Source organism: Lathyrus oleraceus, chromosome 2 (genome assembly GCF_024323335.1).
Source record: "Lathyrus oleraceus cultivar Zhongwan6 chromosome 2, CAAS_Psat_ZW6_1.0, whole genome shotgun sequence".
NCBI lineage: Eukaryota > Viridiplantae > Streptophyta > Magnoliopsida > Fabales > Fabaceae > Lathyrus > Lathyrus oleraceus.
In genome coordinates, this window is record NC_066580.1 from 83,941,051 (window position 1) to 84,010,153 (window position 69,103).

At 37.7% G+C, this 69,103-nt stretch overlaps 9 non-coding genes across 9 annotated transcripts; all 9 read left to right on the top strand.

Moving 5' to 3' along the window:
• The first annotated feature begins 33,470 nt into the window (after positions 1–33,470).
• LOC127124609 (small nucleolar RNA R71) lies at positions 33,471–33,577 on the top strand. Its single transcript, XR_007804080.1, has one exon. It is a non-coding gene; the product is annotated as a small nucleolar RNA R71 (small nucleolar RNA).
• Positions 33,578–34,904: 1,327 nt separating this feature from the next.
• LOC127124610 (small nucleolar RNA R71) lies at positions 34,905–35,011 on the top strand. The gene has a single exon (XR_007804081.1). It is a non-coding gene; the product is annotated as a small nucleolar RNA R71 (small nucleolar RNA).
• A 1,327-nt stretch (positions 35,012–36,338) lies between these two features.
• Positions 36,339–36,445, top strand: LOC127124611 (small nucleolar RNA R71). Its single transcript, XR_007804082.1, has one exon. It is a non-coding gene; the product is annotated as a small nucleolar RNA R71 (small nucleolar RNA).
• A 1,327-nt stretch (positions 36,446–37,772) lies between these two features.
• LOC127124612 (small nucleolar RNA R71) lies at positions 37,773–37,879 on the top strand. Its single transcript, XR_007804084.1, has one exon. It is a non-coding gene; the product is annotated as a small nucleolar RNA R71 (small nucleolar RNA).
• Positions 37,880–39,206: 1,327 nt separating this feature from the next.
• On the top strand, positions 39,207–39,313 carry LOC127124613 (small nucleolar RNA R71). The gene has a single exon (XR_007804085.1). It is a non-coding gene; the product is annotated as a small nucleolar RNA R71 (small nucleolar RNA).
• A 1,327-nt stretch (positions 39,314–40,640) lies between these two features.
• On the top strand, positions 40,641–40,747 carry LOC127124614 (small nucleolar RNA R71). The gene has a single exon (XR_007804086.1). It is a non-coding gene; the product is annotated as a small nucleolar RNA R71 (small nucleolar RNA).
• Positions 40,748–42,074: 1,327 nt separating this feature from the next.
• Positions 42,075–42,181, top strand: LOC127124616 (small nucleolar RNA R71). Its single transcript, XR_007804088.1, has one exon. It is a non-coding gene; the product is annotated as a small nucleolar RNA R71 (small nucleolar RNA).
• A 1,327-nt stretch (positions 42,182–43,508) lies between these two features.
• Positions 43,509–43,615, top strand: LOC127124656 (small nucleolar RNA R71). The gene has a single exon (XR_007804120.1). It is a non-coding gene; the product is annotated as a small nucleolar RNA R71 (small nucleolar RNA).
• Positions 43,616–44,942: 1,327 nt separating this feature from the next.
• Positions 44,943–45,049, top strand: LOC127124657 (small nucleolar RNA R71). The gene has a single exon (XR_007804121.1). It is a non-coding gene; the product is annotated as a small nucleolar RNA R71 (small nucleolar RNA).
• Positions 45,050–69,103: the final 24,054 nt, after the last annotated feature.

Sequence of the window (69,103 nt, forward strand, 5' to 3'; positions counted from 1 at the left end):
AGTTCCAGAAGAACAATCCTCCAATGTTCAAGGGAGCATACGATCCAGATGGTGCTCAGAAGTGGTTGAAGGAGATAGAGAGAATCTTCCGAGTAACTGAGTGTGCTGATAACCAGAAGGTCAGGTTCGGTACACATATGCTGTCAGAAGAAGCTGACGATTGGTGGGTTGCTACCCGCACTGAGTTGGAATCTGCTGGTAATACTGAGATCACTTGGGCTGTGTTCAGGGAAAGATTCCTGAGGAAGTATTTTCCAGAGGATGTCAGGGGGAAGAAAGAAATAGAATTCTTGGAATTGAAGCAGGGTAACAGGTCGGTTACCGAGTATGCTGCGAAATTCACAGAGCTGTCAAAGTACTATACTCCCTATAGTGAGGCTGCTGGAGAATTTTCGAAGTGTGTGAAGTTTGAGAACGGGTTGCGTCCCGAGATCAAGCAGGCGATTGGATATCAGCGAATCAGGGTGTTTTCTGATTTGGTTGACTGTTGTAGAATTTTTGAACAGGATTCCAAAGCCAGAGCAGAGAGCTATCAGCAGAGGGTTGATAGGAAGGGTAAGAATCAGATGGATCGTGGAAAACCGTATGCAGCTGGCAAAGGTTTTCAGAAGCAGAGTGGGATGAAGAGGCCTAGTGGGGGAGACTCTAGTGCTCCTGTTAAGTGTTATAGATGTGGTCGGGCTGGACATCGTGTTCATGAGTGTACCAGTGCTGAGATGAAGTGTTTCAAGTGTGGGAAAGGTGGTCACTTGGCTGCAGAGTGCCGATTGAAGACTGTAACTTGTTTCAACTGTGGAGAGTTGGGTCATATCAGTCCCCAGTGCCCTAAGCCAAAGAAGGAGAATCAGTCAGGAGGCAAGGTCTTTGCCTTATCGGGTTCTGAGACTTCTGCAGATGATCGTTTGATCAGAGGTACGTGTTATATAAATGGCTTTCCTCTTGTAGCTATCATTGACACCGGTGCTACTCATTCCTTTATATCTTTGGATTGTGCTGTGAAACTTAAGTTAGAGATATCTGAGATGTATGGTAGTATGGTGATTGATACTCCTGCAAAGGGTTCAGTGACTACTACTTCAGTTTGTTTGAGTTGTCCTTTGAGTATTTTTGGTAGAGACTTTGGGATAGACCTTGTGTGTCTTCCGTTAGTGCAGATTGATGTTATTCTGGGTATGAACTGGTTGGTGTTTAACCGAGTCTATATCAATTGTTTTGATAAGACTGTGGTCTTTCCTGATATGGAGGAAGAAAAGAGTCTGTTTCTATCAGCCAGGCAGGTGAATGAGGAAGTGGCAGATGGGGCAGAGTTGTTTATGCTGTTGGCAACTTTAGAGGCTAAAGATAAACTGGTGATTGGCGATCTAGCTGTGGTGTGTGATTTTCCTGATGTGTTTCCAGAAGAAGTGAATGAATTACCGCCAGAGCGTGAAGTTGAGTTCTCGATTGATTTGGTACCTGGTACTAGACCGATATCGATGGCTCCGTATCGTATGTCTGCTGTTGAGTTAGCTGAATTGAAGAGTCAACTGGAAGATCTGTTGGATAAGAAGTTTATTCGTCCGAGTGTGTCACCGTGGGGTGCACCAGTGTTATTGGTTAAGAAGAAGGAAGGTACTATGAGGTTGTGTGTGGACTACAGGCAACTGAATAAAGTGACGATCAAGAATCGGTATCCTTTGCCGAGGATTGATGATTTGATGGATCAGTTGGTTGGTGCGAGTGTGTTCAGTAAAATAGATTTGAGATCGGGATATCATCAGATACGTGTGAAAACTGAGGATATTCAGAAGACTGCTTTCAGAACAAGGTATGGACATTATGAGTATTCCGTGATGCCTTTTGGTGTGACTAATGCGCCTGGAGTATTTATGGAGTATATGAATAGGATTTTTCATCCGTACCTAGATCAGTTTGTTGTGGTGTTTATTGATGACATTTTGGTGTATTCGAAATCTGAAGAAGAGCATGCTGAGCATTTGAGAGTGGTGTTGGAAGTTCTACGAGACAAGAAGTTATTTGCTAAATTGTCAAAGTGTGAATTTTGGTTAGAAGAGGTTAGTTTTCTTGGTCATGTGATTTCAAGAGGTGGTGTTGCTGTTGATCCTTCTAAGGTAGAAGCGGTATCTAAGTGGGAAGCTCCTAAGTCTGTTGCTGAAATTCGAAGCTTTCTTGGTTTGGCAGGTTATTACAGGAAGTTTATTGAAGGATTTTCCAAGTTGGCGTTACCGTTGACGATGTTGACTAGAAAGGGGCAAGCGTTTGTTTGGGATTCAAAATGTGAAGAAGGTTTCCAAGAGTTAAAGAGAAGGTTAACTACTGCTCCTATTCTGATATTACCGAGTTCGTCGGAATTATTTGAAGTTTACTGTGATGCTTCATTGTTGGGTTTAGGTGGTGTGTTGATGCAAAATAAGCAGGTTATAGCTTATGCTTCGAGACAGCTGAGGGTTCATGAGAGGAACTATCCGACGCATGATTTAGAGTTGGCAGCTGTGGTATTTGTTCTGAAGTTGTGGAGGCATTATTTGTACGGGTCAAGATTTGAGGTTTTCAGTGATCATAAGAGTTTAAAGTATTTGTTCGATCAGAAAGAGCTGAATATGAGACAGAGGAGATGGTTAGAATTTCTGAAGGATTATGATTTTGGTTTGAATTACCATCCGGGTAAAGCAAATGTAGTGGCTGATGCATTGAGTCGGAAATCATTACATATGTCTATGTTAATGGTTAAGGAATTGGATTTAATTGAGCAGTTTAGAGACTTGAGTTTGGTGTGTGAGAGTACTCACAACAGTGTTAAATTGGGAATGTTGAAGTTAACGAGTGGTATTCTGGAGGAGATCAGAGAGGGTCAGAAATCCGATATGCATTTGGTTGATAAGTTGACTTTAGTGAATCAAGGTCGAAGTGGTGAATTCAGAGTTGATGAGAATGGTGTTTTGAAATTTGGTAGTCGGGTGTGTATTCCGAATGTTATTGAGCTTAAGAAGAGTATTCTTGAGGAGGGACATCGTAGTGGCTTAAGTATTCATCCTGGAGCTACGAAGATGTATCATGATTTGAAGAAGTTATTTTGGTGGCCGGGAATGAAAAGAGAAATTGCGAGTTTTGTTTATTCTTGTTTGACTTGTCAGAAGTCAAAGATTGAGCATCAGAAGCCGTCTGGACTAATGCAACCGTTGGCTATTCCAGAGTGGAAGTGGGATAGTATCAGTATGGATTTCGTTTCTGGTTTACCGAGAACAGTTAAGAATTTTGAGGCTATTTGGGTGATTGTTGACAGATTGACGAAATCGGCTCATTTCATTCCGATCAGAATGGATTATCCGTTACAGAGATTGGCTGAGTTGTATATTGAGAAGATTGTAAGTTTACATGGTATTCCGTCGAGTATTGTTTCGGACAGAGATCCTAGATTTACATCGAAGTTTTGGGAAGGTTTGCAGAAGGCTTTGGGAACTAAGCTGAGATTGAGTTCTGCATATCATCCGCAGACTGATGGTCAGACTGAGAGGACGATTCAGTCATTGGAGGATCTTTTGAGAGCTTGTGTTTTGGAAAAGGGAGGTTCTTGGGATTGTTATTTACCTTTGGTTGAGTTTACCTACAACAATAGCTTTCATTAGAGCATTGGTATGGCACCGTTTGAAGCTTTGTATGGTAGGAGATGTCGGACACCTTTATGTTGGTATGAGTCCGGTGAGAGTACTGTAGTTGGACCGGAGATTGTTCAGCAGACTACGGAAAAGATTAAAATGATTCAGGAGTAGATGAGAATTGCTCAGAGTCGTCAGAAGAGTTATCATGACAAGAGGAGGAAGTCACTTGAGTTCCAAGAGGGAGATCATGTGTTTCTTCGTGTTACTCCGATAACTGGTGTTGGTCGAGCTCTGAAGTCGAAGAAGTTGACACCTCGATTTATTGGTCCTTATCAGATTTTGGAGAGGATAGGAGGGGTAGCCTATCGTATCGCTTTACCGCCGTCGCTTGCGAATTTGCATGATGTTTTTCATGTGTCTCAGTTGAGGAGATACATTCATGATCCGTCGCATGTAGTCCAAGTAGATGATGTACAGGTGAGAGATAACCTGACTGTTGAAACATCACCTATGAGGATCGAGGATCGAGAGTTGAAGCAGTTGCGGGGTAAAGAGATTGCCTTAGTGAAGGTAGCTTGGGGAGGACCAGCAGGTGGCGATGTGACTTGGGAACTGGAGAGTAAGATGAAGGAGTCTTATCCAGAGTTGTTCGATTGAGGTATGTTTTCGAGGACGAAAACTCTTTTAGTGGGGGAGAGTTGTAACACCCCGATAATAATAAAATAATTATTTAAATTAAGTTAATAATGTAATTATTAATTTGATTAAATAATTAGAAATTTTATTATTATTATTATTTTTGGATTATTATTTTGGAATAAATATATAAGTTGGAATTCAGTAAAAAGGTCCCATTTGGTAAAAAGGTTTATTGTTTTCACGTGAAAAGGAAAAGAGAAGCGGCTGAAAGAGAGAAAGGGCAAAAGGCAGAGCAAGAGAAGAGGAAAAGCTTGAAGCTGCAGAATTTGCCGGATTAACTCAGGTAAGGGGGGTTTATCGTTGATTAACGGGTATTGTATGATAATATGTCATGGGTAGTGATAGACCTTTAAATTACCTCTGTATTGGATGATTATGATGAATTGTGAATCTTTTTGGATGAACGAAATTGGAATAGAGTGGAGAGGAATTCGTAGGAATTTGATGTAAACGTGTTAGGTTTTGTGTAATCGAATAAGATATGAATGGTGTTGAGAATATGGACGGTTAATTGGTGTAAATTGGACTGTAGAAGGTTGGATCGGATAGGTTTCGTAATAGGGAAAAACCATTGTAGATCTGAAATCTGGGTTCTGTAGCAGAGGGTTCTGCTAGCGCGCGATTCGCGGCGCGAAGCCCTGTTCGCGGCGCGAACTGGAAAATCCAGAGAGGGGTTCTGTAACGCACAGGTCGCGGCGCGAACCCTGCTGCGCGGCGCGAACTGTGCTGTGCAGAAGTGGATATTGGTGAATTTCTGTGCTGTTGTTGTGCAGTTTTTGGTTGTTTAGGCTGAGTGATGTAACTTAGCTGAGGGATGATGTGATAGGGATCAATTCCCGTTGTTTTGAGTAGTGTAGGTATTAGTAGAGAGTGCTAATACTGTGTTTGATTATGTGGCATGAGATGATATGCTTTTGTGATAAAATGTGTTAATACATGTGTTGATGGTGTGTGATGATATGAATGATGCTGTGAATGTATCAGTTATGTATGCAATTGTGAATAGACTGTTCTATGGCTTAGAGTGTGAGCATATGTCTATTCTTGAGTTGTTGGTGATGTTGCATTGCTAGGTGATTAGCATGCGTTGTCTAGCCTCTGGGGCTGTAGCTAATTCCCATAGTGAGGAATTAGTGAGTTGTGAATTGTTGTTGATGTTTGCATACTAGATGAGTAGTGTGCATAGTCTAGCCTTTGGGGCTGTAGCTAATTCCCATAGTGAGGAATTAGTGAGTGAGTCATTAGATCTCAATGAGTGGGACTAGTGGGCTCAGTAGCCGTATCTGGAGGGATCGGTGAGCTTGGACTATATGTTCAAGAAGAGTCGGTACCGCATTTCATGGAGTCTCATTGCATAATGAATGCATGGCATAGCCTGTGGGGCTGTAGCTAATTCCCATTGTGAGGAATTAGTGAGTAAATCGCTGTGTTGTGTTGTTGGTGTTGAATATGGATTGAGATTATACATATGATATATATATATTTGTTGAGTATAATGTTGCGTTGATACTGCCGTTATGGAGTGTGTAGTCTGGTTAGGGTGATTTGATGCGTTAGTTACTTAACATTACATAATGTTGTATAATGCTTATTATATTGATTGAGGAACTCACCCTTACAACTATGTTTTCAGGTAACGAGCAGTGACTGAGTAGAAGCTAGTCCTTGGAGTCTAGTGTCGTCCTTAGTGGTCATGCTCTGGTAGATGTAACATCGGGAGGGGATGTTTGACTATGTTTTAATCATTTTGATGTTGATTGTTGAATAATTCCCATGTAATGTGGTACATGTTATTACATGATTGAATTGATTTTCTATCCGCTGCGAATTATGCAAAAGTGCCTTATATTGGTTAAATAAATGAGCATGACAGGATATTTTGATGAATATTGTGTGACACCCTTCGGGGCATAATTACTCTGATTGTCATATGTTAATATTTTAATTAATTATTTGGGGTATTTAGAAGGGTGTTACATTAGTCTCCTACCATATCATAGGAAACAACTGCCAATCAATGGACTTATGCTTGCCTCCTCCATGGACAAAGCCAAATGTTATTAAGTAATGAACAATGTTTAGGAAATGATATACAAGTAATGAAGATACATGCACAAAGGCACACTCAAGCAAATATGCACAGATGAATCAAGTAAGCAAACACACAAGTCAATTAGCACACACTATATACAATCAATTAGGCTCAAGCAAGGTTAGGCTTTACAGCCAACTGGAATGGGGTATTTTGTGCTCTTAACCCTAACATTGAGAGTTAGGGTGAAGCAGATGAAAAGGAGATGAGGGGTGTGCCTCATAGCTCTTATCCCTGGTCAGGGAGAGCTTTGATAAATGGAAAGTGTGGGAGTTCAGAAAGTTGGAACTCTTCTCCACAAATAATTGACTCTATAAGATCTTAGGTTATTATTCACCATGCATCAACACATGGTGTGAGCAAGGTGAATGACACACTGAGTAGTAGGAGATGGATTACACATCTCTTTTATCTGCCAATTGCCTCATAAGAGGACTTTTCCTGCTTGGCACAACATTAAACAAACACAAGCATTGCCTCTTAAGGAGGACTTCAGACAGGTGCCTACCAATAACAGTAGGTCTTCCAGACTACATGAAGATTAGAGATTATATCAAACCAAAACCAAAATGTCAAGCAATGTGTCTAGATTCATATGAAAATTTTCAGGTTCATTGGATTAGAATCAAGCATTTCATGATAGGATAAGCAAGGCAAGGTCACACATGCATATGTATCCAATCATCCTAGAACGAATTACTTTTCCAGCCAAGCACAACTTGAAATTTCATGCTCATAAAATACTAGACAGAATAAGGAGCATTTTGCAAAAAATTGGAGTGAAATTGGATGAGTTTTCAATTTATTATGATTTTTTTAAGTTGAAGAAAATATTGAAACTCAAAAATGGACCAAGGCGTGAAAATGGGAGGGAAAGTGAAAAAATGCAAGGCAGTTTGAAAAGTTCCTTCGCTCAGTATCGAACCGAGCACACATTCAAATTTGGCGTGCCAACCTAAAACGACCACGTTTTGGTCTTAAACCCTAAACCTGCGCGTTTCCAGAATTCGTAGCTAATCCTATGAACATTTCGTAGCAAAATCTTAGCAAAGTCATAGCGAATCTGGAAACGCTATGAACTTCATAGGTTGAAGATGAAGATCATGATGATCTTCATGTGAATTTCCAGAAAATCCAAAAAGTGTCCAGAATCCAACCAAAATTATACCATTCGAATCATCATCACATGCACATGCAAGATCCATAAACAATTCATGCAAAAACATCAAAACAAGTTCGGATCGAAGAGAATCATTTCAACATGTCAAATATTCAATCATCCATAACTAACTCAAAACAGCACCAAATCACACGACTCAAAGCTCAGATTCATCAGGACAACAAGATCTACAATAATATCCTAATGGATTTCAAAATTAAGAGATGCGAATTATGACCTCTTGAAGTGCAGAGCCTTTGAATCGCACGCTACAAGCTCAGCCAAGCCTCAAATCTCCTCTACAATGCTTATGGAGTTGATTGATGATGAATTTGAAGCTCAAATGTACGTGAATCCAACTCAATTTCCAATCTCCATTGATGCTTCAAGCTTCGAATCTGGTCCAAACTGGCACGGTTTCGTCCAATTCCACGTTCAAATCTCCTCTAAAATGCTTCAGGATCATGAATCAATCAATAGAAAAGGTTCTTGTGTGAAGAATTGAAAAATATTTTTGAGAGAAAAATTTGGAGAAATTTTGAGATTCAGATCTGAAAATGTAGTTAATGATGAAAACAGTTGAGATTATCCTTATATATGCCATGCTAATCATGTTGAAAACCTGTTTAAGCAAAAGCTAATTGAAATTAATCAAGTTTTAAGGTGTATGCACAAATTGGATTTTCACCCCCATGCATGAGGTAGCCACGTGAACAGTACACGAATCTGATCCAAATCCTCTTAAACAAGGCCCATGCACACTTTTGAATTGGTTTTGTATGCATACAATCATCCAAAATGGTTTTATGAAATTTCTCTTCAAAAACTTCATGAATGAGCACATGATAATGCAAATGGAATTCAAGCCATGTAATGAGATGTTAAGAAACTATAAGTCATGAGGAGAATATAGCAAAAAGAACCACTCATTTTGGAGCTTTGGTTGAAAAGTTATGCTCATTTGAAGTCCCATGCATATTTTGCCATGATTTGATCATATCTCTTCAACCACACATTAGAAATTCATGATCTTTGACTTTTTGGAAATGGGAGAGAAAGATCTACAACTTTCATGTTCAACAAAATTTCATTTGAAGCCTTCTTGATGATTTAATATTGAGTTGAAGTTGGTCCAAAATCTTTCCATTTTTGGAAAGTTCAAATTATAGGTCACTTGCTATTTTTGGAAAGTCTTGACCTGACTTCAAATTCTTCAATGTGAGTGTTTGAAATGTCAAATGAGACTTGTTTGAACATGAATGAAGTATTTCTAATCACTTCCCACCTCCAAATCCACAGTTGACTTTGCAGTTGACTTTCTAGGTCTTTAGATGACTTGAAAATGTTCTGATGAATATCAAGCCTCTACTAATTGGGATTTTGCTTCAACATGACATCATAGCTCATATGAACTCTTGATAATGATTGTGGGGTCCAAATCTCAAGAATGACCACCATCTATTGCTCAATGAATGCCTTTGATTGCCTTGACCTGTTATTACTTCATCTGCAAGACAAATGTTAGATGACATATTTTTGTACTTTTTGGTTAGTGATTAAAAGGAAAACAATGATATACAAATGCAAACATGCTTGGTGATCAAGAACCACTCTCAAAAAGATGACCCACCCACAGGGAAGGAAGCAAGGTGTCCAATGATCCTTGAGGCAATGCAATGATAATGATATGATGCCCTGAGGGATCTTAGGGACAAAATTGGGGTCTTACAGTTTCAATGGACACTCTCTTAATCAAACTTTTTCATAACCATTAGCCATTAGGTTTGAGTTATCATTGAGGTAGATGTAATACTCACCTATATCCTTAGTGATGGACAATGAGTCTTCCATGCTTATTATAGGGTTAACCCTTCACTAGCATGTTGAAGTTATCCTCAAATGGTGGATTTGTGGTTTTTAGGTTGAGTTTTCTCCCTTGGATAACAAAAGACCTTAAGGCTTTTGGACCAATCAATTCACCAACTTGTTTTGAGATTTTTACCCAGAACTACGAGGTTTTGATCCTAATCTTTTTCAAGATGGTACGTAGGCAATGGGTTCATCCATTCAAACACAAAATGTAAATAACTTGTATATTCTTTTCTCATCTCTTCAATCATGTTTGCACAAACCAATTTTCACAAAATACCAACCTTACAACAAATGTGAAAAGGTCTCCCTAGGAGTACCTAGGATGTTTTGGGTGCCTAACACCTTCCCATTGCATAACCAACCCCCTTACCCAGATCTCTGTTTCTCTTTTACTAGTTTTTGTTAAAACTTTTAGGTTTTTGTTCGCTTTCTAACCATTCCTTTGGATAAATAGAAGTGCGGCGGCGACTCGACTTGTATGATTTACCTTGGATTTAGTCAATATCTCTAATGGTAACGAATACCCCGCTACAGCCTGTATTATGGGTTTGGAATAGTGTATTGATCTTAGGATCAAACATCTTGATGTTTATGGAGATTCGACCCTTGTTGTTAATCAGATTAAGGGTGAATGGGAGATGAATCAACATGGCCTCATCCCATACAGAGATTATGCGAGGAGGATTTCAACTTTCTTTACTGAGGTTGACTTCCATCATATTCCTCGAGATGAGAATCGGATGGCAGATGCTCTTGCTACACTTGCTTCGATGATTGTGGTGAAATTTTGGAATGAAGTCCCTAATATTACTGTGATGCGCTTGGATAGACCAGCTCTTGTATTTGCAGTTGAAGAAGTAAAAGAGGATAAACCATGGTATTATGATATCAAGTGCTATCTCCAAATTCAGATCTACCCTCCTGGGGCATCTGTTAAAGATAAGCAGACTTTGAGGAGACTATCTGGTAGTTTCTACCTCAATGGTGATGTGCTTTATAAGAGGAATTTTGACATGGTTCTGCTCAGATGCGTGGATAGACACGAAGCAGACTTGTTGATGACTGAAGTCCATGAGGGTTCATTTGGTACTCATTCCAATGGACATGTCATGGCGAAGAAGATGTTGAGAGCAGGCTACTATTGGTTGACAATGAAGTCTGACTGCTGCAAATATGTGAAGAAATGCCACAAGTGTCAGATTTATGCGGACAAGATTCATATTCCCCCGATACTTCTGAATGTTATTTCATCACCATGGTGTTTCTCTATGTGGGAAATTGACATGATTGGCATGATAGAGCCAAATGCATCTAACGGTCACCTTTTTATTCTCATAGCAATTGATTACTTCACCAAGTGGGTTGAAGCGGCATCATATGTCAACATGACCAGGCAGGTGGTTGTGAAGTTTATCAAGAATCAACTCATATGTCGTTATGGTGTGCCAGATAAGATCATTACTGATAATGGATCTAACTTGAACAACAAGATGATGAAAGAGCTGTGTAGCGAGTTCAAGATTGCACATCATAATTTTTCTCCCTATAGACCCAAGATGAATGAGGCTGTTGAAGCTGCTAACAAGAACATCGAGAAGATTATCCAAAAGATGGTTGTTACGTACAAAGATTGGCATGAGATGCTTCCATTCGCTTTGCATGGATATCGTACACCTGTCCGCACTTCAATAGGGGCAACCCCTTTCTCTCTTGTATATGGCATGGAGACTGTGCTCCCCGTGGAGGTTGAGATCCCATCAATGAGAGTCTTCATGGAAGCCAAGTTGACTGAAGCTGAATGGGTTCAGAGTCGTTATGACCAACTGAATTTAATTGAAGAGAAGAGATTAACTGCCATGTGCCATGGTCAGTTATATCAGCAAAGGATGAAGAGAGCCTTTGATAATAAGGTCAAGCCTCGTGTGTTCCGAGAAGGTGACCTCGTGCTCAAGAAAGTTTTGTCTTTCGCGCCCGATTCTAGGGGTAGGTGGACTCCAAATTTTGAAGGTCCATATGTTGTTAAGAGAGCCTTTTCAGGCGGTGCTTTGATACTTACAACTATGGATGAGGAGGATTTCACTAATCCTGTGAATTCAAATGCAGTCAAGAAATACTTCGCCTAAAATAAAAACAGAATAGCTCGCTAAGTTGAAAACCCAAAAGGGCGACTTAGGCAAAAATGAGTGTCTCGGTGGATTGAAAACCCGAAAGGGCGATCCAGGCAAAAGTTAGAGACATGAAAAAAAATGAAAATATATATCCCGCTAGATTGAGTACCTCACCATGGGGAAATCTAGGCAAAAATTAGGGATTTGGCAAGTAACTGCATCTTGACAAAACTTTGTTCTATAGTTGTCGTCTGTCAAAGATTCTTGCTCAATCATTGTCAACTGAAGTTTCAAATACATTGGATTCAGAGTTGGTGGAGAAATGGTCATTATGTTCAATGTAGCCCTTATTTCCGATATATATATCACCAATTTCAAATTTGTAAAGATCCATGGAGTCCCGTCATTTGCGGACTACCATTCTATCAAATAAATTTGAGCCTTTATCCAATTCTTTGCACTCTTATTTATTTCTGTTTAACAAATGTTTGCATGTTTTAAATTGACGAATATCATTGTTTTAAAACAAATAAAGTTTTTAAAAACTATTTTTTAAACAAAGTGAACATTCACAAAAGACTAAAAGGATAGTTGGAATATCTTCAGTGCTCTAAGTTGAGCTAGTAATGAAGATGTTGTGCCCTTCCCCAGCAGAGCAATGGTTCCCTCTCCTCTTAGCAGAGATGTCTCTCCAGCAGATAAGAGGAAGTGTTTTGATTGTTAGAACTTCTGTTTGGAGGTTGTTCCCCACTGGATTTCATATCATTCCTCGATAAGTTTCCCCAGTAGAGTTCCTTATACGAAGGATCGTGTTCGTGTTGAGTCCCTAGTAGAGTTTCCTCTACGTTGATTGTTATGTCTGTTCAATAGTACATACCTGGTTGGTGGTTGTTCCCCCTGGAGTCTCACATCTTTCCCTGATAAGATCCCCAGTAGAGTTCTTCTGTGGTAGATCTTATTGATATCTCTGCATGTTCCCCGGCTGAGACTTTGCTTATCCCCAACAGTGGTCTTTGTCCCCAGCGGTGATTGGTGTCTCCTGGTATTTGATGCTCCCCACCAGAGTTGATTTCTCCTGTGGGTCTGGCCTTTCTCTTTTGAGATGTTATATCGGATGTCCGTTTTTGATTCTCGGACCTGTTTGTGTTAGATATGTCTGTCTGTCAGCATTAGTCATACATAAACCACGCATATACATGCATAATCACAACATTCAAATATTAATGTTGCATTCTTTGCCATATATCTTTTCTTGTTATCTCCTGCTGTTGGTGAAATATTCTCCCCTCAAGCAGATGTATGTGTCTGATCTCTTCATATAGAGTCAGCCCTTCTATACTCCCCACTGAGTTATATCCTCGCGGATGATTATTGTTTCAGTTTCCTCCCCATTCGTGTATCTGGATGGAATTACTCCCCTGAGTTATATCCTAATTGGGTTGAGTTTTGTTTGATTGTGTCCTTCTAGTTTGTTCCTCGATTGACTCATTTCTTGTTATTCCCCTGCAGTTCCCCGTGGTTTAGTTGTTCAATTGCTCAGTAACCAGTAATTGTCCATCTTTTCCCCAGTGGATATTTCTGTGGCCTTCTACCCAGTAACTGGTAGTTGTAAGTCCTATTTATTTGGTTTTCTACCCAGTAACTGGTAGATAACTGGTAGATGTAATCCCCTCCTTGTTGGTTATCTTTATCCAATATTCGGTATTGATATTCCTTCGTTTTTGAGTATACCACCCAGTAACCGGTGATATATCTCTTGGCTGATTACTTTTGTCAAGCAATTTATCCCCCGTGAGTCATCTTTCGTTTACCCTTTGTTTGGTAATGATTGTTTCTCATTTGGATTGGTCATCATTTTATACCCAGTAACCAGTATCCTGATGTCCTTTCTTTTCGGTCGATTTATCCTTTATTAACCCAGTAACCGGTTGTGGATAATCTTCCATGCGAGTATGTTATCTACATTCTGACGGTAATAGATAATATATCTCATTCTCTCTTTAGTCGAAGTCTTTTTCTTCCCCAGTTGAGTAAGATTTGTATTTCCTTATGGAATCGAATGCCCATCCTATAAATTGAGTTTGCTTTTTTAGCCCTTCTTTTCGGATGATGAGTGTCTTGGATTTGTTCCCAATTCGTGTCTGGTTGGTCACCTATTATATGCCCAGTAACCGGTATCCCTGGTGTTCCTGCCTTCTGCTTCCTATTATGACTTTTTTTGTCCCTTGTGGAGTCATATTTTCCTAAGTTGAGATATGCCTTTTGGGTAGTCCTCAGATGTCTCGGATGATTGATATCTCTCACCCTTATACCGGTCTTAGATATTCTTTCTCCTTGAGCATGTTGTTCTCTCACCCAGTAACCAGTGTTTTAATAACATGTCTCGCCTTGAGTTTATTATCTAGTAACCGGTAATATCTCGTTTGTTTCTTCCTCAACTGAATCCTTTATTGGATCTCCCCATCTGAGTCCGGATTTTTATCCGAAGTATCCTTCGCGGATAGTTTTTGCTGTATTGGCATATTCCCCAATACATGCATCTTTGCATCAGCTTGAGTCTTTCCATCGATTTATTTTCGAGGAATCCCTTCGTGTCTCCCAGCAAGTTTTCAAGTCGTGACCTGCTCACACATTTTACCCCTATTTATCCCTAGAGTCTCTGTCTCCCTAGTGAGTGTATTACTCCTATGGATTTTCAGTCTTTCTCTGATTTCTTTTTTCCTTTGTGGTCATATCCCCATAGAGTATTAACTTTTGCATGCATACATTTGCATCATGAGGTCTGTTAGGGACCAAAATTCGTCTCTTTGTTATTATTTAAGCCCATTCTACCGCGTCGAGATGAAGATTTTAACCTTCATATCTCCGGCTAGAATGACCTTAAATAGGGGCATCTGTAAGACCCTAATTTTGACCCTAAGATCCCTCATGGCATCATATCATTGCTCATTGCATTGCCTCAAGGATCATAGCATGTGTGGATCCTTAACCCTAGGGTTGGGACTTGTGTGAGTGGTTTGGGACCACCAAGCTGAAGGAGAATTGCCATCCAAGGCGCAGCAGAATTTAAAAATTTCTCCATTTAGTGATCCTTACGAATGGGCATGATCAGTGATAGAATCGTTACCTCTTATGGCGATTCAAACCTTTGGTGCAGATCTCTTGTAACGATCAAAACCTTGGATACAAATCCACGGAGCGATCACGAACGTTGAACGATGACAACGTCTCTACTCAGTCCACACAACGTCTCTACTTTCCTCCCACTGGTTCCTTTGGAAATAAAATCCTTTTCTAGGAAAACTCCAGTTTGAGCGACAAACACTTTGCCCTCAGAAGGATTGTAGAAGTAATATCCTCTTGTTTCTTTAGGATACCCCACAAATAAGCATCTGTCAGATTTGGGCTCAAGCTTAGTTGAAATTTGTCGTTTCACATAAACTTCGCAACCCCAAATCTTCATGTAAGACATATGTGGTTTCTCACCACTCCATATCTCATATGGTATCTTCTCAACCTTTTAGGATGGAACACGGTTAAGTGTGTAAGCTGCTGTCAACAGCGCATGTCCCCAAAAGGAGTTTGGAAGATCGGCGTGACTCATCATGGATCGGACCATGTCCAACAGGGTTCGATTTCTTCTCTCAGATACACCATTCCATTGGGGTGTTCCAGGAGGAGTGAGTTGGGATAGGATCCCACACTCTTTCAGATGGTCATCAAACTCTAGGCTTAAATACTCACCGCCTCGATCTGATAGAAGAGTTTTAATATTCTTACCTAGTTGGTTTTGTACTTCATTCTTGAATTCCTTGAACTTTTCAAAGGACTCTGATTTGTGTTTCATTAAATACACATAACCATATCTACTGAAATCATCAGTGAATGTGATGAAGTACTGAAAACCTCCTCTGGGTGGTATGTTCAGTGGTCCACATACATCAGTATGTATGAGGGCCAAAAGATCATTAGCTCTTTCACCTTTTCCTGTGAATGGAGACTTTGTCATCTTTCCAATTAAACAAGATCTGCATGTCTCATATGATTCATAATCAAAAGAGTCCAACAGTCCATCTTTATGGAGTTTGGAAATTCGTTTCTCATTTATGTGGCCTAATCGACAATGCCAAAGGTAAGTTGGATTCAACTCATTAGGTTTCATCCTTTTAGTATTAATGTTATAAACTGGCATTTCAAGATCAAGGACATATAATCCATTGTTCATTTGAGCAGTAGCATAGAATATATCATTCAAATAAATTGAACAACAATTGTTCTTTATTATGAATGAAAAACCGAACTTGTCCAAACAAGAATGGAAATAATATTCCTGCTAATTGCTGGTACATAATAACAGTTCTCTAACTGAATTATTAAACCACTAGGTAAAGTCAATTCATAAGTTCCTACGGCTAAGGCAGCAACCTTTGCTCCATTGCCAACTCGTAGGTCGACTTCACCTTTTGCCAAATCTCTACTCCTTTTTAGTCCATGCACATTTGTACAAATGTGAGAACCGCATCCAGTATCTAATACCCATGATGCAGAAGTAGATAAATTAATTTCAATAACAAAAACACCTGAAGTTGGAGTCTCTACTCCATTCTTCCTATCTTCCAGGTACTTTAGGCAGTTCCTCTTCCAGTGTGCGGTCTTACCGCAATGGAAGCAGGTGCCTTCTTTTTCTATGCTTCCACTAGGCTTCAAAGCAGCAATAGTGGGTTTGGGTTTGGCAACTTCCTTGCCCTTCCCGTTATCATTTTTGAGGACAATCCTCATGTTTCGGTACCAATCCAGAAAATTTGTCCCAGACAATTTTTCCTTCTCAAGGTTTGATCGCAATATGTTGTTAGAGGTGTTGGTTGTCATGGTAATCTACACAAGGATTAATGAAAATATAAGTATCATTGACATATTTAATTAGGCCTTTAATTAAATATGGTCCCACTATTTTACTCAAAACAAATGACCCTCATCATTTGATTCGGAAAATCCCATTGGAAGATTTTCTAGTGGGTCGAGATCCATATTTCACTTCGTTCTAAGTCCGTGTAGGCGGATTACACAAAACTAGGTTATTTAGGTAGGAACTCCTTCCTATTGTATCTCATACAACTCTCGAAAATTTCAATTGGATGAATAACTCCTTATTCCAATCCATCATATGGATTATTCCCAACTCTTGCTTCTAAACATATATATAATCTTATTATAATTTGTTTAGTTAAGTTTGACCCATTGTTTTAACAGTTGGATATTATAATTATCCCATCACACCTTACTAATATAGAACATGCACCTCGCGTAGGCGAAACCTACATTATTCGATACTAGTCTTGATGAGTGTTGAAACTTGGAAAGCATAAACTTAATATTTAATTTGAGGGAATTGCAATTTTTCTGATCTCACCGGCTTGTTTATCATATAAACCGTCTCTCACATGCATCAACATACATTCACATGCATCAACATAGATACATGCATAATGAAACAGTTATGGCCCCTAGTGTAACACCCTTCTAAAATACCCCAATAATTAATTAATTCAACAAAATATAAATCAGAGTAGATATGCAATTTAAGGGTGTCACACTTGACACTTCACACCATTCACCATAATAACTTGTCATGCTCGTTTATTAATCAAAATAAAACATTGCACAATTCGCAGCGGATAGAGATCTAATCAATCATGCAAACCATGTAACACATTACATGTAAAGTTGTTCAACAACCAAAATGAAAACAAAGTAAAACATCCCGTCCCGATGTTACATAGACCAGAGCATGACCCACTAAGGAACTACACTAGACTCCAAGCACTAGCTTCTACTCAATCACTGCTCGTTACCTGAAACATAGTTGTAAGGGTGAGTTCCTCAATCGATATAATAAGCATTATGAAATATCATGTAATGCTAAGTAATTTAACACATTTCATCACCCAAATCAGATCACACATTCAGCAATGGCAACATCAACTCAAAATCATAATCATACTCAACCCAACACAAAACACACGTATAATATTGGAATACATCCATTCATATTATACGCCATACATACATTATGCAATGAGACTCCATGCATGCGGTACCGACTATTCGTGAACACATAGTTCAACCTCACCGATCAAATCCAGATACGGCTACCAAGCTCACTAGTCCCACTCATTTGAGACCTAGTGACTCACTCACTAATTCCTCACCATGGGAATTAGCTACCACCCCAAGGGCTATGCTATGCACGCTAAATCACCTAGCATGCAAACATCAACAACAATCCACAATAACTCACTCATTAATTCCTCACCATGGGAATTAGCTACCACCATAAAGGCCATACTATGCACGCTAAATCACCTAGCATGCAACCATCAACAACAATCCACAATGGACATATGCTCACACTCTAAGCCATAAACAGTCCATCCACAATTGCATACATAACAGATACATTCACAGCATTATGCATACCATCATACATCATCAGCATATTTATCACAGAATCATATTCATATCATGCCAAATAATAAATCACAGTATTAGCACACTCTACTAATACCTATACTGCTCAAAACAACGGGAAATGATCCCTACTATATCATACACCAATATAGGCCAAACGTCAAATATGTACACAATATTTGAATATCAATTTCCCACTTTTCCAACAGTGTTAACCGGTTAACGCCCTGGGTTAACCGGTTAACGCAAAACAGAACACGCTTCCTGGCACATTTTAACAGTGTTAACCGGTTAACACCCTGGGTTAACCGGTTAACGCAAGACAGACAGCAATTTCTCATAATTCATAACAGTGTTAACCGGTTAACACCCTGGGTTAACCGGTTAACGCAAGACAGAAAGTTGTTCCTGCGCTAACACGAACAGAATGCAGAATCCCCGCATTTTTCACCGTCGGAGGACTTCCGGACCTCCGATTTCAATTCCGTAAAAAGCTACACGTTCAGAAATTTACGATTCACCCACATATAGATTCAATTACAGTTTTAACATAACTTATTCATCATCATTTACAGCATTCATCATCCCAATTAGGGTCAATTCAATGGCTTATTACTATCCATCACATGTTAATCCATAATACCCATTAAACGACGATAAACCCCCCTTACCTGAGTTAATCCGGCAAATCCTTTACTTCAAGCTTTTCCCTTCTTCAACCCTTGTTCTCTTGCTCTTCCTCTTTGCCCTTTTCTCACTTTCTGTCGCTTCTCTGGTTTTCACGTGAAAACCCTTTTTACCAAATGGAACTCTTTATATATATTCCAACTTTATTATTCCAATAATAATAATCCAATAATATTCCAATTATTTAATTAAATTAATAAATATACTATTAACTTAAATTAAATAATTATCATATTTTATCGGGGTGTTACACCTAGCGCAATTGTTCTCCCAAGCCAATGACAGAACCTAAGCTAACCTAACAACGATCTAAGCTTCTCCAAGCAAGATCTTCAAGGTTGTCCTCCTTTGACACTGACTTCTTTGCCTTCTTCATATCATAACATTACATGAAAGAAACTCGTTTTACATACAAGGGAGTGAGATGAGAAAAGAAGTTACATTTGGGAGATTAAGAGAGAGGCACGACACGCAAGTCGTATTTAAAACCCAAAACAAAAAAAAGGAAAACTAAGGCCATAACCGATCACCACAAGACAATAATAAACACTTTATTATTATTATTAATTCCTTTAATTAATTAAAATCAAATTAAATCTCGACGACCGATCACCACATTTTAATGAACAATTCATTTAAAATCGATGTCGCTTTTCGGTATCAACACTTGATACTTTTAAAGCACTGAGTTAGCCGAACGGGTGAATTTTTCCTTGCGTTAACCGGTTAACACTGTTTGAAAACTGTTAGAAAATTCTTTTCTGCCTTGCGTTAACCGGTTAACCAAATGCGTTAACCGGTTAACACTGTTTGAAAATATCTTGGAAAACTGTTTTCCGTCTTGCGTTAACCGGTTAACCAAATGCGTTAACCGGTTAACACTGTTGAAAAACTCAAAAAAAAAATCGTATTGCGTTAACCGGTTAACCATACGCGTTAACCGGTTAACACTGTTCCAAAAAGTGTTTAGAAAGAACAACTCTTGTGCGGTCAAACCCCAATCGCATAACTCTCTGACAACACAACCCTTGTGCCGTCACTAACCCTGATGCACCAATTTCAAACCGTCAAACACATCTCGATTGTTGATTCACTATGATTGATCAACACGTCATTGCTTCACCATACTAATGTCGGATCAAGAAGCAAATGTCCATTGATCGCTCAAAGGAAAACAATCATTGAGTGTTTGAATGAACGAAACGAGAACACTATATCATATATAATGTATTTTGCATCAGGATTACATATATCATATATATGTAAATTGATCGATCTCAATTTAATCTTTGATTCATTCTGTCTTTAATCATATTATTACAGAACAAAAACAGTTATCAGATTCATGGTTTCGTAAGTGGCTCTGATACCATTGAAGGAGAATTGCCATCCAAGGCGCAGCGGAATTTAAAAATTTCTCCATTTAGTGATCCTTACGAATGGGCATGATCAGTGATAGAATCGTTACCTCTTGTGGCGATTCAAACCTTTGGTGCAGATCTCTTGTAACGATCAAAACCTTGGATACAAATCCACGGAGCGATCACGAACGTTGAACGATAACAACGTCTCTACTCAGTCCACACGAACGGATTCTTTCAATCGCAGTGCTAGCTGTTATGAATGAAGGCTTTGAGTGAGAGAGAGAGAGGGAAACGAAATTCCAAGTCTCTACTTGAATTTCAGTCTGAGTGGAGTGACAATGCTTCTACCCAAGGGGTTCTATTTATAGAACCACTTGTGTGGGCTTCAAGCTAAAAAGCCCATTTAAGTGTATTTTGGCCCATATCTTATAATATGCCCAAAATCACTTAAGTATCTGGTACCTTACCATATTTCGTATTCCACTTAAGTGCATCGTACCTTACGATGTTCCATAGTTATTCTATCTCTCATCAATCCGTCCTTTGTGTGTGACCCTGTAGGTTTTCGCGATGTTGGCAATTATAATAAATCACGCATTTAACATAATAAACAGTGAGCGGTATCTAGCAACACATCACTGCTACCCAAGTCACGAAAATGTCATGTGATCTGACAAAACCTCCTGTGATAATAATTATGTGTATAATTACCCCTTTGCCCTTATGTCTATATTGAACACAAGGTATAGACCGTGTCATCCTTGTCCAGTTCAATATTGGGCCCATAGACATTTATCCTGTTACGCAGGATGAGCAAATTTCATCTAGGACACTCATGTTCCTCAACATGCTTCGTGGAGTACCCATCAACTGTCTTTATGGTTATCCAGTTACGGACAACGTTGGATCAACAATAAAGCACTCAACTCTACATCTAGGATCCATAGTGGTTTCAGGTCGAAGAGTGGTATACACTATTATCACCATGAGAATAACTTATGACACTTTGCATAACTTTCTATATAGTATTCTCATAGCGGGTCAATCCGATATAAATATTACTCCTAATATTCATACCTATGTTTAAGACTTGATAACTCTTTATCCATGATCCATGAGATGTGATCATCAGTCTACAAACATAATAGTCTTAATGCTTTAATGTTATCCCACTTCACACTAAAGCTCGACTACGGATACTTTAAGAATAGTGTCCTTATGTTTAATGTGTTCTCATGATTAAGTCACACTTAATACATTAAACGGACTATCTATTCCGGGGACTTTATTAATCAACCATAATAAAGAAAATGCCTTTTATTATTAATAAATAATTCGATACAAGTACCAAAAGTATTGGCCTCTAGGGCTTACACCAACACAAGCATGCTTGAATTGTATATAATTGCTTTTCTTATGTTGTTTACTAACCAAAAGCACAAAAATATGTCACTAACTCTTTTTGTTTTGAAGCTCAAGCAATCATGAGATCCCCTGCTCTTAGGAGACTCATATGCTCAATGAAGTTGGCTAAATGAAGATGAGAACAAGAATGACAATGGTCCACAAGGTTTCTAATCATCATATATTTCTCCCAAGTATCTCAATTTTCCAATTTGATCAAGATAAACCAAAGGGCTTGAGGATTGCTTCCCAAGGAAACCCTAATTCAACTGTGCATTGATTGTGCCTTACTCATGAAGCAACCTCAACCTATGCATATATGAGCCTATGTGAGTATGCTCAATCATTCATTCGTCAAGATTTGAAGTTTGGCTTTGAGAAGTTAACTAGTCAAGTCATCTGACTAAATTGAGATCCACTGAGACCTAACTTTTGATGTGTTTGTCGAATGAAGTTACCCCAAGAGAAAAAATGTTCTTAATAACCATATGAACAACTTTCATGTTCATCAAAATTTCATTTGAAACTTGGAAGGTCATCATTCATTTCAAAGCATTATAGGTCATTTTGACTGAAGCCCTAATTTTGGGTCAACTTACCAAGGACCTAACTTCCTCATTTTTTATTATTTTGGGGTGAGGCCAATTGTATTGGAAAGCTTAAGATGTCCACTTAAAATGTTATGTTGGACAAAATTTCATAATCCTAAAAGAAACACATGTGATAATACAAAACATTATAGGTCACTTTGGACCAAAACCATTGAATCTTGAAAATGTCCAACTTCAAGTGCCCATAACATTATCATAAAAAGTCCAAATGATTCAAGATTTAAGTCTAAATTGATCATCGGGAAAAGATCTACAACTTTTATGTTGGAGGTGTTTCCATTTGAGGCTTTCATCATTGAAACATAAGTGCTCGAAGTTGATCACTTTTGGGAAAAATTTCAAAGGGAACTTATACAGGTTTTGTACCTCAAATTTCAAGGCCAATTTTCATAATTTTCCAAACTCCAAATGGATTTTTGCTCAACATAGCTTTTGTTTCTTATTTCAAGACCTTTCTAACCATTACTCACATACCTATGTTTGGATTTTCTATGTGTGACTTTCGAAGAGGTGAACATTTGTGACCAATTATGCAATTCACATGGAATCTTCATGCACAAGCAAACACAAGGCTAATTGCACGTCCATTTCAACTTCAAATGATATCAGCATGCAATTCCAATCAAGTTTGGGCATCACATGCTCCTGTACAGGCCCATGCATGGAGGACCCAAAGCTTCATGCACACGAGTTTTCCCTCACTTGGCATCAGCTCCAACTATAAGTACAATGCTTCCCTCATTCAAATCTCAACCTCAAGGAAACCTGAAACTCTGTAGAAGTGAAAACCCAACCATACCAAAGGAATTCTGATTTTTATTTCTCACTTTGAAGCTTGAATTTCAACAAAATCAGTTGATCTTCAAGACTTATTCCTTAGCTTCGCATTCGTATCACATCTCAAGATCAATTTAGAAGCAAGAGATTGAGTGGATCGTGCTGATCAAAGCTGCTCTTTAAAGGTATATGACCCAACTATTTTAACCTAAATCTCATCATACAATGTGAATTGCTTGTGTTCAAATGGTTTTCTGAAGTCCTCGAGCAAGAGGCAGACCAGTGGTGGTCTTGATTTCATGTTTTGAGAAGTCTCAGTTTGCATACCTGGATTTTCAAGCTCAGATTTCTCATTCCATAGAAACTTTGAGCACAATCAAAGGTTACAGGGGTGATGTACATCACCCCAGCTTTATTTTGGTACCTGGCTCGTGCGTTTTGGTTGAGGTTCAAAAACCTGCAACTGATGGCCGGAGTTGGTTGGTCCATCGGAGAAGATAGTGGTTTCCACCACCATCCCCACATGGAAGCACCTGAGCCCTTGGATCCTCCTCAGATGATCTAATCATGGCCTTTGTTTCATTTGACCTTTTTTAATTCAGTTTGCTTCGCGTTTAACTCATGACCATGGTACACAAGCGCTCCTAGACCGCTTGATGCGTCCACGGCATTTAATGAGCTAGATCCAGCGCTCTTGGTTTTTTTGCATTTTTTAATTTCTGTTTTATTTTCTTTTATTCCTTTTTATTTCAAAAATTCATAACTATTTTATTTGGAATCACAAAAATATGAGACCAACACAAAAAAAAATCTTGAAAAATTTGGTTTCATAATCTGATTTTTAATTATTTTGTGATTCCATTTAATATTTTTTGTGAATTATTTTGTTTTTAATAGTTTTTAAGTCATTTTAAATACTTTTTGATATTAAAAAATTCCAAAAATATTTTCTTAATTCATATGGATCATGATAAGTATATGAAAAATATTCTCATCAATTTCTTAATTGATTTGAGATTTATTTGATATTTTAATTCATTTATGTTATTTTTCCTTGGTTTTTAATTGTTTTAAAATAGTTTCTGTTTTCAAAAAATGTTGAAATTTTTTGTAAAACATTGTTTGACCATGTTAGACCTATGATGATTCAATTGGACTTGTTGAAGTTGATTTGAATTGAATTTGAGGTTTGACCTTATTTTGTCCATTTTAATTTTGCATTTATTTTAATTTCAAAAAATACCAAAAAATATGTTTGACCTTGTTGACTTCTAATCTTGATTTCTCTTCTGTTTTACATTGGTTGATGTTGATTTTGATTCACATTTGACCATTGTGTTTTGATTATGTCATTTGATTTCTCCTTTTATCCATTTCATTTCATCTTCATCTTCTTCTTTTTTCTTTTGGCCAATGAGTTAATGATTTGGGGTTGGTCTTAACATATGGGAGGCTTAACCTTCTTTGATCCAAATCAAACTCAACTTTATCAACGATCAAATGAGTTGCTTTGTGTCCAAGATAGGTTGCTTCTTGGTCAAGCAAAAAACCTAAAATCCATACAAGGCTTTCCTTCTTTTCTTTTGGCATGACAAGTTGTAGGAGTTTGGCTTACTAGTCATGATCTTTAACTTATGTTTATTTGCCTATAGTTCTATTGACCGGCCTCAGATAGGTGTGACTACTACATTAGTCCACTTACGATAGCTTAACATAGCGCTAAATTGTCTTATGACACACTAACATTAACTACTAATTACTAACTTTAATTTGAGCATTTAATTCTTGCAATTTACTTTAATGCAATTTACTTTCTTGCTCATTTATTCATATTGCTTTTCCCTTTGCTCACATGAGCTCATACTTTATGTTTATGCCATTTTCCTTTTGCTCATTTGAGCTCATTATTGTAGAAATATATTGTGGCTTTGTGCTTGTTTTGTCTTTGTTTGTGTGAACCCAATGCAAAAAGGAGAAAGGACTTAGAATTAGGACCTTACCTATGCTTAAAAGGAGTTCAAAAGCAACTAGGCCTCATGCCTTTAGAATGCTAAATTTGTTGAAGAGCAACTAGGCCTCATGCCTTTAGAATGCTTAATCTTAAAGTTGACTTGAAAGGCCCCCTAATCTAAACTCATTCTTTGTCCATTCCTCTTATTGTGTTATGAACTTTTTGATTGTTTGTTCTTGTGTGATAGGGATTCCATCTTGAGATAGTAAGAAGGATCATTGTCATGAATAGCTAAGTTATGAGAGACAAGCCAAATGGAGATCCTAGGAGCTTGAATATAATATTTGTTTGATTGCTTGAGTAATTGCTAAGTCCAAAGGAAATGAGCATCTTGAATCATCTTTATGATCTCAAGAAAGGGAACTCCAAGGGTTTTATCTCTTCTCTTATCTTTGCATGTTTAGGACTAGCCCTTCTCTTATTCTCCCCACTCTAACCCAAGCCAAACTCATTTTTTGCAAACTTTGACATTGTTTTCAAAACTAGAAACCTAGGCTATATGCCTTTGATTTTTCAAACCCTTTTCATTAATACCTATTTCGAATGAACCTTAAGTCAACTTTGACTTCATTTTTGTGAATACTTCTAATTTGTAAATATAACTCACTTCAAGTGATTTTTGTGGTTCCAATGGCCACCTTTGTTAAAACTTTTCCTAAACATTAGCCATAGGTTTGAGTTATCATAGTGGTTGATGTAAACCTTACCTTATCCTTAATGATTGGACTATAAGTCTTCCATACTTATTATAGGGTGGATCCCTCACTAGTATGTTGAAGCTCTCCTCACATGGTGGGTTGTTGGTTTAGGTTGAGTTTTCTCCCTTTGATAACAAAAGACCTTAAGGCTTTTGATCAAATCAATTCACCAATCTTTTGAGATTTTTACCCCGAACTATGAGGTTTTGATCCTACCTTTTTGATGGTACGTAGGCAATGGGTTCATCCATTCAAACAACAGAATTGTAAATAATATGTATATTCTTTTCTCATCTCCCTAATTTTGTTTGCACAAATATTTTCACAAATACCAACCTACAACACACATTTGCAAAAAGGGCTACCTTAGAATACTAAGGATATTTTAGGTGCTTAAAACCTTCCCATTTCATAATCAACCCCCTTACCCAGATCTCTGACATTTTTATTAGTTTTTTATTTGATAAAACTTCTTACATTGTTTTTGTTTGCTTTCTAACCTTTCCTTTGGATAAATTGAACTTCGGTGGCGACTCGAATTGTATGCTTACTTTTGATTTAATCAATAAATCTAAAGATAAAGAATACCCCGCTACAGTACCTTACGGTGTTACTTAGTTACTCTATCTCTCATCAATCCGTCCTTTTATGTGTGACCCTGTAGGTTTTCGCGGCATTGGCAATTATATTAAATCACGTATTTAACATAATAAACAGTGAGCGGTGTCTAGCAACACATCACTGCCACCCAAGACACGAAAATGTCATGTGATCTGACAAATCCTTTTGTGATAATACTTATGTGTACAATTACCCTTTTGCCCTTATGTCTATATTGAACACAAGGCATAAATCGTGTCATCCTTGTCTAGTTCAATATTGGGCCCATAGACATTTATCCTGTTACGTAGGATAGGCAAATTCCATCTAGGTCACTCATGTCCCTTAGCATGCTTCGTGGAGTACCCATCAATTGTCTTTTTGGTTATCCAGTTACAGACAATGTTTGATCAGCAATAAAGAACTCGACTCTACATCTAGGGTCCATAGGTTTCAGGTCGAAGGGTGGTATACACCATTGTCACCATGAGAATAACTTATGACACTTTGCATAACATTCTATATAGTATTCTCATAGCGGGTCAATCCAGTATAAATATTACTCTTAATATTCATACCTATGTTTAAGACTTGATAAGTCCTTATCCATGATCCATGAGATGTGATCATCAGTCTATATACATAATAGTCTTCATGCTTTAATGTTATCCCACCTCACAATAAAGCTCGACTACGGATACTTTAAGAATAGTGTCCTTATGTTTAATGTGATCTCATGATCAAGTCACACTTGATAAATTAAACGGACTAGCTATTCTAGGGACTTTATTAAACAAACATAATAAAGAAAAAGCCTTTTATTATTACTAAATAATTTGATACAAGTACCAAAAGTACTGGACTCTAGAGCTTACACCAACAGCTTCTGGCCAATGGCAATGCCAGCATCAGATACAGGAGGTATGTAGCCAATACTAACTATGTCCCATAAATCAGCGTCATAACCTAGAAAGAAACTTTCGATTCTGTCTTTCCAGTAATCAAATTTTTCTCCATCAAAGATTCAAGGTTTAACATTGTAGCTATCTCTTTCATTGGTGTTGGCCATAGTTTTTTTTCACGCTGGATCTCTCTACATTGTTATGTGTTTGATTAGAAAATCAATAACACAGCCGAAGCTCTGATACCAATTGAAGGTAGAGAAAAAAAAGAAAGGGGGGTTTGAATTGTTTTAGAGAGAATGATAAGTCTCGTGACTGTATATAGAATATAGTTTATCGGGTACTTGACTGTAAGTGCACAGTCCAGTCGTTTTAGTTTTAAAAGATATTGAACCCACAGGGGCTGATGGTCAAACTAATGTTACCGACGTTACTATGTTTAGCTAAGGGGATAATTTTTAGAAGTTTGGTTGAAGAAAATTAAATCTAAGGGAAGTTGAGTTTTAAGAAAATATTAATAGGAGGATATCAGTATGCAACACATTAATCGTAAGGTATTCGATATGTCCTCGGTGTAAAATTTAAGTACCAAATATCTTTAGAAATAAAATACTTATTTAAAAGGCTTTATCTCACACTCTCGTGATTGTTGATCCGGACTATACCTTTAAGTCAGAATGTACACTCTCGCAGTCCCATTTGAAGTTAAAAATACTTTTTGAAAATAAATAAGTTCTAATTGCTTTTAAAGTGCTCTCGCTGATTTAAAATCAATGCCTAGTTTTTAATATCCAGTTCGACCCTCACGCTCTCCCGATTGTTGGTTCTCACCTTGGTTAATTTCCCACTCTCGTGGCAAAAATCGTATTAAACAGCTTCTCACTCTTGTGACAAAGTTAAATAAATTTAAATCAAAAACCATAGCCAAAAAGATTGTTTGAGGAAAGATGTTTTACACCGATTATTATTAAATCCCGTCTAATTAAATTGTTACATACCGATACCGGTAGTTTAGCCAAACATGTTAAACAACGCAAACACAGACGGACATAAACAGATCAACAATAAAACAGACATGATTACAATAATAATAAATAAATAACAATTGAATAAAAACCTGGAAATTGGATTAATAGAATACGCTGAATCTTGAAGTACTTGAGCAGTCCTCCACAGGTCGGTAGGATTCTGCCTCTTGGAAATAATAGCTTAAACTAAATTAAATAAATCGTAGTAGTTCCCCAGTGTAGGAAACTACTACTTTGGCTAAATGAAAGGCGGAAAGGAAAAGGGGAAAATCAAAGTTCTAAATGGTAGAAGAAAATTAATGTTGATGAAGAGAAGTAAAATACAAAGTAGAATTACTATGAAAAAATGAAGAGAGAAAAAGGTCTTCAAGGATGGCTTCCAAAATAAAAATTAAGCTTCCCCGTAGGTTTCCAACTTCCATGTTTTTATATCCCTCATTAGGTCTTGGCGGTTGAGAGAAACAAGGATGACTCGGTTGAGTGAGGAAATCATGGGCAAGTGGTTGAACCCCGAGAATTCAAGCCTGTTGTCTCACTTCTGTTTGACTGTTTCAAGGCGCTGATCATGGTTGCGTGACGTTCGTGATGGGCCTATGACGGTCGTCACAGGCTGGGCGTGCCGGTCGTTACATGCTTTGTGACGGTGTTCACATCCATAAAGTTTGTATTCTCTGCTGCTTTTTCTGCTGCTTTTTCTTTTGTTTCTTCTTCTTTTCCTTCCTTTTCTATACTTTGGTCATTTAAGCATGGGGTTGAAATACCTGCAAAAATAACTCGAACACTTGCGGAATAATCGGAATATAAATGAAAGTGTAACAATTATTGAGTGTAAATCAAGGTAATTATACGATGTCTTTTCGCGTTATCAAACTCCCCTAAACTTGAATCTTTGCTTGTCCTTAAGCAAATAGAATTTGAAAACACTAGTTAAACACGAATACATAACATATTTCCAATTCGTACGTGGTTGCTAGGTACTTTGTTCAGGTGGCAGATACTCAAGTAAAACACTAAAGATACAGTGACGACACAAGCAATAAGCATTAACGTAGATCTCTCCTTTGTACAAGCTAGTTTGAATCATGTTATTATAGCTCAACCTAGTGTTTCTCGTTGCTATTTCACCCGGTTTCTTTCTAGCGCAATCACATTAAGCCCTTTGCCTTCACACGCACTTAGTGAAGCAGCCGGTTAGTGACTTTGATCCTTTTCTTAGCACGGGGTTTGGTACACTAGTGTGGTACCCCTTTATATATCCCATTTGAAGGTTGTAGGGGATCGAACCGTAGTTCGCCCTACTTAGTCCATTACCAGGTACCTTTGAACCAACCAACCGGGTTTTTCCGTTCCTTCCTTTTGTATATCTTGTAACCGTTTGTATGCTTCATTTATCAATTTCTCGATAGAAAAAGTATGAAGAATATTCTTAATTCGTAGGCATCAATCACTTATATTCATCAGCTTTTCACATGGTTTGTGCTTAAGAAGGTGTTGACTGTTAGTATAAACTACTAGTGGTTAATCTAGAACGGAGACTTAAGGTATCGGTATAATGGGTATTCAAACTGATCTCGCAAAAGTGAGATATCTAACTTGTCGGGACGGTATCAATCTTGTTAATTTTTCCCAGTTTCCTAACAGAACCTCTGTAAGACAACCTATATACTCGTAGGGTATGCATTTAATCTTAAGAATAAAAAATTTGTTATGTTATGTCAAATTAGATATAAATGAATGAACGATGGTAACGATTAGATAGAGACAAACAAAAAATTGTTATGGCTAAGAATAGAAACAAGTAAAGGAAAGATAAGGATTTCCTCCCACATTTAAGCAAAGCATTGTCCTCAATGCTACAATAAAAAGAAAAAGGGAAGAAACACGAAGATCACTACTCGTCGTCACGACGTTGGCCTCTGCGTGCTTTGGCTCTTGCTCGTGCATGCTCACTTCTTCCTCGCTGGGTAGGATCCAACCCCACATGCTTAGTGTACTCCTAGATGGCATCAATGCGATGTGTCAGGGCACTCATCTCTTCGGAAAGCTCAGTCATCCCCTGGTCATGCCAGTTTGCATAGTCGTGCTGATCCCTCTGTATATGCTAGATTGTTTGCATCATTTTTGTCTGGCGCTCCTCCATCCTCTAGTTGTGTCGCAACTTCTCAGCGTAGATGTCTTCCATGGTGGCGGGTCATCGTTCATTTCTTCGTTGGCCTCGGGAAGATGTCTCTGCAGTGTACTCAGGAGGTGGTTGTGGCATTCTCAGTCACGTTCCTCTTCGACCTCATCTGCTCCATTATTAGGATCTCCTTCATTTGCCTCAGGGGCGTTCAGATCAAAATCCAATTTGCCATATTCCGTGGATCTGTACGGTTCCTGTTGGGCATGATGATGCTTCAAACTATCTTGTTTCTAACCACAGGATGATACTTCCCGTTGTCTCTGGCCTTGATGAGGTGTGAAGAATGACAATAGTCGATGTCGAGGGACTCGGCTGGCAAGGCGGGTAAATCGGCGAGCCTATCCCCCAGATTCAGGCCTAGTGCTATGGAGGTGATAATTCCTCCAAAATAGAATGCCTGGATGCCTCTCTTGCGTGCAGCCTGTATTTTGGCCAATAGGAATGGGGTGGCATTGAACGCAATCGGGGTGAACACACAGTGAAGAAAGAAGAGTTCCTTAGAGTTTACCTTGTGATTGTTGACTCTTCCGAAAACAGTGTGCCTTAGGACTCGGTGGAAATATCTTATAGCTGGGTTGTGGATGTAAGTTGCGTTGAGCGCATCCCAGCTTGTGACGTTCATGTTGGTAAGTCTATGCCACACTCCAAATGCTATTTCTGACCATCCGTCAGGGATACAGCAGTGAACTCCCTCTCCATGTCGAAAGCCAAGCATTTGCGCTATATGGGTTTGGTTCAGGGAATACTCGGTACCGAACATTCTGAATGTGGCAACTCCAATGGTGAACTGAGTTGCGCCTGGAGGGGTAATGTAGGAGAAAGAACTCAGGAATTCTAAGGTCAGCACCTCATAAGTTGGTTGCGGTGTGGTGCAAAGCTCCGTCAAGCCGGAGTTGGTCAGCATCCATCCCACGCCATCTAAAAGTCCTAGCTCCGTCAGACATTCGTTATCAACATACCTCGTAGCTTGGACAGAACGTTGATAGAATTTGAGGTAGTTGTCTCTCTGTCGCTCGCCGACTTCTCAATTTTTGAATACGATAGTTGAGAGGTCAGGAGCAGCTCTCTCTTAACGGGTTATTAGTGTGGTTTATGAAAATATAGGTGTCAGTGGGAGAGATGGATTTCGTGAGTTATAAGGTACTCACACGTTTCTCGCTTAAAAGGATATAAATAAATGGTTAATGGAGAAAAGAGTGGTGTGAGTGGGAAAGTAGGATGATTTGATGAGGAAGAAGAGAGGAAGTGCGCCTGTTTTTATAGGCGGGCCCTCTGAATCCGTGACGGTCGTCACATGGGGGTTACGGTCGTCACATATAACGGTTGTGTAACGATCGTCTGCAACGGTCATCTATGTGTACGGTCATCTGCATGATGTGTGATGGGCGTGGTGCATCCTTGACGGGCGTCACGCCTGTGTGACGGGCGTCACACTACATGTGACGGTCGTCACATGCAACGTTCACAAATTTTTAAAGTAAATGTAACAGCAAAATAATAAAATGACTGGAAAATTGAATTTATTGTAGAAGCGTAAATAAATAGCAATGTTATTTAAATTAAATTAAAATATTAAAGTTAAATGTAATATTAAAAGAAATAATAACAATAAAAGTGTTAAATAAGAGCAATAAATAAAAGCAATAAAAATGCTCCCTCCCCACACTAAAACATAGCAGTGTCCTCATTACTTTAATTTGAGTAGGAGAGGTCAGCGGTCGATGAAATCAGCCACAGTTCTGTCCGAATGCAGCTATAGCCTGGTTCAAGTGATCAAACTGTTCGACGGTGACATCCATTAGGCCTAAGACATCAAGGCGCATGCTCTTTATTTCTTCTTTCACATTGGTAATGTCAGTATGGAAATCATCCAGACGGGTAAGGAGTATGGCAAGACTTTCTGCATAGGTTGGAAGTTCCGGTTCATCTATGTTATAGTAGTTTGGAGGGGTTTCAGGGTCAGATTCATCAACAGGGATAGGGTCATCTAAATACTCATATATAGGCGGTGTCTCAAGAGGTGAAGGTGGATCAATTGGGTGTTCATCTAAATCATAAATCCAGTTATTTCAGTTATGAACACTTGTTCTCTCATGGTTAGGTAGGGTAAACAGCTGGACAACTTCGTTATTAATTAGTTAATCAAAAGTATTTGGCCCAAGGTTTCCTATGATTCTACGGTCAAAGCAAAATTCAATGTCCATGGGTCGGATGTGTCCAAACGGTACATGCTCGTAAAGTGGGCGTCTAAGTCCAATTGCATTAGCTATCATGGTTATTAGGCCACCTATTATGATTGGGGTGTGATTGTTCTTTGAAAGGTGAATGAATCTCTCCATCATAAATGTTACAACATTGACATGTCGACCTTGGTCAACACAAAGTAAGATGAAAAGTTCATCTCGTGACACTATGGTGTTGTTCGCTTCCTTTCTAAACAGGGTGTGGGATAGTATTTTATGGAAGTAGCGGATAGCAGGGTTGTGTATCATTAGGGAGTGCATCTCGTTTGGGTTAGGGTGGTAGTCTCCAGTTAAACTACCCTAAAAATAATCTAGGTCGATGTCATCGATTAATTCCTCCTGGCGGGTAGTGAAAACAAATGGGCCACTAGGAAATCCTAGGAGGTCAATAAGGTCTCTACGGTTATAAGTGAAGTCCATTCTAAATAGCCTAAAGGAAATCAACCCTTTGTTGAGTCTGTAACCATGCTCGGGGTTGTAAACTAGGGAGCTAAGGAATTCGAGGGTGAGTTCACGGTAAGTGACAAACCTTCTCTTAATAGCAGCATTCTCCTATCCTAGCTGGTTAAACATAAACAAGATGCTATCTTGGGACTTCTGCTAATATCTGACATTCTGGTGCAGTGTGTCCAGGGGTTCCACATAACTCACAGTTTGGAGTCACGACAGCCACGGTGGTTGCGGGTGGTATGGTCAAGTGGTCTAGCTTTTCAACAAGGGCATCTACCTTAGCATGGACATGGTCAAGGCTACTGATTTTGTACATTCCACTTTTTGTTTGGGACTTTTCTACTGGAGTTCTTTCACCCCCCCCATTGGCAATGGTTTTGGGTCATGTTTTCAATGAGTTGATAGGCTTCGTTGTACGGCTTGTCCATAAGTGCACCGCCTGCGGCAGCGTCTACTATCAGTCTTGTGTTATACAAAAGCCTATTGTAAAATGTGTGAATGATCACCCAGTCTTCGAGACCGTGATATGGACATGTCCTCATCATGTCTTTGTTTCTTTCCCATGCGTCGTAGAGAGATTCTACATCTTTTTGTCGAAATCCGTTGATTTGAGCTCTCAGCATAGCAGTTTTGCTTGGCGGAAAATATTGGGATAAAAAAATGTTCTTCAGTTCTTCTCATGTTGTAACTGAGTTGGATGGCAAGGATTGCAACCAAGCCCAAGCTCTGTCTCTTAGTGAGAAAGGAAAGAGGCGTAGTCTTATCGCATATTGAGATACACCATTCGCCTTCACATTGTCTGCGTACTGCACAAACTTGGTCAAATGTTCATTAGGGTCGTTCGTAGGATTTCCAACAAATTGATGTTGTTGGATGGCTGATAATACTGAGGGTTTCAACTCGAAATCGTTTCGATTGATAGCAGGCGCAACAATGTTGTTGTGAGGTTCTTGTTGGGACGGGGTAGCATAGAACTTATGAGGACGATTCAGTGGTCCTACTACAGCCATGGTTGGTTTTTCAACCGGTTCAACAGTAGGAAAGAAGATATCGGGAATATTGTACCTTTGTGGGTACTCTAGTGTTCGGTGTCTTAAATATAAGAAACATTCTAATTCAGCGATTGGCGGTGCTAAGTTATCGCCTTGTGAGCGAGTACTTGGCATACAATCGGGGGAAATAAGGGAAAGGAAATTAGTTTTTACCTTAGTTTATACTGCGCAACGAAAGAATCGCACTATTTGACTAAATCAGGTCCCCGACAACGACGCCAAAAACTTGATACGTCTCGTGACTATATATAGAATATCGTCTATCGGGTACTTGTCTGCAAGTACACAGTCCAATCGTTTTAGTTTTAAAAGATATCGAACCCACGAGGACCGATGGTCAAACTAATGCTACCGACGTTACTATGTTTAGCTAAGGGGATAATTTTTAGAAGTTTGGTTGAAGAAAATTAAATCTAAGGGAAGTTGAGTTTTAAGAAAATATTAATAGGAGGGTATCAGTATGCAACACATTAATCATCAGGGATTCGATAAGTCATCGGTGTATAATTTAAGTACCAAATATCTTTAGAAATAAAATATCTGACAAACTGGTGCAGTGTGTCCAGGGGTTCCACATAACTCACAGTTTGGAGTCACGACAGCCACGGTGGTTGCGGGTGGTATGTTAAAGTTGTCTAACTTTTGAACAAGGGCATCTACCTTAGCATGGACATGGTCAAGGCTACTGATTTTGTACATTCCACTTTTTGTTTGGGACTTTTCAACTGGAGTTCTTTCACCTCCCCATTGGCAATGGTTTTGGGCCATGTTTTCAATGAGTTGATAGGCTTCGTTGTATGGCTTGTCCATAAGTGCACCGCCTGCGGCAGCGTCTACTGTCAGTCTTGTGTTATACAAAAGCCTATTGTAAAATGTGTGAATGATCACCCAGTCTTCGAGACCGTGATATGGACATGTCCTCATCATGTCTTTGTTTCTTTCCCATGCGTCGTAGAGAGATTCTACATCTTTTTGTCGAAATCCGTTGATTTGAGCTCTCAGCATAGCAGTTTTGCTTGGCGGAAAATATTGGGATAAGAAAATGTTCTTCAGTTCTTCTCATGTTGTAACTGAGTTGGATGGAAAGGATTTCAACCAAGCCCAAGCTCTGTCTCTTAGTGAGAAAGGAAAGAGGCGTAGTCTTATCACATCTTGAGATACACCATTCGCCTTCACATTGTCTGCGTACTGCACAAACTTAGTCAAATGTTCATTAGGGTCGTTCGTAGGATTTCCAACAAATTGATGTTGTTGGATGGCTGATAATAATGAGGGTTTCAGCTCGAAATCGTTTCGATTGATAGCAGGCGCAACAATGTTGTTGTGAGGTTCTTGTTGGGACGGGGTAGCATGGAACTTATGAGGACGACTCAGTGGTCCTACTGCAGCCATGGTTGGTATTTCAACTGGTTCAACAGTAGGAAAGAAGATATCGGGAATATTGTACCTTTGTTGGTACTCTAGTGTTCGGTGTCTTAAATATAAGAAACATTCTAATTCAGCGATTGGCAGTGCTAAGTTATCGCCTTGTGAGCGAGTACTTGGCATACAATCGGGGGAAATAAGGGAAAGGAAATTAGTTTTTACCTTAGTTTATACTGCGCAACGAAAGAATCGCACTATTTGACTAAATCAGGTCCCCGGTAACGACGCCAAAAACATGATACGTCTCGTGACTATATATAGAATATAGTCTATCGGGTACTTGACTGCAAGTGCACAGTCCAGTCATTTTAGTTTTAAAAGATATCGAACCCACAAGGACCGATGGTCAAACTAATGCTACCGACGTTACTATGTTTAGCTAAGGGGATAATTTTTAGAAGTTTGGTTGAAGAAAATTAAATCTAAGGGAAGTTGAGTTTTAAGAAAATATTAATAGGAGGGTATCAGTATGCAACACATTAATCATCAGGGATTCGATAAGTCATCGGTGTATAATTTAAGTACCAAATATCTTTAGAAATAAAATATCTGACAAACTGGTGCAGTGTGTCCAGGGGTTCCACATAACTCACAGTTTGGAGTCACGACAGCCACGGTGGTTGCGGGTGGTATGTTCAAGTTGTCTAACTTTTGAACAAGGGCATCTACCTTAGCATGGACATGGTCAAGGCTACTGATTTTGTACATTCCACTTTTTGTTTGGGACTTTTCTACTGGAGTTCTTTCACCTCCCCATTGGCAATGGTTTTGGGCCATGTTTTCAATGAGTTGATAGGCTTCGTTGTATGGCTTGTCCATAAGTGCACCGCCTGCGGCAGCGTCTACTGTCAGTCTTGTGTTATACAAAAGCCTATTGTAAAATGTGTGAATGATCACCCAGTCTTCGAGACCGTGATATGGACATGTCCTCATCATGTCTTTGTTTCTTTCCCATGCGTCGTAGAGAGATTCTACATCTTTTTGTCGAAATCCGTTGATTTGAGCTCTCAGCATAGCAGTTTTGCTTGGCGGAAAATATTGGGATAAGAAAATGTTCTTCAGTTCTTCTCATGTTGTAACTGAGTTGGATGGAAAGGATTTCAACCAAGCCCAAGCTCTGTCTCTTAGTGAGAAAGGAAAGAGGCGTAGTCTTATCACATCTTGAGATACACCATTCGCCTTCACATTGTCTGCGTACTGCACAAACTTAGTCAAATGTTCATTAGGGTCGTTCGTAGGATTTCCAACAAATTGATGTTGTTGGATGGCTGATAATAATGAGGGTTTCAGCTCGAAATCGTTTCGATTGATAGCAGGCGCAACAATGTTGTTGTGAGGTTCTTGTTGGGACGGGGTAGCATGGAACTTATGAGGACGACTCAGTGGTCCTACTGCAGCCATGGTTGGTATTTCAACTGGTTCAACAGTAGGAAAGAAGATATCGGGAATATTGTACCTTTGTTGGTACTCTAGTGTTCGGTGTCTTAAATATAAGAAACATTCTAATTCAGCGATTGGCAGTGCTAAGTTATCGCCTTGTGAGCGAGTACTTGGCATACAATCGGGGGAAATAAGGGAAAGGAAATTAGTTTTTACCTTAGTTTATACTGCGCAACGAAAGAATCGCACTATTTGACTAAATCAGGTCCCCGGTAACGACGCCAAAAACATGATACGTCTCGTGACTATATATAGAATATAGTCTATAGGGTACTTGACTGCAAGTGCACAGTCCAGTCATTTTAGTTTTAAAAGATATCGAACCCACAAGGACCGATGGTCAAACTAATGCTACCGACGTTACTATGTTTAGCTAAGGGGATAATTTTTAGAAGTTTGGTTGAAGAAAATTAAATCTAAGGGAAGTTGAGTTTTAAGAAAATATTAATAAGAGGGTATCAGTATGCAACACATTAATCATCAGGGATTCGATAAGTCATCGGTGTATAATTTAAGTACCAAATATCTTTAGAAATAAAATATCTGACAAACTGGTGCAGTGTGTCCAGGGGTTCCACATAACTCACAGTTTGGAGTCACGACAGCCACGGTGGTTGCGGGTGGTATGCTCAAGTTGTCTAACTTTTGAACAAGGGCATCTACCTTAGCATGGACATGGTCAAGGCTACTGATTTTGTACATTCCACTTTTTGTTTGGGACTTTTCTACTGGAGTTCTTTCACCTCCCCATTGGCAATGGTTTTGGGCCATGTTTTCAATGAGTTGATAGGCTTCGTTGTATGGCTTGTCCATAAGTGCACCGCCTGCGGCAGCGTCTACTGTCAGTCTTGTGTTATACAAAAGCCTATTGTAAAATGTGTGAATGATCACCCAGTCTTCGAGACCGTGATATGGACATGTCCTCATCATGTCTTTGTTTCTTTCCCATGCGTCGTAGAGAGATTCTACATCTTTTTGTCGAAATCCGTTGATTTGAGCTCTCAGCATAGCAGTTTTGCTTGGCGGAAAATATTGGGATAAGAAAATGTTCTTCAGTTCTTCTCATGTTGTAACTGAGTTGGATGGAAAGGATTTCAACCAAGCCCAAGCTCTGTCTCTTAGTGAGAAAGGAAAGAGGCGTAGTCTTATCACATCTTGAGATACACCATTCGCCTTCACATTGTCTGCGTACTGCACAAACTTAGTCAAATGATCATTAGGGTCGTTCGTAGGATTTCCAACAAATTGATGTTGTTGGATGGCTGATAATAATGAGGGTTTCAGCTCGAAATCGTTTCGATTGATAGCAGGCGCAACAATGTTGTTGTGAGGTTCTTGTTGGGACGGGGTAGCATGGAACTTATGAGGACGACTCAGTGGTCCTACTGCAGCCATGGTTGGTATTTCAACTGGTTCAACAGTAGGAAAGAAGATATCGGGAATATTGTACCTTTGTTGGTACTCTAGTGTTCGGTGTCTTAAATATCAGAAACATTCTAATTCAGCGATTGGCAGTGCTAAGTTATCGCCTTGTGAGCGAGTACTTGGCATACAATCGGGGGAAATAAGGGAAAGGAAATTAGTTTTTACCTTAGTTTATACTGCGCAACGAAAGAATCGCACTATTTGACTAAATCAGGTCCCCGGTAACGACGCCAAAAACATGATACGTCTCGTGACTATATATAGAATATAGTCTATAGGGTACTTGACTGCAAGTGCACAGTCCAGTCATTTTAGTTTTAAAAGATATCGAACCCACAAGGACCGATGGTCAAACTAATGCTACCGACGTTACTATGTTTAGCTAAGGGGATAATTTTTAGAAGTTTGGTTGAAGAAAATTAAATCTAAGGGAAGTTGAGTTTTAAGAAAATATTAATAAGAGGGTATCAGTATGCAACACATTAATCATCAGGGATTCGATAAGTCATCGGTGTATAATTTAAGTACCAAATATCTTTAGAAATAAAATATCTGACAAACTGGTGCAGTGTGTCCAGGGGTTCCACATAACTCACAGTTTGGAGTCACGACAGCCACGGTGGTTGCGGGTGGTATGTTCAAGTTGTCTAACTTTTGAACAAGGGCATCTACCTTAGCATGGACATGGTCAAGGCTACTGATTTTGTACATTCCACTTTTTGTTTGGGACTTTTCTACTGGAGTTCTTTCACCTCCCCATTGGCAATGGTTTTGGGCCATGTTTTCAATGAGTTGATAGGCTTCGTTGTATGGCTTGTCCATAAGTGCACCGCCTGCGGCAGCGTCTACTGTCAGTCTTGTGTTATACAAAAGCCTATTGTAAAATGTGTGAATGATCACCCAGTCTTCGAGACCGTGATATGGACATGTCCTCATCATGTCTTTGTTTCTTTCCCATGCGTCGTAGAGAGATTCTACATCTTTTTGTCGAAATCCGTTGATTTGAGCTCTCAGCATAGCAGTTTTGCTTGGCGGAAAATATTGGGATAAGAAAATGTTCTTCAGTTCTTCTCATGTTGTAACTGAGTTGGATGGAAAGGATTTCAACCAAGCCCAAGCTCTGTCTCTTAGTGAGAAAGGAAAGAGGCGTAGTCTTATCACATCTTGAGATACACCATTCGCCTTCACATTGTTTGCGTACTGCACAAACTTAGTCAAATGTTCATTAGGGTCGTTCGTAGGATTTCCAACAAATTGATGTTGTTGGATGGCTGATAATAATGAGGGTTTCAGCTCGAAATCGTTTCGATTGATAGCAGGCGCAACAATGTTGTTGTGAGGTTCTTGTTGGGACGGGGTAGCATGGAACTTATGAGGACGACTCAGTGGTCCTACTGCAGCCATGATTGGTATTTCAACTGGTTCAACAGTAGGAAAGAAGATATCGGGAATATTGTACCTTTGTTGGTACTCTAATGTTCGGTGTCTTAAATATAAGAAACATTCTAATTCAGCGATTGGCAGTGCTAAGTTATCGCCTTGTTAGCGAGTACTTGGCATACAATCGGGGGAAATAAGGGAAAGGAAATTAGTTTTTACCTTAGTTTATACTGCGCAACGAAAGAATCGCACTATTTGACTAAATCAGGTCCCCGGTAACGACGCCAAAAACATGATACGTCTCGTGACTATATATAGAATATAGTCTATCGGGTACTTGACTGCAAGTGCACAGTCCAGTCATTTTAGTTTTAAAAGATATCGAACCCACAAGGACCGATGGTCAAACTAATGCTACCGACGTTACTATGTTTAGCTAAGGGGATAATTTTTAGAAGTTTGGTTGAAGAAAATTAAATCTAAGGGAAGTTGAGTTTTAAGAAAATATTAATAAGAGGGTATCAGTATGCAACACATTAATCATCAGGGATTCGATAAGTCATCGGTGTATAATTTAAGTTCCAAATATCTTTAGAAATAAAATATCTGACAAACTGGTGCAGTGTGTCCAGGGGTTCCACATAACTCACAGTTTGGAGTCACGACAGCCACGGTGGTTGCGGGTGGTATGGTCAAGTTGTCTAACTTTTGAACAAGGGCATCTACCTTAGCATGGACATGGTCAAGGCTAACGATTTTGTACATTCCACTTTTTGTTTGGGACTTTTCTACTGGAGTTCTTTCACCTCCCCATTGGCAATGGTTTTGGGCCATGTTTTCAATGAGTTGATAGGATTCGTTGTATGGCTTGTCCATAAGTGCACCGCCTGCGGCAGCGTCTACTGTCAGTCTTGTGTTATACAAAAGCCTATTGTAAATTGTGTGAATGATCACCCAGTCTTCGAGACCGTGATATGGACATGTCCTCATCATGTCTTTGTTTCTTTCCCATGCGTCGTAGAGAGATTCTACATCTTTTTGTCGAAATCCGTTGATTTGAGCTCTCAGCATAGCAGTTTTGCTTGGCGGAAAATATTGGGATAAGAAAATGTTCTTCAGTTCTTCTCATGTTGTAACTGAGTTGGATGGAAAGGATTGCAACCAAGCCCAAGCTCTGTCTCTTAGTGAGAAAGGAAAGAGGCGTAGTCTTATCACATCTTGATATACATCATTCGCTTTCACATTGTCTGCGTACTGCACATACTTGGTCAAATGTTCATTAGGGTCGTTCGTAGGATTTCCAACAAATTGATGTTGTTGGATGGCTGATAATAATGAGGGTTTCAGCTCGAAATCGTTTCGATTGATAGCAGGCGCAACAATGCTGTTGTGAGGTTCTTGTTGGGACGGGGTAGCATAGAACTTATGAGGACGATTCAGTGGTCCTACTTCAGCCATGGTTGGTTTTTCAACCGGTTCAACAGTAGGAAAGAAGATATCGGGAATATTGTACCTTTGTTGGTACTCTAGTGTTCGGTGTCTTAAATATAAGAAACATTATAATTCAGCGATTGGCGGTGCTAAGTTATCGCCTTGTGAGCGAGTACTTGGCATACAATCGTGGGAAATAAGGGAAAGGAAATTAGTTTTTACCTTAGTTTATACTCCGCAACGAAAGAATCGCACCATTTGACTAAATCAGGTCCCCGGCAACGACGCCAAAAACTTGATACGTCTCGTGACTATATATAGAATATAGTCTATCGGGTACTTGACTCCAAGTGCACAGTCCAGTCGTTTTAGTTTTAAAAGATATCGAACCCACGAGGACCGATGGTCAAACTAATGCTACCGACGTTACTATGTTTAGCTAAGGGGATAATTTTTAGAAGTTTGGTTGAAGAAAATTAAATCTAAGGGAAGTTGAGTTTTAAGAAAATATTAATAGGAGGGTATCAGTATGCAACACATTAATCATCAGGGATTCGATAAGTCATCGGTGTATAATTTAAGTACCAAATATCTTTAGAAATAAAATATCTGACAAACTGGTGCAGTGTGTCCAGGGGTTCCACATAACTCACAGTTTGGAGTCACGACAGCCACGGTGGTTGCGGGTGGTATGGTCAAGTTGTCTAACTTTTGAACAAGGGCATCTACCTTAGCATGGACATGGTCATGGCTACTAATTTTGTACATTCCACTTTTTGTTTGGGACTTTTCTACTGGAGTTCTTTCACCTCCCCATTGGCAATGGTTTTGGGCCATGTTTTCAATGAGTTGATAGGCTTCGTTGTATGGCTTGTCCATAAGTGCACCGCCTGCGGCAGCGTTTACTGTCAGTCTTGTGTTATACAAAAGCCTATTGTAAATTGTGTGAATGATCACCCAGTCTTCGAGACCGTGATATGGACATGTCCTCATCATGTCTTTGTTTCTTTCCCATGCGTCGTAGAGAGATTCTACATCTTTTTGTCGAAATCCGTTGATTTGAGCTCTCAGCATAGCAGTTTTGCTTGGCGGAAAATATTGGGATAAGAAAATGTTCTTCAGTTCTTCTCATGTTGTAACTGAGTTGGATGGAAAGGATTGCAACCAAGCCCAAGCTTTGTCTCTTAGTGAGAAAGGAAAGAGGCGTAGTCTTATCACATCTTGATATACACCATTCGCTTTCACATTGTCTGCGTACTGCACAAACTTGGTCAAATGTTCATTAGGGTCGTTCGTAGGATTTCCAACAAATTGATGTTGTTGGATGGCTGATAATAATGAGGGTTTCAGCTCGAAATCGTTTCGATTGATAGCAGGCGCAACAATGCTGTTGTGAGGTTCTTGTTGGGACGGGGTAGCATAGAACTTATGAGGACGATTCAGTGGTCCTACTGCAGCCATGGTTGGTTTTTCAACCGGTTCAACAGTAGGAAAGAAGATATCGGGAATATTGTACCTTTGTTGGTACTCTAGTGTTCGGTGTCTTAAATATAAGAAACATTATAATTCAGCGATTGGCGGTGCTAAGTTATCGCCTTGTGAGCGAGTACTTGGCATACAATCGTGGGAAATAAGGGAAAGGAAATTAGTTTTTACCTTAGTTTATACTGCGCAACGAAAGAATCGCACTATTTGACTAAATCAGGTCCCCGGCAACGACGCCAAAAACTTGATACGTCTCGTGACTATATATAGAATATAGTCTATCGGGTACTTGACTCCAAGTGCACAGTCCAGTCGTTTTAGTTTTAAAAGATATCGAACCCACGAGGACCGATGGTCAAACTAATGCTACCGACGTTACTATGTTTAGCTAAGGGGATAATTTTTAGAAGTTTGGTTGAAGAAAATTAAATCTAAGGGAAGTTGAGTTTTAAGAAAATATTAATAGGAGGGTATCAGTATGCAACACATTAATCATCAGGGATTCGATAAGTCATCGGTGTATAATTTAAGTACCAAATATCTTTAGAAATAAAATATCTGACAAACTGGTGCAGTGTGTCCAGGGGTTCCACATAACTCACAGTTTGGAGTCACGACAGCCACGGTGGTTGCGGGTGGTATGGTCAAGTTGTCTAACTTTTGAACAAGGGCATCTACCTTAGCATGGACATGGTCATGGCTACTAATTTTGTACATTCCACTTTTTGTTTGGGACTTTTCTACTGGAGTTCTTTCACCTCCCCATTGGCAATGGTTTTGGGCCATGTTTTCAATGAGTTGATAGGCTTCGTTGTATGGCTTGTCCATAAGTGCACCGCCTGCGGCAGCGTCTACTGTCAGTCTTGTGTTATACAAAAGCCTATTGTAAAATGTGTGAATGATCACCCAGTCTTCGAGACCGTGATATGGACATGTCCTCATCATGTCTTTGTTTCTTTCCCATGCGTTGTAGAGAGATTCTACATCTTTTTGTCGAAATCCATTGATTTGAGCTCTCAGCATAGCAGTTTTGCTTGGCGAAAATTATTGGGATAAGAAAATGTTCTTCAGTTCTTCTCATGTTGTAACTGAGTTGGATGGCAAGGATTGCAACCAAGCCCAAGCTTTGTCTCTTAGTGAGAAAGGAAAGAGGCGTAGTCTTATCACATCTTGATATACACCATTCGCCTTCACATTGTCTGCGTACTGCACAAACTTGGTCAAATGTTCATTAGGGTCGTTCGTAGGATTTCCAACAAATTGATGTTGTTGGATGGCTGATAATAATGAGGGTTTCATCTCGAAATCGTTTCGATTGATAGCAGGCGCAACAATGCTGTTGTGAGGTTCTTGTTGGGACGGGGTAGCATAGAACTTATGAGGACGATTCAGTGGTCCTACTGCAGCCATGGTTGGTTTTTCAACCGGTTCAACAGTAGGAAAGAAGATATCGGGAATATTGTACCTTTGTTGGTACTCTAGTGTTCGGTGTCTTAAATATAAGAAACATTATAATTCAGCGATTGGCGGTGCTAAGTTATCGCCTTGTGAGCGAGTACTTGGCATACAATCGTGGGAAATAAGGGAAAGGAAATTAGTTTTTACCTTAGTTTATACTGCGCAACGAAAGAATCGCACTATTTGACTAAATCAGGTCCCCGGCAACGACGCCAAAAACTTGATACGTCTCGTGACTATATATAGAATATAGTCTATCGGGTACTTGACTCCAAGTGCACAGTCCAGTCGTTTTAGTTTTAAAAGATATCGAACCCACGAGGACCGATGGTCAAACTAATGCTACCGACGTTACTATGTTTAGCTAAGGGGATAATTTTTAGAAGTTTGGTTGAAGAAAATTAAATCTAAGGGAAGTTGAGTTTTAAGAAAATATTAATAGGAGGGTATCAGTATGCAACACATTAATCATCAGGGATTCGATAAGTCATCGGTGTATAATTTAAGTACCAAATATCTTTAGAAATAAAATATCTGACAAACTGGTGCAGTGTGTCCAGGGGTTCCACATAACTCACAGTTTGGAGTCACGACAGCCACGGTGGTTGCGGGTGGTATGGTCAAGTTGTCTAACTTTTGAACAAGGGCATCTACCTTAGCATGGACATGGTCATGGCTACTAATTTTGTACATTCCACTTTTTGTTTGGGACTTTTCTACTGGAGTTCTTTCACCTCCCCATTGGCAATGGTTTTGGGCCATGTTTTCAATGAGTTGATAGGCTTCGTTGTATGGCTTGTCCATAAGTGCACCGCCTGCGGCAGCGTCTACTGTCAGTCTTGTGTTATACAAAAGCCTATTGTAAAATGTGTGAATGATCACCCAGTCTTCGAGACCGTGATATGGACATGTCCTCATCATGTCTTTGTTTCTTTCCCATGCGTTGTAGAGAGATTCTACATCTTTTTGTCGAAATCCATTGATTTGAGCTCTCAGCATAGCAGTTTTGCTTGGCGAAAATTATTGGGATAAGAAAATGTTCTTCAGTTCTTCTCATGTTGTAACTGAGTTGGATGGCAAGGATTGCAACCAAGCCCAAGCTTTGTCTCTTAGTGAGAAAGGAAAGAGGCGTAGTCTTATCACATCTTGATATACACCATTCGCCTTCACATTGTCTGCGTACTGCACAAACTTGGTCAAATGTTCATTAGGGTCGTTCGTAGGATTTCCAACAAATTGATGTTGTTGGATGGCTGATAATAATGAGGGTTTCATCTCGAAATCGTTTCGATTGATAGCAGGCGCAACAATGCTGTTGTGAGGTTCTTGTTGGGACGGGGTAGCATAGAACTTATGAGGACGATTCAGTGGTCCTACTGCAGCCATGGTTGGTTTTTCAACCGGTTCAACAGTAGGAAAGAAGATATCGGGAATATTGTACCTTTGTTGGTACTCTAGTGTTCGGTGTCTTAAATATAAGAAACATTATAATTCAGCGATTGGCGGTGCTAAGTTATCGCCTTGTGAGCGAGTACTTGGCATACAATCGTGGGAAATAAGGGAAAGGAAATTAGTTTTTACCTTAGTTTATACTGCGCAACGAAAGAATCGCACTATTTGACTAAATCAGGTCCCCGGCAACGACGCCAAAAACTTGATACGTCTCGTGACTATATATAGAATATAGTCTATCGGGTACTTGACTCCAAGTGCACAGTCCAGTCGTTTTAGTTTTAAAAGATATCGAACCCACAAGGACCGATGGTCAAACTAATGCTACCGATGTTACTATGTTTAGCTAAGGGGATAATTTTTAGAAGTTTGGTTGAAGAAAATTAAATCTAAGGGAAGTTGAGTTTTAAGAAAATATTAATAGGAGGGTATTAGTATGCAACACATTAATCATCAGGGATTCGATAAGTCATCGGTGTATAATTTAAGTACCAAATATCTTTAGAAAAAAAATACTTATTTAAAAGGCTTTATCTCACACTCTCGTGATTGTTGATCCGGACTATACCTTTAAGTCAGAATGTACGCTCTCGCAGTCCCATTTGAAATTAAAAATACTTTTTGAAAATAAATAAGTTCTAATTGCTTTTAAAGTGCTCTCGCTGATTTAAAATCAATGCCTAGTTTTTAATATCCAGTTCGACCCTCACGCTCTCCCGATTGTTGGTTCTCACCTTGGTTAATTTCCCACTCTCGTGGCAAAAATCGTATTAAATAGCTTCTCACTTTTGTGACAAAGTTAAATAAATTTAAATTAAAAACCACATCCAAAAAGATTGTTTGAGGAAAGAAGTTTTACACCGATTATTATTAAATCCCGTCTAATTAAATTGTTACATACCGATACCGGTAGTTTAGCAAGACATGTTAAACAACGCAAACACAAATGAACATAAACAGATCAACAATAAAACAAACATGATTACAATAATAATAAAGCAATAACAATTGAATAAAAACCTGGAAATTGGATTAATAGAATACGTCGAATCTCGAAGTACTTGAGCAGTCCTCCACAGGTCGGTAGGATTCTGCCTCTTCGAAATAATAGCTTAAACTAAATTAAATAAATCGTAGTAGTTCCCCAGTGTAGGAAACTACTACTTTGGCTAAATGAAAGGCGGAAAGGAAAAGGGGAAAATCAAAGCTCTGAATGGTAGAAGAAAATTAATGTTGCTGAAGAGAAGTAAAATACAAAGTAGAATTACTATGAAAAAATGAAGAGAGAAAAAGGTCTTCAAGGCTGGCTTCCAAAAGAAAAACTAAGTGTCCCCGTAGGTTTCCAACTTCCGTCTTTTTATATCCCTCATTAGGTCTTGGCGGTTGAGAGAAACAAGGATGACTCGGTTGAGTGAGGAAATCATGGGCAAGTGGTTGAACCCCGAGAATTTAGGCATGTTGGATAACTTTTGTTTGACTGTATCAAGGTGCTGATTGTGGCCGTGTGACGTTCGTGATGGGCCTATGACGATCGTCACAGGCTGGTCGTTACATGCTTTGTGACGGTCGTCACATCCACAAAGTTTGTATTCTCTGCTGCTTTTTTTGCTGCTTTCTCTTCTGTTTCTTCTTCTTTTCCTTCCTTTTATATACTTTGGTCATTTAAGCATGGGGTTAAAATACCTTCAAAAATAAGTCGAACACTTGCAGAATAATCGAAATATAAATGAAAGTGTAACGATTATTGAGTGTAAATCAAGGCAAATATACGATGTATTTTCGCGTTATTGTAACACCCCAAAATTTGCCCTCCTCATTCATGCATTCATTTAGCATTTCATCATGTCAATCAGAATTAGATCCAAAAAAAAAATAAAAATAAAAAATAAAAAACGAAAAAAAAAAGAAAAAAAAACGAAAAAGAAAAGAAAAAAAAAACGAAAAAAAAAACGAAAAAATAAATAAATAAATAAATAAATAAATAAAATAAATAAATTTAATTAATTAATTAAATAAATAATTAAATAAATAAATAAATAATAAAAAAATCTTGGACTTGGACCTTTCTCAAAAGCCCACTAAGCTACCAATATTAGCCTATAAATACTAGAGTTTCATTGAAACAAAAGCCACACAAAAGAGGAGAAGAAGGAAGAGAAGCAAAATACTCTGAGGTTTCCTTGGAACAAAACCCTGAGGAAAAAGATAGTGAGAGAAGACCTAACGGAGTTCAGAGCAGCCTCCAAACCCCGAAGGGAACTCAGCTACACAGAATCGCCTCTGCCTCACATAAACCCTGAAGATTGTTTTGTAAACCTCACGGGTGCAACTCAATTTCAATCAAGCTCTCCAATCAGGTTTGCCTTTATTCCCATTACCTTTTGCTTTGAAGTTGAATACTCTGAATGTATGAGGTATGATGGATGAATTTCATTAGGTTTTTCGCCCATGGGTTTAATATGTATATGAATGTATAAACAATGCCTTGAATGTTTAACCGTTTAATTTTTGAGTGTATGCCACAGGGTTTGAGTTTTTCTGAAACCATACTGTTGATCATGAAAAAATGCTTATGGTGTTTCACTAACCCTTTTGTTGAATTTTTGTGAGGGCTCACATGACTTTTGCAGGGATAACTTGCATGGTTTCCCACTTTATTTGTGGGATAACCCCTGGAGGTTCATTCCGATTACCTGTACTGACTCACTTTTCTTTGATGGCATTAGCTTGGAAGGATCTCAGGGTTTCCCATTCCTCTAATTGCTGTTACTTCGGATCTTTATCCGCGTGGTACTTTTACATTTTCCCCGCATTTTACTGCTTTCCTAGCTGGAAGACCTCGATAGGAGGCAACGTTTGAGCCCCTTGGTGGCATTTTACTTTGAGATACATGTTTTGTGTTTTGTATTCATATCCCTGCAGGTAGCGCGGTTCCTTCGTCAAGGACTGCCTTTTTGCCCTTGAGCATCCCAAACCCTAACCCTTTATTGATTTTTCTTCTCCATAACACACGTTTACTCCTTCTACTACAGGCGAGTAAGTCTCCAAAGGTCGAGCATCCGGTAGATTGCGTAGTAATGTCGTTCGTCCAAAACCCAATCCATAACCCCGTAGTTAGCCGAACTACGTTTTGCTCTGATTCTCAGGCCAGATGAGATACGTAGGCATAAGACGCGATGTCTTAGCGAGCACACATCCCCCAACCCATAGGTCAGCCGAGCTACGAAGACTCTGATTCTCATATTCAGATGAGATATGTATGCAGTGGATGCGACATCCGCGCGAGTCATTTTCATTTAACCCTTTTTTTGGGTAAACAGCACAAGATAAACCCACACCCTTTAGACGAAAACTACAAAAGTGGATCCCGTAGAGTACTACGGATGCGTAGGGGTGCTAATACCTTCCCTTCGCATAACCGACTCCCGAACCCAAGATTTGGTTACGAGACCCCGTCTTGTCCTTTCCTTTTTTCAGGTTTACTTCGAGCGTTTCCTTTCCCTCCTTTGGGATGAATAACGCACGGTGGCGACTCTTCTGTCATTTTCTTTCGCCGGTTGTTTTTTTTTGCGCACTGTATTTTTCAGGTTGCGACAGTTATCAGAGAATAAAAACTTTTTGGAAATTAGACACACGTAGAAACAAATAAATTCAACACTGAATTTTATACTGGTTCGCTTGAAATTCAAAACTACTCCAGTCCACCTGGCCAAGGTGATTTCGCCTTCAAAAAGGACTTAATCCACTAATATTGAAAGATTACACAAACAATCGTCTAAGAGAATAAAGTTCTCTTACCCCTCTCAAGTTTACAGGCTTGACAAGTCACTTGAGGAGATTTTTTCAGCAAATAAATAGAATTACATTAATGCTTAGTGTTTCTAGGTAAGCAGAGATTATACAAGGTAAAAGAAAATATTTGTTCACACTTTAAAACAGCAGCTCGTGTGAGAGAATGAATAATGATAGGAGTGTTGTATATTTGTTTGTTTTCTGTGTCTTCTTAGAGAGGTGTTCCATCTTTTATATAGGAGTGATGAGAAGACCGTTGATGGTTTGAAAGTCAGAATATTTGGCAATGATGGATGATTAATGTCATTAATCTCTGTGTTCTTTCCAAAACAATTTTGGGGCCCCATAAACTTCTTCCTGAAATAGATTCTTTCCATAAGTAAATTCCTTCATAGCTAAGCGTTATGAATCAGAAGGTTAGAACATCAGAGTCTCTATTAAGTAAGAGTATCTTCAAATAGATGCTTTGTTACTGATTATCTTAAGAGCTTCTTTCACTTGATTTCATCAGAGCGCGAGGCTTCATATCCTAGAGGCGTTCTCCAACTTCAGAGTGTCTGATATCTCTTGTTTAATTTCCGCTTATGTTGTTCTTACACTTTCTTCACCCAGTGAGCCTCAATCTCATACTTCTTCAGATGAAGAGCTTCAACTATAATATGAGATTTGGGAATCTCCTTCAATCCACTAAAGGGAAACTTGTCAGAAACAGGTATTCCCAGGAGATGGGCATATTCCTCCAACGTAGGCATAAGCTGATAATCGAGAAAAGTGAAGCAACGGTAGAGAGGGTCATAAAACTGAACCAACACACTCAAGAGTCCTTCCACTCCATCAATAGATAATACAGACAGAAGCTTCCTACGATGTTGCTTGAAGTCCAAGGGATCTAATACAAAAGATGATAACTTCCTTAACTCTTTTAGGTCGGGACATCTGAAACTAAACTTCTTAGTGTTCCTTCGTCCATAATCCATGGTCTGAAAATATTTGCAAATAAAACCTCAGCTCCTTGAAATTATTTTTTGTGTTATGTATGTCATGATGCGCATGAATGCATCAATGCAACAATTACAAAGAAGGGATCACACACAAGGAAAACAAACAAAGGTCAAGGGACGAATCAAGTCATCATCAAGATCAATCATCCATTTTGAAGGATTATGTTTTTCACCTTATTAACACCCAAGTTCCATTGATATTGACAACACTTGATTAGATCAACCAAGAATCAAGGGTTTGTTGTGAGTCACGAGCATGGAATCAGGTTAAGAACCATCGCAAAGGAGTGTACTAAGGTTAAAAACCTGTAGATCATGTTCTAAAAATTTCCCAGAGTCTTAATTCCATCTATCGGATATTACAGGTTAGGATGACTGACTCATCAACCCATAATATTCTTAAGAGAATCTCGTCTGAGTGTAGTATCGTGTAACAACTGTTATCAAGTCTACACCTGAATAGTCTCCGCACTACGCCCTAAATAGGACAAGTTGGGTTAAATGTTCTACGGTCCTCAACTTCTCGATCCCCAAATCAGAGAATGTATTGCCTAACCACAAATAACTTGTGTGTCATCAATAACTCCAAAAGGGTCTCCACTGAGTAGATAGGTCTCAAGCCAACTTGTTAAGGACTACTCCACACAAGTCGAACATGACTATACCACCCTCCTATCTTAATTTCACTCAAGTACGGGTTAGAACGTATCTCACCACTCAGAGATCACCAAGCACAACAAGCAGATTATATCACACATACAAATACAAACAAAAAATATACAATTATATACACACATAAAAAAGTAGGCTAAACCCACTAAGGACTACTCCCCAGCAGAGTCACCACTTAATTTTTGTAGCGGTAAATTCATGACCATTAAGTTATGGATAAACTTAACGTCAATAAAACCAGAGTCGCCACCGCTCTTTTATTGTTTCCAAAGGAAAATAGAAAAGTACGAACAAAACCCAAAGATAAGAAATTTTCAAATCAAAACTAATGAAATGCCAGAGATTACAGGTAAGGGGGTTGGTTACACAGAGGGAAGGTGTTAGCACCCAAAGTGTCCTAGGTACTCCTTGGGAGCCCTTTTTTATGTGTGTATGTGTTTTTGGTATAAAATATTTATGCAACAAATAGAGTGTGGGGATGAGAAAAGAATTCATTAATTATATTTTTGTGTTTGACAAGACCTTCTGACTTGTGCCTACGTACCAACATAAAAATAAGAGATCAAAACCTCGTAGTTCGTGGTAACAATTTCAAAATGAGTTGATTGCTTTTAGTAAAAGTTTAAGTTTAAAAGAGGCACAAGGGGCCTAAAAGAATTTGAGTGAGTGTTATTTATCTTCGTCTTTTGAAATTTTAAGTCAATATGGTTAGATTCATTTACAAGTTTGATTTAAGAAAAGAGTTTTAAAATGCAATGGCATAAGGCCAAAGTTTCTAATTTGCAATAAAGTCTATGTTTATAAATCACAATTAAAGAATGTTTTTAAAAGAGGGGAGATATTTTGAAATTTAAGAGAATAGGAGGAGATGAAAAGACTAATCCTAAGCAAAAATTTAAAAGTTAAGAGTTGAAAAGATTTGACCAATGGGATGCAATCCAATAGACAAGAATGTCATATAAAAACCCACTTTTCCTTTGGACTTTTAAAATCAAGCAATATCAGTAAACAAGCAGCAAGATGAAGAGCAAGGCATCAAATAAAGATAGCCATATCCAAGCAAGCAACTTCACAATCTTCTTCTTAATCTTCTCATGTATCAGATGAACTACTCCTTGATTGGACTGGAATAAGGCATTAGGCACAAGTTCAAAATAACATTTTCATCAAGGCCATCTAGCAGATGAATTCATGTGGATCTCCATACTTGCATCAGATGGAAGCTCAACTCACAATAACTTGGATTCAAAAATGTTGGCATTGGTCAAGTCCTTTTGCATAGGAAAGGTTGCCTAATTCTAAGTCCAAAGCTCATATCAAATCCAACGGTCCACACAAACATTTTTTTAGGGTTTTTTGTTGTTTATTAAGTATTTTAAGGTCCTAAGACGACAAGCACAAACAAGATACACAAACAAATATATACAACCACAATATATGGCTCAAGTGAGCAAAATGAAAATGGCATAGACATAAACAAGTAAAATGATATGTAAATGTCAAATGAAATGGTAAATAGCTTGAATTTAAATTGCATAAAGTAAATGACTTGAAAATAAAAAGCAATATTAATAAAAGTTAGTCAAATGTTAGTTGATTAGATGTTAGTGATGTTTTGCTTTTCAATTGATTAAGTCATTCTTTGGAGAAGACTCAACCCTCTATTCACAAGCATGGATCCTTGAACCAAGACATCTTCCAAAGGAAGGAAAAAAGGCCAAGTTTCCACACAATACCATGAAAGGGGGGAGACTTACAATCTCACTTACTAGAATGTTATGCCTTTGGGTCAAAATTTAGCGTTAGATTAAGCAATCGTAATTGGACTTATGTAGAAGTCACAACTATCTGAGGTCGGGCAATAAATTTTTTGGTGTTAATGCATGTTAGAGATATGGTATAATGAACCATACTCCTAAAACATACGACACACAAAAAGAAAATGATCAAAGGATGGACCTAATCTCATCCATACTTGTATTGGTTCATCTAACACAAAGTTATTGATGAACCAATTAGGCTTAGGATATTGAGACTTCATTGGTCAATGAAAGGGATGGGATAGAATGGGATTGAAGATGAAGAGGAAGGGGAGATGAGATCAACACAAATTGGTCATGGGAGGACTTTTAGCAAATTAAAATCATCCATTCATTTTGGGAGATGAAATGTACCTTTCATCAATCCCCTAAATCCAATGATTTTAGTCCAACAAAAGTCAAATCAACCTTGACCAAGGCCCAAACACATAGTCAAACTTCACAAGTCAATAAAAATGGCTCAACATAATTTCTACACAATTAATCAATTAAAAATCAGATTAAAATGCATTTAAATTAAATTATGTTTGATTAAAAACCTAAAACCTCTTCAAAACACTAAATAAATGGCCAAGAGATTTATCCTAGGTAAAACAAGGTCAAAGGACCTTAGACAAAAAAAGTCATTATTTTTTTAAAGTCAGAAGTATTTTTAAATAATTAAAAATATGCATAAAACAATTAAATCATGAAAAATATCAAAGTTAATCCAAAAATTAATTTTAATTCAAAAAATGAGAGAGGAAAATATTAGAAATTTTTTGGTGAAAGTCCCATATTTTTTGGATTAAAAATGAAATTAATATGAATTAATAAAAAATAAAAGATTAAATGAAATAAACAGAAGAAAAAAAAAGCTATCTGATCTCCCTCATTCGTTGAGGTGGCAGATCAGATGCTAGAAACACGCGTTCCAAATGCACACGAGTCAAACACGTTGCAGGCATGGTAATCTGTTAGGACGCATGAGATTAAAACAATTCAAATAGATCAGATGGCCTGGATTGATCCAGCGCACCACCAGAGCCCTGGCTCCGGTCATCTTCTCCGGTGAGGGCCACCAGACTGGTCCAACCAAAACCTTATGCAAAATTAAAAGTGAATACACTAATTTAAAGGAAAAATGCTCAGGAGCACGAATCTGGCCTCAATTTTGTCCAATTCCAAATATATAAAAAGATACAGGGATTTGAATTTTGAGGATCATGAACTAAGTTACTTCGATTTGACCTCAAAGCAACTCAATCTTCTTGCCTATATTGATAGGACTTCAGACAACCAAAAGTCAACAAGAATGGTGGAGAATTGAGAGAGAATCGAAGAGATGAAAATTCTGAAAATTCACCTTCAATGGAGGTTCAGATTGGCACGACCTTGCTTTCAATTATGCTTGACCTTGCTTCAGATGCTTAATGGAGGCGAAATAGATCAAGGAAAGGTGTGGACTCTTGGAGTTTCAATCTCAAAACAGGTGGAGAATTGAAACTCGGTTTTCAAAGAAAATCATCAAGTTTATCCTGCAATGGTGAGGGTTTGGAGTTGCAGGTTCGAAGCTTGGCCATGAGGTCCTTAATTTTGAGCAAAGAGGGTCTTATTTATAGCCAAGGATATTGATTTCCACACACTTCCAATTTTGGAAAAATTTCAAAATTCCCTTTGCATGGTTGCATGGGCGTGTGCTAGGCCTATGAAATGATGTGTTCTGATCCAAAAATGAGTGTGCATCATGCTGAATTCATGTTGGAAGGCCGTGCAAATGTGTATGAAAAGTGGAAGTGGAAAACATCCAAATGGTCCTTCAACTTACACCCATGCGCAAGTCCTTCATTCTTTGGCCAAATGAGATGATGTTAGACTTTTTAGAAAGGTGAGATCAAGGGGAACAACTTTCATGCTGAACACTCTTTCATTTGAAGCTTGGATCATGATGAATTTTGAGGTGGAAGTTTGGGAAATCAAACATATTTGAAACTTTTCTAAGTCCCAAGTCAAATATTCACTTCTTCCACCTTGAATAACGTTTTCTATGGACTTCAAATGAGAAATGTTCCTTCATCAAAGTTGTAGATATTTCAAAACTATTCAATTTGGTCACAAATTTGACATCATTTGGGTTTGGCACGAAGGAGTTATGCATTTTAGAAGTTGAGGAAAATCACTTGTTCAATGGTATTGGCCCAAAATGACCTATAATGTTTCCTCTTGGCACATGCAATTGAAATTTGAATTTTAACTTCCTCCAAACATAAACGTTTAATTAGACACCTTGAATTTGATCATGGAATTTGAATATTTTTCATATCATAAAAATTGAGGAAGTTATGGTCTTGAGAAGTTGACCTCCAAACTAGGGTTCAGACAAAATGACCTATAATCTTTCATCATAAAAAATGACTTTCCAAGAAAAAATAGCTCTTGACCTTAACATGAAAGTTGTTTGGAATGTTATTTTGAGTAAATTTTCTCATGGAATCATTTTCATATGACAAACATTGTAGGATATAGGGTCTAGGGAACCCTAGTTTTGACTAGTTGACTTTCTTTGGTCAACCACCATGATCCATCTTGCTAGCTTGACATTCTATTGACTTTTGGGACTCATGGAGGATCACATATGCATAAGATGATGAAATATGAAGTATCCCTTGAAATATTTGATCAATTGTTGAAGAAACTTGTTGAAGAAGTCAGACAAGATACCTAGATGAATTAGGGTTTCCAAGGCAAACAAACTCCAAACTCTTGATGATTTCTTGATCAAAATAACATGTGAAGATCATGGGGATCCGTATATGATACTTAGAGTCAATGTGAACCACTTATTGATTGTACTCCTTGCATTGAGGGTCTTAAACCTTAGATATGAGCTTGATGGAGCATAGGTGAGCATGCACACTACCTACAAAAGCAACAAATTATACATTGACATATTTTTGGTATTTTGGTTAGTAAATAATGAAAAACAAAGTATGATACAATCAAGATATGCTTGGTGATCTCTCCCAATGCAAACCTAATGGATGAGAGGTAAGGAGAATGTCAAGGTGTGATCCCAATGCTAATGCATATGATGAGATAGCATGAGGGATCTTAGGGTTAAAATTGGGATCTTACAAAAGGGTTATGCATAATACCTAAATACGAACCTTAATTTATTTTCTTAAATAAATTAAAATATCATTTTTACAAGGGATAAAGGGATATAATCAATTCAAACTCACTTCAAATTGTATGACCTCTACCCTAGCGTATTGAGGCATTTTCTAAACTGAGTATTTCTCGGTCCCCGATACGTGAGAATTTTTCAAGGGATAAAAACAACCAATCAACCAACATTTTCAAAAAGAACTACGGTACTCTGATCCTTCGCCTAATGCGAAGGTACGTAGGCATATCGTTGTAAACTATAGCGAATACAGTTATAAAAAAACCTATTATGGGTCTCTCATCCATTTAAGTAAAATACATTCTGTAAAAAAATGAATAATCAACCAGTAATCAATCAAATACATTAGGAATGCACATTAACCCTAGAATTGAAGGAGGATCTCATTCAATACAATGGAGGTAAAGGGGTGCGTAGTACCTTCCCCTTACTTAACCGACTCCCGAACCTAGTCTCTCATCTTTAACTAGTAGGTTTTATAATTATTTCTCTGTTCCTTAGGAACAAATAAAGGATGGTGGCGTCTCTGTCAATTTTCCAACCGCGACAAAAACCAATAATAATAAAATAAATAAAATCAAGTGGTTTTGAAAATTCACTTGGTGTTGGACCAAGATTTTTAAATTAGAAAATATATTTATCATCATTATAAACATTCATTCAAATTAATTATTTAATTAAACAAATTAACAAATAATAATAGCAGTATAATTATAAATGAGACAAAAATGATATGTGGAAGTTCATGAGACATGAGAGATATGATGGAGGAAATGATATTTAAACAAGGAATTAATTAACTAAGACTTGATTAAATTGATTATTTATTATTTAATAAAATAATAAATAAATAAATAAATAAATAAAAAATTTAAAAAAGTAAAAATAAAAATGAAATAATAAAGTGGGAGGTGTGACGAAGTAGATGGGGGATATGGGTTTATTAAATAAAAGAGGAGAAAAGAAACTGGCCTAAGGCCCAACCCAATTTAACTACACAAAAGAAATAAAATAAAAAACAAATTATGGGGGTAGGTTAGGAAAAGCTCAATTTTGTCCAGACTCTTAGAGGCATATGGTAGCGTAGGATGAAAAAGAAAAAGCAGAATGTGTCGTCTAGATTATATATGGGCTTATTCAAGAACAACAACAACATTCATCCTTATTTTGGCCATAAATTACTCAATTTTTCATCAAATTAAGCGAATGAATAATGAAAATTCATCTACTCGGTCTCACAAACAATATGGATTGCTCATATTTAAAAAGTAATAAATAAATAAATAAAACAAAAATTAAATCACATTCAATCACTTTTGATCATGGAGGTTCAAGAACCCTTTAAACTTTTGGTTTTGAATCAATTGAGTTTCCATGCAAAATGGTGATGATTAAGATATTAATTAAGTGTAGCAAGAATAATAATACAAAAAATAAATAAATAAACAAAAATTATTTCATATTTAATCACTTTTGTACATGGATGTTCAAGAACACATTAAACTCTTAATTATGAATCAATGGAGTTTTCATGCAAAATGGTGATTATTAAGATACTCTTTAAGTGTAGAAAAAATAATAATGAAAAGAAAATTAAATAAACAAAAATTAAAGTCTACGTAAATAAAGAAGAATAAATAAGAGACTTAAAAATTGAAGAGAAATTTGTGTAAAATTTTGGCTTGTTCTTGTGAGATTCTTGATGAGATTTATGAATGAGAAATCTTTTTATAGGCTCTAAAAAGGATAGTTTGTGAATTATGCAAAGAGTGTGAGTGTCTTCTAGAAACTTATTTAATTAAATAGTTAATAATAATGTAATATATGCGTGGGATAATTATCTAATAAATGAGAGAGTTTTGGACCTTCTAGAAACATTGATTTTTGTTTTATGATGTATGAAAATAATTTATAAAATTCAAATTGATATTTTGATGATAAATCAAATGATCATAAATTTATTTTTCAAAATGCATAATGAAAAAAATTCAATTTTAGTCAATTTCTTCAACATGTAAAATGTTGACTTTATGTTAACTTTTTTATTATTATGCATATATGCATGATTATGGTGACTTTAATTGATGATAAAATTGTATATGGTTAAAAATGTAAAACTTGACAAATAGACATGTATTAGATAAATTTAAAATGTCCGGAAAAATTCGGGTATGAGAACATGCACGATTAGACATTTAACGCTCAATTCAGTAGCATGTAGAGGTGGATAATTGCTCGCTGCTAGTGCAGATGCAACAGCTTCACCCGCAACAGCTTATCGAGTGGGTTTAGATCCAACAATCCCCCGCAGTTGTCGAAACTATAAATTTGTAAATTCAAGAATCAAAGTTGAGATAATGATTAATTGAACTAAAACACGATGGATTCTCATGTTTGGTTCATAATGGTCTTGGTTTGATGAACTAAAGAGGTTATGAATTGATGGAATTAGAAAGCAACGTCAAATTGTGGAAATTGTAGGAATCATAAGTCCATCCCCATTGATGATGCCACTATTTCGTTCGGTAATCAAAAATGAGTTGAGAAATGGTGATGACGGTGGATCAATGCTTCAGGTGATGTAGAGTTAAGGGACCTATATGGTTAGTACTTCAATGCTCAATTCAGTAAAAGATAGAGGTGGACAATTGCTCTCAATTAGGGCAGGTGCAACATCTTATCGTGTGGGTTTAGGTCCAGCCATCCCTCACAGTTGTCGAAACTAGAAATCTAGAAATTCAAGAATCAGAGTTGAGATGATAATTAATTGAACCAAAATGTGATGGATTCTCATGTTTGATTCGGAATGCTCTTAATTCGGTGGCTTGCAGAGGTTACAAATGGATGAATTGGAGAATGGAGTGAAATTGTGGAAATTGTAAAAATTAGAAAACATGGCGCCACTATTTCGTTTAGGATAAAAAATGAATTGAGAAATTGTGATGACGGTGGATCAATGCTTTAGGTGAATTGAGAAATTGTGATGCCAGTGGATTAATGCTTTAGGTGAATTGAGAAATTGTGTTGACGGTTGATCAATGTATATTATTCATGTATGATAGAAAAATAGATGTTTAAGGGTTGATATCGTGTACTTGAAAAATAACGTAGAATCAGAGGATTGGTTGATTAATGGGGACTTTAATAAATGTATTCATAAATTCCATGGAGATTAGAGGGAACTTTGATTAATGGGAAGACATCTACATTAAATCTCATACCCAAAGAACCACCTAACACACTTGATGGGAGTTAAAGGTGTTCTAAGCTAGATATGCCTTCAATATTTTCAAGTCAGCGATCTTATTTGAATAAACTTCACCTTCTTGACATACTACCTCTTCAAAATTCTCATGGTTTTTTTTAGAATGATATGTAGCATAAGAAATGGTGTTGACATAATATGAGGTTTTGTTTGGAAATTTGGAAGGGGAAGGAATGGCTTCTAGAAAGCATATTTGGACCCAAAAAAATCAATTTTCATAATATATTGCTCTCTTTTACTCACTCTTTCTCTCTCTAAATCACTCTCACTCAATTAATATTAGCATTACTTGTGAATAAAGTAGATATTTTAGTATCTATGTCGGTGCTTCAATGAAAAACAATTTTAAAATTTTTGTTTTGAAGTTACAAGTTAATTATTTATAAAACAAAAGCAAAAAAAAAGTAATTTATATGAACATTATATAACTAATCTCTAAAATTACATGATGTCATTTTTTTGTTATTGAACTAATTCATACCAGTTCAGTGACTTTCTCTAATTCATTTAAGGCAATTAAATGAACATAATTTGTTGCAAGCTCAACGAGTACAACGAGTTTAATTTAGTTAAAAATAATAGTAGGCAATATAACAAAAGTTTAAAACTTTAATAGTAATAAATTAATATAAAAATACGTAAGCGCGCACACACAAACTTTTCTAATATTTGGATGACATGATACCTTTATAGTTGAAAATTGATCTATGTTATGCGTGGTTGATTGTTGGATGAATGGCATTTTCACTACTCTCTTGTCCTATATTTACTTTTTATTAATCACTCAAAACAATGAAAACTACAATGTGGTAATTTAATACGACGTGTAAAAACAGAAGTACATTATTCTGATCATGCATAACATCATAATAAAGGTAGTGAGCATATTCTAACCGCTCTATTCATCAACCTTTTTCTGCATTCTTATTCCCTCAATTCATCTAACCATATTTGATTCTCTCTCTCTCTCTCTCTCTCTCTATCTCTATCTCTCTCTCTCTACTTGAAACTCTATATCCATTACTTTATTAACTGTATAAAAATCCTAAGGCAGAAAGAATGAGATGGGAAGATGGATGCGAGGAACTTGGAAGTGGATTTTCAATTATTGAGCAAATAGAAGAATTGTCTAAGCTGTTAGATGAAAAGGAACCAGAATCTAATGTGAAAGTTGTCTTTTTCTGGTCGATCTGTACTGATAAAATGTTTACAGTCAAATATTTATATTAGAAATTTATGCATGTAAAATCTACTACTGCTACTGATGATAGAAACAGGTGATGAAGAGGGTTTGGAAAACTAAAATTCTATAAAAAAAATGAAGTTCTTTTGTTGTAGACTGTTCTTGGACACGTTGCCAACAAGGTTACAACTATTCGAAAGAGGAATTTTAAATATTAAGCATGACATGGTGTGTCCCATGTGCTTCATCAAGGAAGAGAACTTAGCTCACTTATTGGTGTATTTAGAAAAAAAGGGACTATTTGGATGATTACTTGTTAGTGTATAGGGGAAAAAAAGGAATGCAATTTTATTTAAGGATGAGATTGGACATTCTTGTGAAATAGTGTTTAACATCAAACTTCTATCTAAGTTATGGATTTTAAAAGAGGATAATTGTATAACAAGTGTAATTTCTATGAGTTGTGTAAACGACCTAAGGACTGTTGGTGTAAGCCCTAGAGGCCAATACTTTTGGTACTTGTATCAATTTATTTATTAATAATAAAAGGTTTTTTCTTTATTATGTTTGTTTAATAAAGTCCCTAGAATAGCTAGTCCGTTTAATGTATCAAGTGTGACTTAATCATGAGATCCTATTAAACATAAGGACATTATTCTTAAAGCATTCGTAGTCGAACTTTGTTATGAAGTGGGATAACATTAAAGCATTAAGACTATTATATATATGGACTGATGATCACATCTCATGGATCATGGATAAGGAGTTATCAAGTCTTAAACATAAGTATGAATATTGAGTATATTTATACTAGATTGACCCGCTATGAGAATACTATAGAGAATGTTATGCAAAGTGTCATAAGTTATTCTCATGGTGATAATGGTGTATACCGCCCTTTGACCTGAAACCACTATGGATCCTAGATGTAGAGTCAAGTGCCTTATTGCTGATCAAACATTATCCGTATCTGGATGACCATAAAGACGTTTGATAGGTACTCCACGAAGCATGCTGAGGGACATGAGTGACCTAGATGGAATTTGCCCATCCTGCGTAATAAGATAAATGTCTACGGGCCCAACATTGAACTGGTCAAGGATGACACGACCTATGCCTTGTGTTCAATATAGATATAAGGGCAAAAGGGTAATTGTACACATAAGTATTATCACAAAAGGATTTGTCAGATCACATGACATTTTCGTGTCTTGGGTAGCAGTGATGTGTTGCTAGATACCTCTCACTGTTTATTATGTTAAATACGTAATTTAATATAATTGTCAATGTCGCAAAAACCTACAGGGTCACACACAAAAGGACGGATTGATGAGAGATAGAGTAACTCAGGAACACCGTAAGGTACGGTGCACTTAAGTGAATTGTAGAACATCATAAGGTACGGTGTACTTAAGTAGAATACGAAATATGGTAAGGTACCACGCCCTTAAGTGATTTTGGAATTTTATAAGATATAGGCCACATACACTTAAGTGGGGTTTTAGCTTGCAGCCTACACAAGTGGTTCTATAAATAGAACTCTTGTGCAGAAGCATTTGTGCATTTGTAATTTCGTTTCTCTCTCTCTCTCTCACTCAAAGCCTTCATTCGTAGCAGCTAGCACTGAGATTGAAGGAATCAATTCGTGTGGACTGATTCTATCAACATCAAAGGTTTCAATCTCCACAAGAGGTAACGATTCTATCACTGATCATGCCCATTTGGAAGGATCAGTAAAGGAGAAATTTTTTAAATTCCGCTGCGTTTTGGATCGCTCTTCTTCTTCAGTGGTATCAGAGCCACTTACGAAACCATGCATCTAATAGCTGTTTATTTTCTCTATTTTCTGTATTAATATGATTAAAAGACATAATGAATCAAAGAATAATTAGTAATTAAATTTGGCATCATGTGTGTATGATTTGGATGATTGATGTTGACTATGCTTCGAAATCAGACGTTAGTATGGTGAAGCAACGATACATCGATCGTCCATAGGTTACGCAATTGAGATTGATCAAGTTATATATATGATATAAGTAATCCTGATGTAAAATAAGGTATATATGATATACTGTTTCTGTTTCGTTCATTCAAACACTTAATAATTGTTTTCCTTTGAGGAATCAATGGTCATTTGCTTCTTGATCTGACATTAGTATGGTGAAGTAATGACGTGTTGATCAATCATACTGAATTTACAATCGAGGTGTGTTTGACGGACTGAAATTAGTGCATTAGGGTTCACGACGGCACAAGGGTTGTGTTGTCAAAGAGTTATGCAATTAGGGTTGTGACTGTGCAAGAGTTGTGCTTTAAAGTATCAAGTGTCGATGCGAAAAACGACGTCAATTTCAAATGAATTGTTCATTAAAAATTTGCATCGGGGTGCTGCCCCCTTGACCCCGTCCGCTGATCGGTCAGCGGAACCACCGTCCACTGACCGGTCAGCGGAACCCCCCGTCCGCTGAACGGGCAACGGAACCCCCGGCTAACTTTACGTAGTGTGATCGGTCGCCGAAATTTAATTTGGTTTTAATTAATTAATAGAATTTTAAATTAATAATAATAATGTGTTTATTATTATTGTCTTGTGGTGATCGGTTATGGCCTTAGTTTTCCTTTATTTTGTTTTGGGATCTTAAAATACGACATGTGTGTCGTGCCTCTCTGTTAGACTCTTAATGTAACTTCTTTTCTCATCTCACTCTCTCGTATGTAAAACGAGTTTCTTTTATGTAATGTAATGTTATGAAGAAAGAGAAGAAGTCAATATCAAAGGAGGACAACCTTGAAGATCTTGCTTGGAGAAGCTTAGATCGTTATTAGGTTAGCTTAGGTTCTCTCATTGGCTTTAGAGAACAATTGCGCTAGGGGCCATAACAGTTTCATTATGTATGTTGATGCATGTGAATGTATGTTGATGCATGTGAGAGACGATTTATATGATAAATAAGCCGGTGAGATCAAAATAATTGCAAATTTCCTCAAATTAAATATTAAGTTTATGTTTTCCAAGTTTTAGCATTCATCAAGACAAGTATCGAATAATGTAGGTTTCGCCTACGCGAGGTGCATATTCTATATTATTAAGGTGCGATGGGATAATTGTAATATCCAATTGCTAAAACAATGGGTCAAACTTAACTAAAAAAATTATAATAAGATTATATATGTTTAGAAGCAATAGTTGGAAATGATCCATATGATGGATTAGAATAAGGAGTTATCCATCCAACTAAAATATTCGAGAGTTGTATTAGATACAATTGGAAGGAGTTTCTACCTAAATAACCTAGTTTTGTGTAATCCGCCTACGCGGACTTAAAACAAAGTGAAATGTGGATCTCGACCCACTAGAAAATCTTCCAACGGGATTTTCCGAATCAAATGGTGAGGGTCATTTGTTTTGAGTAAAATAGTGGGAGCATATTTAATTAAAGGCCTAATTAAATATGTTATTGATACTTGCATTTTCATTATTTTCATGTAGATTACCATGACAACAAACACCTCTAACAACATTTTGCGATCAATCCTTGATAAGGAAAAATTGTCTAGGACAAATTTTCTAGATTGGCATTGAAATCTGAGGATTATCCTCAAACATGATAGAAAGTTGTATGTCTTGGAGAAACCTGTTCCTGAAGAGTAACCTCCTAGTTCTGCACCTAAGGCGGAAAGATATGCTTATAAGAAGCATGTCGATGATGCCAATGAAACTTCTTGCCTCATGCTAGGTACTTTGAACTCAGAGTTGCAAAAGCAACATGAGAACACGACAGTGTTTGATATGATCGAACACCTGAAGATGCTCTATCAAGAGCAGGCAAGGCATGAAAGGTTTGAAGTTTCAAAAGCCCTTTTTCAAGGCAAGTTAGCTGAGGGAGCCCCTGTAGGTCCCCATGTGCTCAAGATGATTTGGTATGTGGAGAACCTTGAGAGGTTGGGTTTTCCCCTTGGAATGGAACTTGTGACTGATTTGATCTTGCAATCGTTTCCAGATAGATTCAATCAATTTCTCCTTAATGTCAATATGAATGATATGGACAAATCTCTTCCTGAATTGCTAGCCATGTTAAGAACTGCTGAGCAGAATCTGAAGTCAAAAGGGAAGTCCATTCTGATGATCGGAAATGGAAAGAGACAGAACAAAAGACCCACCAAGCAGGGTGATAAAGGGAAAGGCAAGGAAGTTGCCAAACCCAAACCCACAGCTCCTGCTTTAAAGCCTAGTGGAAGCATAGAAAAGGAAGGCACCTACTTCCATTGCGGTAAGACCGGACACTGGAAGAGAAACTGCCCAAAGTACCTAAAAGATAAGAAGAATGGAGTAGAGACTTCAACTTCAGGTATTTTTGTTATTGAAATTAATTTATCTACTTCTGCGTCATGGGTATTAGATACTGGATGCGGTTCTCACATTTGTACCAATGTGCAGGGGCTAAAAAGGAGTAGAGAATTGGCAAAAGGTGAAGTTGACCTACGAGTTGACAATGGAGCAAAGGTTGCTGCTTTAGCCGTAGGAACTTATCTATTGACTTTACCTAGTTGTTTAATAATTCAGTTAGAGAACTGTTATTATGTACCTATAATTAGTAGGAATATTATTTCCGTGTCTTGTTTAGACAAGTTTGGTTTTCCATTTATAATAAAGAACAATTGTTGCTCCATTTATTTGAATGATATATTCTATGCTACTGCACAAATGAACAATGGATTATATGTCCTTGATCTTGAAATTCCTATTTATAGCATTAATACTAAAAAGATGAAACCTAATGAGTTAAATCCAACTTTCCTTTGGCATTGTCGATTAGGCCACATAAATGAGAAATGCATTTCCAAACTCCATAAAGATGGAATATTGGACTCTTTGGATTATGAATCATATGAGACATGTAGATCTTTTGTTTAATTGGAAAGATGACAAAGTCTCCATTCACAAGAAAAGGTGAAAGAGTTAATGATCTTTTGGCCCTCATACATACTGATGTATGTGGACCACTGAACATACCAGCCAGAGGAGGTTTTAAGTACTTCATCACATTTATTGATGATTTCAGTAGATATGGTTATGTGTATTTAATGAAACACAAATTAGAGTCCTTTGAAAAGTTCAAGGAATTCAAGAATGAAGTACAAAACCAACTAGGTAAGAATATTAAAACTCTTCGATCAGATCGAGGTGGTGAGTATTTAAGCCTAGAGTTTGATGACCATCTGAAAGAGTGTGGGATCCTATCCCAACTTACTCCTCTTGGAACACCCTAATGGAATTATGTATTTGAGAGAAGAAATCGAACATTGTTAGACATTGTCCGATACATGATGAGTCACGTCGATCTTTCAAACTCCTTTTGGGGACATGCACTATTGACAGCAGCTTACACACTTAACCGTGTTCCACACAAAAAGGTTGAGAAGACACCATATGAGATATGGAGTGGTATGTGTAGCGGGAAATTCATGATCATCAAGTTATTGACAAGCTAGAGATCAATTAACAAGAGTCGCCATCGCGCTTTTATTGTTTCCAAGGGAAAGGGAAAAAGTAAGAACAAAACCCAAATAGTAAGAAGTTTTCAAATAAAAACTAATAAAAGTCAGAGGTCACAGGTAAGGGGGTTGGTTACACAGAGGGAAGGTGTTAGCACCCAAAGTGTCTTAGGTACTCCAAGGGAGCCCTTTTTGTGTGCATATGTATTTTGTACAAAGTGATGTTTACAAACAAATAGAATGGGGGGATGAGAAAAGAATTCATTGATTATATTTTTGTGTTTGACAAGACCTTCGGTCTTGTGCCTACGTACCAACATAAAAATGAGGGATCAAAACCTCGTAGTCCGTGCTATAAATTTCAAAATGAGTGTGTTGGTTTTAACAAAATTTAAGTTTGAAAGGCACAAAGGCCTAAAATGATTTGAATGAGTTAGTTCTTTTTGTCTTTTTGAGATTTTAAGTCAGGTATAGTTAAATTTATTTACAAGTTTGATTTAAGAAAATAATTTTGAAAATGCAATGGCATAAGGCCAAAGTTTCTATCTTTTTGCAAAAGTGGTCAAAGTTTAGAACAAAAATAGTTCACACAAAGAAGATTTTAAAAATAGAGGGAGAGATTTTGAAATTAAAGAAATGGGGAGAAGATGAAGAGACTATCCTATGCACAAATTTTAAAAGTTTAAAGTTGAAAAGATCTGACCAAGTGGGTAGCAACCCAATAGACAAGTATGTCAATAGAAACCCAGAATTCCCTTGGACTTTTTAGAATCAAACAACACACAAATGCATAATTATATCAATATTGAAGAGCAAAGGCATCAAATAAAGATGGCCGCATCCAAGCTTATCCACTTCATGATCGTCTTCAAAATAGCCCATATAGCAGATGAATTCCACAAATCACAGGTTCAACATAATAGCTTAACAATGATCAATGTTGCAGATGAACTGGAGAGATCTTGAAGGATGTATCAGATGAATTTCAAATTGCAAGCACTTGGTCCTTCAACAAATTGGCATTGGCCAAGTCCATTAGCAAAGGAATGTTGTCTAAGTCCTAAGTCCAATTAGGAAAGATCAAACCAACAGTCCACTCAAAAGTCTTTTTAGGGTTTTTGTTATTATTATGTGCATTAATGGTCAAAGACCAAATAAGCAAACATAGTATACACAAACAAAATATATCACACAATATGGTCCAAGTGGATAAAGTGAAAATTACATTAACATAAACAATTAGAATGATATGTATAATGACAAATGAAATAAAGTGCTAAATGTAAATTGCATTAAAGTAAAAGCTTGAAGTTAAAAGTTAATAGGTAGTAAGTTAGAAGTTAGTTTTATTTTGCTTTTGATTTCAAGACATTCTTTGGAGAACACTCAAACCACTTGCCACAAGCATGGATCCTTGAACCAAAACATCTTCCAAAGGAAGGAAAGAAGGCCAAGTTTCCACACAATACCATGGAAGAGGGGAGACTTACAATCTCACTAACTAGAATTCTTATGCCTTTTATGTCATAAATTTAGCGCTATGTTAAGCAATCGTAATTGAACTTATGTAGAAGTCACAACTACTTGAGGTCGGGCAATAGACTTTTGGTGTTAATGCATGTTGGAGACATAGTATTATGAACTATGCTCATTAAACATACCACACACAAAAAATATGCAAAAGGTGTGGCCTAATCTCATCCATACTCATGTTAATCTTTCAATCAACTAGCATTAGGACTTTGAGATGTCATTGGCCAAATGGAAATGAATGAAGAAGGGGAATTAGATGAAATGGGAAGGGGATGAATAAGATCACAAATTGGTCAAAGGAGGACTTTTACCAAATTAATATCATTCATTCATTTTGGGAGATGGAATGAACATTCCATCAATCCCCTAAATCCAATGATATTAATTTGACAAAGTCAAATCAACCTTGACCAAGGCCCAACAACAAACAATCAAACTCAATTAAGTCAATACAAATGGTCAACACAATTAAAAAGACATTTATTCAATTAAAAGTAGTAAAATAATGCATTAAATTCAAATATGTTTTATCCAATTCCTAAAATCTCATCAAAACACCAAAGAAATGGCCATGAGATTTATCATAGGCCAAACAAGGTCAAAGGACCTTGGAGAAAAAATTTCATAAGTTTTGGACATTTACAAATATTTTTAAACAGTTAGAAATAAATGCAAAATCAATTAATTCATGAAAAATATTAATAATGATCCAAAAAATAATTTTAATTCAGAATATGAAAGAGAAAAATATTTGAAATTTTTTGGTGAAAGTCGCAGATTTTTTGGATCAATATTGAATTTAATATGAATTATTGAAGAAAATGCAATAAAAATAAAATTCAGAAAATGCTAAATTACGTGGACCATCCGATCTCCCTCATTAATTGAGGGGGCGGATCTTATGATCCAAAACGCGCGTTCCACATGTGTCCAAGTCAACTGCGCTATACCATTGGTAATTACAAGGGACGGTTAAGATTAAAACATGAAGAAGGGATCCTATGGTTCAGAGGTAAGACACCTCATCACTGGAGCCAGAGCTCCGGTCATCTTTCCTGGTGAGCTTCACCGGACTGGTCAAGATGAACCATCACCAAAAAAAGAATCAGGGACATGATCTTAAAGAAAAAACATCACTGAGCTCGAATCTGACCTCCAATTCCTCCAATTCCAAATATATTAAGAGATATGTGGAATTGAAAAATGAGGTATGTGAACTGAGTTGCTTCGATTTGGCCTCAAAGCAACTCAATCTTCTTGCCTACATTGGTAGGACTTCAGACAACCAAAGGATAAATGGAATTGAGCAATAAATTGAGAGAATCGAAGAGTTGAAAATTTCTGCAAATTACCTTCAATGGAGGTCTGATCTTGATGGATCTTGAGCTTGCTTGCACTTGGACTCACTTCAATCACTTGCAGGAGAGGAATGGAAAGGTTTAGAAGCAATGGGTTCCTGGAGAATTGAATTCCAAAATAGTGGAGATTCAAGCTCAAATTCAAATGAATTTATCAGGGTTATCCTATGAGAGTGAAGGGCTTTCAATGGGGGATCAAAGATGGCGCAATGTGTGTGTTAATTTTGAGCAAATGTAGCTGTATTTATAGGTGAATTGGATGATATTTGCACACTCACTTCCACTTTCCAAAATTGGCAAATGATGATGCCA